Here is a 70,602-nt window from a genome sequence, read left to right as displayed (position 1 = left end):
CGATATCTCGCCACTATGTCATAATTCGCATTAATCGCAAGAAAGTATCAACTGCATAGTTGATACTACTTGTGAATAAGCAGCATGTAACTGTTCGAAACTCTGCGAGTGGTTAGCCAAAATGACATATTTATGAACTATTCACATGTATGTCCCGCATCTATTCAAACTGTTTTGTAGGAGGTGCGCGCGGAAACAGTTTTTTTTAATAATAATAAAATCATTGGCTTTTGCTTTAAGCAAGATTTATTGGTAGAACAAAATATATAAGGACATAGCATTTCATATTAATAATAATACTAATATTGCATATAATAATCATGAACGGAAAAACAAGGGTCATCGTGAATCATAAACGGAAATGAATGTTCATTGTAGCACGCAGAGTGAGATGCGCGCTTTCTTCACTTATTGAGACTCCTACTCTGAGATTATTAACCCTACGTGAGATTGTGTTAAGCGCAGGAACAGAACTGTTTTGATTAATATTGAATCGCTGGCGAAATTCACGGTGAACCGTTGTTACCGACTCGCCACTTCTAACAAAACAATCATACTCAAATACGGGGTGCTCTAGTGTCCAGAGCCCCATGATACCATAGATTAGCACGGCCGCGAATTCCCCTTGATCTAATGCCCGAGTAGTTGTCATCTGAGAAACACATGGTTCCAGCCCCGCACACTGCATACCGAAAAGTTATCGTGATATCAGCAACAAGCAAATACTACTAATATTCTTTGGGATACCCTTGAATATAGAGCATAAAAACGAGAGCAAAGTGTGATTTCCTGCGAAAAAATGTTCTCGAAGCACGACAAGAGAAACAAAGAAAAATAACAGAAAAAGAGACTGTCCAAGAGAGAGAGAGAAGTAACAACGAAGTAAATGAAAAATAATAGCTAACATCATTAGTATTACGAAAGCTTTAAGTTAACAACATTCTATTCATTATATCACAACATAGGTGGAGGTTGAATGAACATTGGAGGCGGAAGATGAGCAGGTGCTATGGCCATTTTTCTCTCTTTCAGGGCATTTTCTACCATCCAACACGGCCCAACAGGCTATAAAGGTGTTAGCTGATGAACGTATGTGAAAACAACAACAAACTCGGAAGAATATCTCCCTACCATTGGTGGTCGGATCACAGGAGGATTGTGCGCCGGAGCAGCACGCGCACCCCAACGAAGGAACAGAGGATCCTAAAAAGAACGTAATCTTAATGATAAGAAACATTTGGTACTGTCAAGATATATTTGAGAAAGAAATTTAAAAACAAAATCAAATAATAAGGAGACTAACGATAACGCACTAACTTCTCATTCACACCATATTTAAAGATATTGGCCAAGGTAAAAAATATAATTTTAAGAGAAGAATAATAGGCAATATAATATTAAGGGAAGAAGAGTTACATTAGAGTATATGTTGTTAGCGCCCACGCTTAAGGCGTTACTACCAGGTTTTTTTTTAGGAATTTCGGAAAAGCTTTTCGAATTAGAAGAGAAACAGCACTAGCATTTTTCTTGGGCCGCAGAACAGAAACGGGCTGGTAAAGGAAGGTCAAGGTAAAAAAGGACTGCACAGAGTCCTATGAGAAAGATATTCAGAGATTTCTCGACGATCTAGTTATGATTCACATAGGTTTACCACATCATAAACCTCTCGCGTGCGATATAAACCGAGCAACTGACTCAACTTACAATGGCAAAGTTTGCCATTCCTTTTGATCTCAGGCATAAGAACTGGATTTGTTAAAGGCAGCATATCGCGAATCTGGGGTGGTACGGATTTCAGGTGGAGTATCCGCATACTGGATCGTAGATTATGGAGACCGGGGTAGTCCCGTTCATCTCTCTCTGAATCATTGCGAGCAATCGCAATGATGTTTTGAAATGCTGTTTTGTACGATGCCTTCTATTGCAACGCGCCACCCTTGCACGCGTAGCGTCCCTTACTACCCATCAGAGCAGTCCGAATAGATTTTCGACGAGTCACAGGGCGGAGGCGGCGCAAGGGGTGGAGCGTTGCAATGGATGGCGTCGTACAAAACAGCATTCTGGAGGCGGCTGTCTGCAGTAATGCGGGGAGAGATGAGCGGAACTACCCTCGTCTCCATAATCTACGACCCCGTACACAGATACTCCACCTAAAGTCCGCACCACCTCAGATTTGTGGTATACTGCCTTTAAGTAAGACCACAAAGTTTAAGTAACACATATAGTCGGGTTCAATCGGGTAGACGATAAAGGACCGTTCTTTTTTTTAGCATACATTTCCTCTTTCCCCTGCCGATTGAAAACAGTAGACGCTGACAATATCTTTGAGTATGGAAGACAGTCAAGAATAACTGCAAGAATTGGGTGAACAGCAGGCGAGTACATATGTTGCATAACTCAGAGCATCTCAAGAATAATTAACCAAATCTAAAAGTAAAACAGTAATCCGTTTGTGTTACCAGGATCAGGACGAGAATTATCAAGATTGTAGTTTGATCTCCAGAATGTTGACAAACGGTGGGTTCTCAAGATTAGAGGATCTGCATAAACATTTCACTATTATTCCACTTGATAAAACAAGGGGAAACTTTAATTTCACAGCTTAAAAGAATAATAATGTACTTAATGTGGCCAGGCCTGGGAGAAACTCGCATGCGTCCCTAATATTTTTTGTATAGTAGAGTCAAAACGACATGAAGTATAGTGTAGTTGCCCAAGCGATTGTGCTGGAAGCGATGCGGTGGAGCGCAGCGGTTGGAATCGAGGTGTGATCACCGCGAACTGCAACAATAGATGGTGGTAGCAGGGGTCCTTACTCGATTCTAACCGCTGCAAGCGCAACCGCTTTCGCAACTGCATCGAACTTCAATCCTTTTGACCCGAGTGAACGAATTCTTAATTTAGAAATTCAGTACACTTTGAAGAAAGTATAAAATTTAATCTGACTTTACTTGAGCACCTAATGAAGTGTGTTAGCTCCTTGTCTTTGTAGAAATCCGTAAATGATTTACCAGCCCACTTTGTTCAGATTTATCATTGATAAAATGTAACTCCTCAAAGCCTATGAAAAAGAGTATCACACTTCGCAATAGAGTACTTCAAAAAACATTTTACCTATAACCAAAGTATAATTTTTAAACTTTTTGGAATTGATTACGACAAATATTTATGTTATAATTTGTACGGCATTAGAATAACGTTTACAAAAAAACCCTCACTGTAAGAGAAAGTCGTTTGACATGACCTCCTTAGGAACTATTCGGATGCCATTCAAGGTTAATACTAATTCAAGACCTACCATCCATAAACCAATGACGTCTGCACTATCAATTTTAGTCAACTTCAAGTTGAAAAGATGAGAGATACAAATAAAGAAAGATTTCAGATTATGCGTCACTATAGACACAATCATCAAGCACCATAAGCGACCTGGCTAACAGTCTCAAAACTACTTCTTACGTCGTCGTCGGTAATACCTGACATCAGCACAAAGGATTTTTGAACAGATGAAAATCCAAATCCGACGTCTACATTTGTTAAGATGTAGGTCGATGCCAACCTTGTTAATCATCGCTTACGCTGCAACATTAAGCTAAGATGAATAGGAAATCGATATTATACCTATGTAGACATGGAGACGTTCTGTAGGGAAGGGCAAACATACTTCGAGAAAGTCTGCAGAGAATTCTGTGGAGAGTAGGATTATGAGACAGACCACATCATCGCCTATAAGAAGTCTTGCCCGAACACCCCGTTGTGAAAGAAATCCCCCTCCCCATGTTATCGAACTATCACCACCTACGCGAAAGATTTTTTTTTTGCTAAAAATGGAGAAGAAAGCCGGAAATTTTATAAAGCGAAACCAAAACATCAAGTTGGTTCGACTCGACACGCGAACGAATTCTTCAAAATAGAAAAAAAGCACATAACCGACGACCACATAGTCAGATTTCTTCATAAAGCATTTTTCAAGAAAACGCGGTCTTCGTGTCGCTCAAACGAATAAGAATCACTGGAGGACTCTTGCAAGAGCGTATAGAGAGAGAAGTAGCACCCATTTGGAGTCAATTCAATCCAATCGAAGAGTAGCAGGAGAACAGGTGAGATGTGAGGGAGAATTGTTTCGAAGTGTAGAACATCTTACATAGCATATAAAATGAAAACCTGAAAGCAGACCTCGGTAATGATACCAAACTCAACTTTCAGAACATATTACAACGCTATAGGCTAAAGAATGCATATTCATAACCACTCCAAACCAATCTCAGACATAAAGATGGTTCAATCTATCTCAGACAGACACATCTGAAATTTCTCAAAAAGAAAAAGCTTTGATAAAATTCATTATGCTTGAAAGACATTCGTTAGAAACAAGAAAAAGCTGTACTGAAAAGCAAACTAATAAGAAAACATGGAATGAGCATGAGAATTTTCTGATAGTTTGGCTATTCTCACTTTCAGAAAAAATCATGCTTTTTATGTAAATTAGCTGGACTCAACTCTGTGACAAATATTTTAATAAAACCAATATTATGAAGAAAGTCATCACTCTACCTTGATAACTAATTCGCTACGTTATTTCCGATCAGATTCTGGAAGACGAAATGCTCACTTCGACAAAGTGATTGTATAAAAGCTGAGCAAGGTAGTGTTTAGAGCAAGGCCAAGAAAGAAAAACATGCATCGATTCGTGTTCATTGGAGTGCAATTTGATGGACAAAAATTGTACCGTATTTAACTGGTCTCCTATCCTCATATCATACATTAAAGGGCACTTATCTCTTATTCTTAATATTTCATATTACATGGCCCGACAACTGTTTTCGCAGAAAATAAAACCTTTTTGATTCGAATGTATCACCTGCTTCTTGATCCATTATTAGTTTCACTTTGTTTCTCCTTCCTCATTTCCCTTGAGAATCCACTAATTTAGTTGAGCATTCGCAGATCTTACGCTACTGGTGTTATAAACAGCTCAAGTGAATATTCGATTCTACAAAACGATAAAGAGGTGTTTTGGGTCATCAGACACGTGGACTAACCTATAATTTCAACGCGGAATCCAATCGAAATCGCACATGCGATAGTTGGACCCGGTGCTCCAACCCGCTTTACTTTTGGACGGCTGGGAAAAAGACTCCTTTCACTTCTAGGCGGTTGACAAAGGGACCCCTTCACTTTTGGATGGTTGGCGAAGGGTTTGCGCTGCACCTCATGAGCTAGACCCCCCTTCACCTGAGGAGTGTCCGACTCCTCCCTATCGCACCTATGATTGTGATGATCCAAAATGCGAGAATAGTTACAAAAATCACAGTCACAAGCAATCTTAATACATTAAAAAAACATGGGGAACAAATAGCAGTGCAAAATTCATCCACAATGAAGAATAGACCGCTGACGTAGGAAAATAACGAACTACGCAAGATGAGAAAACCAGTGTTTATTTTGGTGCACAACCTTTGAAATCTATTATACTACAAAAGCCAAAAGTTTTTCTGCTACAGAGTGGATCATCAGTAGTATCAGTAGATCATCAGTAGGTGAATAAATGAATAGTAATAAAAATTAAGAAATGAATAAAATGACAAAAATGTAACGTTGAGAGGAACAGCATCCAACACAAACTGGATTAGAGATCGTTACACTCGCAGCTCTTAAGAGCTTCTAGGTTGCCGGAACAAAATCTTCAAAAAATCTTCAATTACCTTCACATCATATGTCGTTTTGGCATTACCCCAAAGTTGTGGAGGTGGGCCAGCAGGGCCAGGAGCACCAGGCATGGCTGGAGGAGGCTGCTGCGTGACAGCTAAAATATCGCAGAAAAGTTATTGACAAAAAAAAAACCAGGAAAATGAAACTGTGATCGAAAGAAAACAAACTTACTTGTGCCTAGCGCTGCAGCTGCTCCACCCATTACTACGTTTACCATCTCCTTAAAGACGTTTTCAGCGTTAAGGTCACCTGTGATCCACTAATTATGACTACATAGTGAAGAAAATACTGTACAGATTGCACGCATGAAAATCATAAAACTAAAGAATACCTTGTCCATGTGGTACTTGCGCAGGCACTTGAGCAACAAGGGAAGGGGGTGGATGAGCGAATTGCTGTTGCTGTTGAGCAACGACTTGGACAAGCTGTGCTGCTTGCTGTTGAGCCTTGAAGCGAAAAGCAAGTTGTTAACAAAGAAACAATCAGAGTGAGTACAGTTGCTGCACTACTTGAATTCGTTGTTGTTCCTGTTCCAAAGCGGCTTGATGATGAGCCATATAGGCCTGCTGCGACTGCGCATATGCAGCTGCGGCTTCGGCTGAAGCAGAAAAAATGTAATGAGCGAATGATGCGACTGAAAAGAATGTTGTTTACGTCACTGGAGGAATCACCTTCTTTAGCTTCTTGAATAAGCTTTGCCTTCTCTTCCTCTTCCTTCTGTACCCTGAGTTCATTTGCTTCACGCTCAGCCTAAAATCAAGCGAAACTCGCACACATTCTTAAAATAAAATATTTGTAATACAGGACGAAATGTCTGGCATTAAAGGCATCACCCCACGAATCCGAGGTGGTACGGATTTCAGGCGGAGTATTCGTATACGGGATAGTAGATTATGGAGAGGGATGCGATTCTGTCCATTTCTTCCCGAAAAAAAAAATAATTGCCGCAAAAAACGGCCCGGAAGATGCGACGCTGCACAGGGCTGGCGCGCTCCATTCGAACTTCTTGTGAAAATAGTGCGCTGGAACGCTCGAAGCCGTATCTTTCGGGCCGTTTTCTTCGGCAATTAGGAAAAAAAAAGCGGAATCACCCTCCTCCCCATAATCTACGACCCCGTATACGAATAACAAGAAATCTGTACCACTACAGATTCGTGGAGTGATGCCTTTAATAAATCCGCTCAGGATGCGCCGGTGCATTCACTTCAACTCAGCATCGTTTGAGGCTTGCGAACGGGAACAGTACAGTGATATGCGAGCTAGCCGATGTATCAAGCCACTGTTCCTATCCTCCTGGACAAGTCTAGTATCGACCGCGGAGATATGAAAGGAGTTCCGAACCATCGATCCACCGAACAGTCACAGTGAAACCCGTGGATTAGATAGCCGGAGCCGGTGCTCTGATTCGCTTCACTTTTGGCCGGTAGGCGAAAGGATCCCTTCACTTGAGCAGCACCCCATGAGCTAAACCCCCTTCACCTGAGGAGGGTTCGGCTCCTTACTATCGCACCTATGGTGAGACTTCCTACCGACTTCGCTACACCCTTTTCTTTATCCTTCATTTTATGACACTACCGAAAAAGCTATGAGGGAATGGCAACATATTCTTGGTTAAAAAACAGATAGTGGGGCGTGACTAGCTTTGTCCCAAACACCCAGTGTTATACTGACTCACCACCACCTAACACAAAACAAAACTCCAAATAAACATTTGGCAGCTAGGAAGATCGAACAACCAACCTTTTCTCTCAAAGACTTCCTTCGTTTCTCGACATCCTTTTCCCATTCTTGGAATTGCTTAACATAGGCGTCGTATGCTTCTGTGCCAACCGAACTTCTGAACCGTGTGTATTAATAGAAGTGTTTGTACTACAGACTATACGCCTCTATAAATTCCTTTTCCTTCCAACAAATTTGCCTCTCCATTCAGTTTTCATCTCTTCAGTTTTCATTCTCGTTATGAGAATAGTACTAAACTAGAGTGCTTTATTAATACTGCAGTCCATTTGCTAAGATTTATGTTTACAGTGTAAAACCTCGTCAGTGGAATTTGTACGGACGTTTTTTTACCTAAAGGCAGCATGCCACGAATCTGAAGTGGTGAGGGAATCCGCGGGAAAAGCTAGAGATGGGGTTGTAGATTGTAGGATCAGGGGTGGTTCCGCTCACCTCTCCCTGATCCCTGATCATCATAAAAAAATGGCATGGGAACCGAACCCCCATAGTTATAACGAGGTACGTTAGAACGCTCCTCTATTCACAAGTTCTGGTCACTTAGTAGCCTATTGTTTGGTTTTACTTGAATAGGCTGGTGAGAGGACACCACTGATCTTCGACCGATCGCATTTTTATGCGGTGCGTGCACAAAGGTGGCGCGTTGCAACTGAAAGCGTCATTAAAGCACCATCCCATGAGTCTGAGATGGTGATTGTGTAGAGATTATGGGGAGGATTCTGTTCATTTCTTCCTAATTGCCGTAAAAACGGCTCGGAAGATGCGGCTTCGAGCGTTCCGGGGCGCTATTTTCTACAACGAGCTCAATTGGAGCGCGCCTGCATGTGCACGTGCTGCATCTTCCGGACCGTTTTTTACAGCAATTAAGGAGGAATGGACGGAATCACCGCCCTCATAATCTACGACCCGCATAGGCATAACCCACCTGAAACCCGCACCACCACCACCACGGAACCACCCGTGATTCTGCAATCTACAACCATAACACAAGATTTTCTCGCTTCCTCCTCGCGATTCCTTCCTCACGCAGGATTCTTGGTATAACTCCTTTACCATACACTTTGCAAAGCAAAGTAGACTAAGGATCTCTCCGTTTTATTCTACTGCTCTCTAAGAGAGTAACTAAGGAAACTCTTCACTTAACGAACTTAAAGAGGACATTCAAGATTTTCCAGCTCCCAGAGACAAATGCTTCACAAGTTGTACTTGGCGCAGATTCGAAATGAATGAATGCGGGGTGTCAATACCAGATTTTTAAAAAGAGAACTAAAAGAGACCAAAAGATTAAAGTGAATGAAATTTTGGGAAGTTGTCGCTGTACCACCCACACATCGAAAAAGAAAGAAGGTAGGGTAAAATTCCGCAACAGTCTCACTGCAGACTGATCCAATCTATTTGCGATCATATGTACAAGAACCATACCAATTCATGTATTCAAACTTTGGCGACTGCACCAAACTTCCGCTTTCCAAAATATTAGTTGCTCAAGAAGCACGCGATTTTAGTTGCCTTTTTTTGAAAGTTAACCGAATGCCATCTGAACAAACAGAACTAGTATAAAGCAGACCCATCGGGGAAAAATATAGTAGATAGGAGGGAAACATTCAGTGGCGCCCTTATTTCTCGACGTTCCAACTTATTTTTTGCTCTCTCAGTAACCTTAGCGTGTATGTCAGAGATCCTCCAAAACTAATGCTTATGCCTTAGGTCCTGGATTGATTTAATTATTAACTTCGAGAAATAAGAGCGACACCTGGCGTCTCATCCCCTTCCCACTCCTCCCCTAACTACATTTTATCCAACCCATATAACCTGGACGTAGTAATAGATGAAATCTGCAATTAATAAGCGACTCACTTGTTTTTCTCTTTCCACTGATCGAATTGAGCTTTGTAGTCACGATACTGCTTCTCCAGCTCTTCCTCCGCAGATGACTAAATGGATCGTTCGTTCATAACCGGGAAAATCACCAAACAAAAAGAAACACACTCGTTAATCAGTACCCGGTATATGAACTTTGTCAAGAAATGGACAAGAACAAGAATACCGGAGAATTTACTCCGAACAATGTCTAAATGTCACACAAAAACACCACATACAGTACCTTCTTTACCGAGGAAGTCGACATCCTCAAGGGAGTATATAGTCGCAGAGGATGAAAATTTTCGAACCAAATATGGATCAATGCTGACGACACTTCAGAGTACAGCTGCCAAATACCTGATTTATTTGTGCCCTCCTCAGAACCGCCCTCATGATCGTGCGGCATCAGAGAGGTCGTCATTTGCAAACGCGTAGCATTCAAGGAGAGCTAACGTCGAGGACCCTGTAGCTCTTCTCGCGCATTTGCCCCGACATAGCTGGGATTTCGTCCCAGAATAGATGTGTTTTCACGCAACATCTACTGTTATTGTGCCGTCAATTAGAATTTCCCATTTACAGGAATCGAGATGTACAAGGCGGGCCATTCTGCTGTTTCACGAACTGCGCTCCCATCAATACAACATAAGCAACGATCTTCATATAACTACCAGAGACCACAAGCGTTTCAGAGGGGCAGTGAAAAACGTTCGAGTAAGTTTTCGTCTTCAAGCTCTAGTATTTCATTCTTGGCTTAAATCCTCCTAACGTTACACCTTATTCAACTGCTATTGCTCTGAAAAGATTTTGTACGACGTTATTTTTCGTGCTGTCGAGTTACGTTCTGTTATTCGTACTCGCATTTGCAAGATTCCATCAGTTTCTTTAGGTAATTGAATTGTCACCTGTTATCAAGTATTGCTGCATTGTTGGCACGTTGCGTAGAATTGTTTGACCTTTTGTTTCTGTTTAGATGTTTCTTCCAAGAAAGAGTGTGACCAATTTCTTCACCAAGCGGAAATGTGAGTTTCTTTCTTGCCTTATTTACTTTTCCCTTTAGCAAGAGTGAGTATTTAGCAGTTGAAAAAGTATGTTCATAGTTCCAACAAAACTTTCCTTCATACAGAACTTTGAAGGAAAGTGGAGCGGATTAACTAAGTATCTACTACCTTACCAGTGTTCATTTCTGATCGCATATGAAATTATTATGTGAGCAACATGATAATGGAGGTATCAAGTAAGTAGCGTGACGGCTAAGAATGGAAGTTATTTTGTTGTATAACCTCCACTCCTTAATGCATTTGTTCTGTTAATAATCTAACTGTGCTAATTATCTCGGCTGTCGCTAGCGCAGGTAAAAACATAGCTTTATTTCCAGTAATATTTTGACATTCCTAGAACATTCATCCTATGCTATTATTTTCAGCCCTGTCCCAGTTTTCAACAAGCCTAAAGTGAAACGTAACGAAACACCGTTGACTCTTACACCTCCATCAACCCCGTCATCTCCTCTCGTTGAACAACAAATCGAATTCCTTCACAACTGTAGGTTTCGCGAAATTTTTATGTTTATTTAGCTCATGAAACCTGCATCTTTCCACTTTCCGTTTCACTCTTCCTCCATTGGTCCTCTACACTTCTACCTAGGCTTGTAGTAGGTGTTTTCCTCCTTCAGAAAAATTATTTTTTTGTGACCTTACTCCTGTTTTACACCGTTCGCATCATTTTTATTTTAAAAAACAACTACGTCTTCCAAGAAATGTAAATTTTGGTTGCATATCTCCATACTTTCATTGAATCTGCTTGTTATTATTATTTTACATCTTGTCTCCAATCTTCAATATCGTTCCACTCTTTATTCGCGGTTATTTGATGTACTCCACGAGAGCTCACGATTTCTGCGATGTTCAACGTGCATGTGATCAGCGAACATCTGTCATTGTTGTTACCCGCGGTTCATCTATCTGCATTTCGCAACCCAAGCTTTCGCAAAGTTCATTTGTCTCATGCGATACAAAACTGGTGTAGGTTTTCACCTTGCCGCAGCTGCAGATTGTTTGTACGACAATAACCTTTGCCGAGTTATAGTACAAAAAGGGACCTCATTTAAAGGCATCACCCCACAAATCTGGGGTGGTACGAATTCAGGTGGGCAGTGTCTATACGGGTTTGTAGATTATGGGGAGGAGGGTGGTTCCTTCCATTTCTTCCTAATTTCTTCCTAAAAACCGCTCTGAAGATGCGGCAAGTGCACATGCAGGAGTGCTCCAGTCGAACTCGTTGTAGAAAATGGCGCCCCGGAACGCTCGAAGCCGCATCTTTCGTGCCGTTTTTTTACAGCAATTAGGAAGAAATGAACGGAATGATCTCCCTCTCTATAATCTACGAACCCATATAGGCATTGCCCACCTGAAATTCGTACCATCCCAGATTCGTGGGGGATGCCTTTAAGAGGAGATTGGGGAAGATTTCAGCAGATGCAATTTAGGATATTCAATTTAGGCGGTAGGGTCGGTTTCCTATTTTTTCCTCTACTTTTTCTCCGAAAAAAGCAACTGGACTGTGCTTTGATTGTGGAACAGTGGGGAGGGTTTCGTCGGCATTCTGCTCCTTCTTTTGTGTCGAGAACTTCTCTTCAGCGGTCTCTGCGCAAGACATCTTTTTCAGCTTGTTTATTAGATCTTGAACCACAGGTGTTTTGATTGTTATTTTTCTTTTAACCCTGAAACTGCGGCGGGTGTAGTGTAGCGGTTAGAGGTTCCGCTTCCTGCACGATCGATCGGAGGTTCGAATCCGCCCTAGTGCTCACTAAGCCCTTCGTCCCTTCAGGGTCGATAAATTGGTACCAGACTTGTCTGGGATAGTAAAAGCACTAACTTAACACATTGGCTAGTCATCCCAAGTCATTGTATAGGCCAGTTACACGTTCGTAGGCCTCAAATGATTCTGAATTGAAGTGAACGAGGGGCGCATCCCAAGCGGATTGGTTAACACCAGAAACTTTATCCTTTAACTTTAACCCTGAAACTACCGGCTTTGGGCTGCACTTGCGCTCTTCCATCGGATACTCCACTGAATTTCTGTTGCAGTTATCGGGTTTGTTGTAAAAAAATGACCTTAAAGGCATCACCCCACGAATCTGGGGTGGTGCGGTTTTCAGGTGGGTTATGCCCATACGGAATCGTAGATTATGGAGATAAGGCTGATTCCGTTGATTTCTTCTCAGTTGCTGTAAAAAACATAAAATACGGCTTCGAGCGTTCCGGCGCGCTATTTTCTGCAATGAGTTCGATTGGAGCGCGCCAGCCCTGTGCACGCGCTATATCTTCCGGGCCGTTTTTTACGGCAATTAGGAAGAAATGGACGGAATAACCCCTTTCTCCATAATGCACTATCCCGTATACGAATACTCCACCTGAAATCGGTACCACCCCATATTCGTGGGGTTATGCCTTTAATATCGCATTGCGCGCATCATCTTCTGCGCCTTTTGATCGTATCGACAAGCACAACCGCTGTGAACAAGCCGAAGGTGTCACATGGACACTAGCAAACCTTACATTGTACTCATCGTTTGCTTCGAAGCTAAATCATTCATACATTTTGTTGGTTGTTTATTTTTTATGGTGTTCACAGTCTTTAACTGTTTACTGTTGTTAAAGATTATGACCGAATCTAAATTGTCAAGGATTATGGTCAAATCTATAAGTAATACAATACAAAGTTTATCGTTTTGTCAATGGCGATTTCAAACAAGCATGTACTTCATCTTCGACTAAATTAGCTGTTTTTTTAATTCCGTTCTCTTCTTCGCATTGGACAGCTATTCGAGGCCTGACTTGCATAACATAATACTCAGCATAAGGTTAAGCTCTTGCATTTGTGCAAAGACTTCTATAGTGGATTCGAACGGAAAGTCTTTGTTATTACATTCTCTATCGCCTGTTTGTCTGACCTATTGAAAACACAAAAACAAGAGTCTCTTCGTACCCACAACACAAAAAACAGTTAATATAAAATAAGAGAAGGCAAGGAACTGAAGAGATATAGTAAGGTCTAAACGATCTGAAGCACGGTGCAGTTACGTAAAGCTGTGGACACTGCGGGCAGCCTAAGCGGCTTCGCTCGAAGCGGCGCATGAGCTAGCGTTGCAATCGAGGTTGACCACCGCGAACTGTTGCAAGTAGTGGTGCTAACAAGAGTCCTCCTCAGATCCTAACAGCTATGCTCCACCGCGCCGCTTCGAGTCAAACCGACATGAAGCACGGTGCAATCGTTAACGCAGCTGCTTCATATCGTCTTCACCTTACTATGCCTCTTCAGTTCCTGTCCTTTTCTCATTTTATGTTAACTGTTTTTGTACGTAGACGCGAAGAGACTTTTGTTCTTGTCTTTCCGTGCCTCGTGGCGCACGTGACCCCTCCGATTGGTCGTTAATTAAACTCATTCATCTTTCGGTTATGCTCGCAATCAGTTCTGCGGATTTTTGCAATGAACCAAAACCTACGATTGGCTTTGTTTTTTCATAGACTGTTTGGTCTGATTTTTAAACATCTCATCGTATTTTCCATTAACGCCTTTATTTACACTGTGACTCCTTTGTTGATAACGGTGTTTTATTCCGATTTAGAAACTATAATGGGGACTATGATTGAAACAGTGTGGGAAAAAGAAGTCAGGGAGTCTTCGTTCACCAGTTGTGTACCACAGGTGCTGGCCCTACATCTTGTTTTGTCTTTTGCCTTCCAAAATCCAAAAGGCACCAGTAATTAGTAGTAGTAATTGTGGCGTTAAATCAGCGGTATGAACTTATTATTTTCGAAGATTGAGATTAAAAGATGAGTGCGATTGCATTATATAAGAAGGTATTTATTTATTTGTCTAAATGACATCAAAGAAATAAGTACATTGTTAACTTCTGTTTTTATTAGTAACGGCTTATCTTATGGTGCAAAGCATAAATCAATAATTACGTCTTGGGGTTGTTTACAACCAATATTAAATAAAAGCGGTTTTTCAATGATAAACAGCAGATACCGTAAATAACAACGGATTCGTTATTAATGTAGGAATCGACCTCAAGGCCATAATAGAAGCAGAAGTATAGTGTTATAGTGTCAGTGATTTTGAAGTCCATTCTTGATCGTTGAGAGTAAAGTTTATAGGGATTGTTTGTATCACATAAGACTAGACTGCAATGAATCTAATTATCTATCTATTATTCGGTTACCTACTTTCTGTAGTACCTATCCTCTGCAAGGATGTGCTTGAAATTTTGTCCCAGAATCCGAATGATTGGGTCACACAATCATTGAGTCTGCACTTCAACGGGTTGTTAGATGAACATCTGATGAGACTGTCGCATGACTTTTTCTATGTTCTCTGTGTGACTAAGCTCGATTTTTTTTGCATTAGAATTAAGAATTTGACTGACATTTTGTTTAAATCCTACATGTCCTACATGTACATTTCTCTCTGTCTCATGTCTAGTCCCATATACAGAGTTTCACAACCGGCTACTGGAAAGAAGATGGTAATACAAGTTACTTAGGTTCAACAGAGGGAGATCTACTTGCCCAATCCCTTTGCTTTGTCTTTACTTCTCGCCAATACTTGTTAGTTAACTGCGTCTAGCACATAACAGTATATAAAAGAGCTCTCCGTCGCAAGCGCTGCTTTTAACACTACCTATCGGAGACGTTTACGCAATGTTTTCTTTTTTGGATGTTCCACAAGTAGGCGTCACTCTAGAGCACAGTTAGCATTCTCTCATGGTAATATCCTCTTTTCGAGTTTTTTTTTTAAACTCATAGTGATGTTTTTCGATTCTGAATATTTTTCTTTCTCGACGAAAGTTTCTGCTTTGCCTGTACAGCCTCACTCGTGCACCTCACATCTTCGTTTCTCGTTCTTTGATTTCATTGATATTTCGATTGATATATTTTCCTTTATATTAATTAATTATGTTTGTTATTTCCAACTTCCAATCCTATCATAGTTTTTACAGCCTGGCGGTCTTTTCGTGAAACACCAACCGGAGAGATTGATCCAACTATTGTTACTTATCATAGAATAAAGGAGCTACCTCCGGATTTCAAACCGTTCAACATTGACCGTTTCCTTGCTGAAAAACTGCTCAAGGAGCTGGATATTGATCCAAAGTTTGCTATTTTCTAATGATATTCCGTTGCTGAAATTCCCAGCCGTAGCTGTAGTAGCGAATATTTTGAGTGGTCAGTGTTACATACTGTTCACATATACTATAGTGGCTATTAGTTCTAGCTAGTTCTGTTATTGATTAGGAATTAGGACTTAGGAATCATCGTTTTTGTTATACCTGTTGACAGTTACGAGTGGTGCATGCATAGATTAGTAGTTTAAAGTTAAAGATTTAGTTGTTTTTGTAGTTATGCGGATTCATTCCGGTTTATTGCATTTTTCCTCACCTGCTGCTTCCTGCATCAAATCTCGTGAGTTTTTGCATGTCAAGAGTAGATCACTTGGCATCATGCAGAGGTTATTGTTTCCACTCTCTCTCTTTCTCTGTATCTGAAAGATGCTTTCTACGGACGTCTAGTTAGATTCTACATTTTACAGATCAGTGTCCTTTTTCAGCTCTTCTGTTTTGATTTCCCACTCTTGAACAGTTCGCTGTGACTTCTGACTACAACTCGCCGAGTCTTTACTTTGCGTTTGAACTTATCTTCGTTTTATTGTGAATCCTTGGTTACTTTGACAAATTCTGTCGAGGAATCTTTTACGAGTTTATACTTATGTTTTTCGCTCCAAATCGCTGTGTTTGTGCAGATATTGCTCATTTCGACGATGGCTGAAAGCCATTAGAGGAACATTATCAAAATTATAGACTGCGGTATGTGCCTTCGAAATGTTTTCCTTTTCGCTTGTCATTACTTTCGTTTCGATATTTCTCTGTTTGTAAGAGCACTTTTCATTTTTCTCTTGAGATGGCTTAGTACATTTGTTGACATCGTGAATGCTACTTCTGCTTCGGCTGAATTGACCTAATGGAAGTTGTCGACATTTCTCGTAATTGTAACGAGTAAATTTATTTTCTGTGTAGAGTACTTGAATAAAACTCAACGCTGAGTTGCAATTGTTAGAACTATTCATTCGAGTGCAGTTAAGGTGCAACGAAATGTCCTAGTTCCTATGGTTTCTAGTTATAAAAGACGCAGAGTTTTCTCATGTCATGGTTTCTTTTGTTGTTTTCACGTATATATCTTATGTTGGTTTTATGGAAGTTCACTGCATGTGATGGGGGCACTCACAAAACGGATAAGCATTGTTCAATGAGGGACATTGTGGCATTCGCAATTTAAGATCCAAGTAACAAACACATCAAAACAAATGGAAATATTCCAGTGCTGCTTGTTAAAATGCGTGAAACTCGAAACCCTGCTTTGGTTACTCGCCTATCCGCTGCGGTTATTTGTATCAGCATTGCGATAATACTGAACGAAATGATATCAGCTGCCGATGCGTTTTTATGCGCACTTATCGCGAGTTTCTTAGTTTCTTTCGCAAAAAGTCTGCGTTCGAAAATGTTTAGTTTAGAAAATGTTTTCTGGGCATTTTCCAATCAATTCCTCTTCGAATACCACTTTTATCGAATATTCGTTAACCTGTGTAGCTAAAAAATTCAGTCATTTAAAACCTTATTCTACAATGTATAGCTGTTAAATGTGAAGTTGCTTCTGAGGAGGTGAAGTGGTGAAAGCAATAAAATATTCAGTACATAGCTTATATTTTTTCTGTTTTTAACCCATCTCATTCCACATTTTGATTTGGAGATGTTAGAAGGCAGAAGTAGAAGCATTGCTAAATTTTTCTCGTGATCGTAAAGAGATACAGGATTGAAGCTATCCCCGTCGTCCTTGACTAGTCGGTCGTCTCAAGTTGGCCAAACCTCACGCAAATAACTTGGCCCTAGTTATGATTATTCAATAGAAACGTCCATCATACAAAATAACGCAACTATCCGACTGTCTTAGGTGTACTTTTAGGATTAAGGGGTAGCTGTAAGCAATGGATTTTATACCAGGGATACTACGCACCCTCTACAAAATCGAAAAAAAGTTACAGCTCCGGAAGGGAGGCTGAAGTGAGTTTCACCTAGAACCTCTTCTAAGAAACTAACAAGTAAACCAGTGAGGAATAGACAATACTAACAATAATATATAATATATTAATACTATTTCATTGCCGTCGATGCTGTGACGATGATTCATGTGCGATGATTGGGATGCCTTCGCCACTTATATGTCTGGTTCTTAGGAGCGTTCGTTCATGTTGCTCCAGGTGGCTGCGGAATTCGTTAAACAAAGATTCATAGGAGTGAACGTCTCTCACGTGCAATGCTAGCCTATTTGAGCTGTTTGGGCCTAGAGAGAGAGAGAGAGAGAGAGAGAGAGAGAGAGAGAGAGAAACACTGTTTGTGGATTAGAAAAGGAAGGTGCGCTTGTTTATCCCCGTCTGTTTGTTCTATCAGATCATTTCCGCAAAGAGAATACTTTGATTCGCTTAAAATCAAAGCAAAATAGGAATGGATCAGCCGTTATTTCTTTTATTACTTTTTCTTTGAGCACTCGATCCATTAATGCCAAACTTTGGTTTTTTTTTGTTTTTTTTTTGGTTTTTTTTTTGTTTTGGTTTTTGGTGCAAGTACAACAGAGAATCTGCACTTTCAACAGGCATATGATGACGGTCTTGGTTGTATTCCCTTTATCAGTTCATTTCATGTGTTCATTTTACAGTTGAGTTTTCTTCAATTTTGCAATCCATCAACGGATACGTGTGCAATTTCTGACTTCAGGGCATCCCGTATTTTTTGCTCTTTGCTTCTTCCCATTCTTTTCCTTCTTACATTTCTGCGTAAGTGAGAATTCTCTCCATCGTCCGAGATGTAGCGCTGTTTCCTCATCTCATTGTCCTCTTATTTACTCCCCGTAATAAAGAATACTTAATAAAGAATAAATTTAGGCAGTTGGAGTGGTTTACAGTTGTCCATATAGTGCTGATAATAAAAAAAAAAACTATATGCATATAGGAAGAATGGGGAACAAAGAGGAATGGAAGCATGAATAAACCAACGAGTGATAGAACGGGGTCAAAATTTTATACATATTTTTTGAGCCCATGACTCTACAACAAAAAATGGACTTATACTGCAATTCGTCACAGCTAACTGCACAAAATAGTAGCGGTATCAGAAAGACTTAGGAGGACAACACTTTGTGTATGATTGAAATATACCGACTGCCTCACAGGTTGTTGGAAAGAACTATTATTTTGCTGTCCTATCCAACCTTTCGAGATTTACATGTTCATCAAAGTCCTGGATATTCCGATCTGGTCGGAGTCTGGGTCACCAAATATCTTATCTCTCCTTTCCACTCTGCTGACATTAACTCAATTTTATGGAAGAAAATTTTCCATGTGGAGCAGGGCCAACCAGTCTTCAATTCCATCGTATTGTAGCGGTGATTAAAACTTGAACTGAAACAGAACAACAACTGCTCAAGGTAAGTATCTGAATAGTTGTTAAATTCAGGAATCTTAGTAATTACGTTCCTTTTTTACATTTAGTTTTCTTGAAACGTTCTCATAGGCGGCATTCGCAGTAAGCGCTGTAATTCAGGGGCCATGACACAAAAGAAGGACATTTGTGTGATTGTTGTTCTAAAAGAAAGAAAATTCGAAGTTTCTTAGTCTACGACTTCGCCAAGTATGTATCCCCATTAACTACATAGCAGTAGGGATTGGCACTTTATATTGCTCTGTTTTACAGAAGTCACTGCTTGAAGTGGCAAATGTCTATGTTTGTGTTCAGTACATTGTGTTGGATCCTTTCGATGAAACAACTGTTGAATTTATGAAAAGAAAAGGGAAATCCCAATAGTCGGATCAGTAATCCATTGTACTTTGTTCGACAAAACACTTCTAGTTTTGTGCCAATGAAAATACAGGCAGTGCAGACTTCGGAAACTAGTATTGTATTTCTGCGAGCCTTTACATGGTCAGGAGTCGCTTCATAGTGCTACATCCTTAAATCCTATTTGCCCTAAAGAAACCATTCATATTCCTCTCATACTAATGACAATACTAATACTGGATCAGGAACTTTTAAAGAAGATTCAGTAACGCTATTGCCATTACCGTAACTCATCAACAGAGACCGGCAACAGTTTGGCTTAGAATCAAGCAATCTTTCTAAAGTTCCTTCATTCCTGTTAAATGCAAAGAACACTCCAATTGACCAGCCGGAAAAGGCAATCTAACCCTAATAACATCCTTTTGGTTGAGACTGACTTACTTGGGCGAATATTACGCCCTAACGCGGCTTATCCGCATCTTCACCGACAGGAGTCGCCCTTGAACGTATTTTCGATATCTTCGATTCACCTGCATACATAGATACCCGCATAAAGTTTGTCCATCCATCGCTGTTCAATGTTCTGCGGAGCCTCACGTCTTGCTTGAGTGCCTGCCGACGCCAAATTTATGCAGATCTTGGGCAAAGCGCTCTCATGGCCCCCTTATAATGTGGTCAATAAGGAAGGAGAAAGAAGACGAATACGGTTTTCTGCGACTGATTTGGAAATCGAGAAAAGATGTCGTGGAGTGTTCTCTCTGAACATGTCCGAACCTACACTGTTTTACCTTCAGCCAGAGCACGCATAGAGTATCTGTTGTGCCTATCAACTATCCTCAGACCCTACTGTCCTCAGATCCTTTTAACCACCTCCGTCCAAGGTTTTGCACTGTGACCAAAAGGCCTTTCCCAATGTGAGTCTGGCAGCATCCTTAAAACAGCTTTTCCAGAGCGATCAGATGGTCTCCACCTTAGGTGAACAAAGAAGTGAAGGCGGTTTTTTGTGACTAAATCAAAAGTGGTCTAAGTAGCTTCTTCTCCATGCAATCGAGCTTCTTTGCCACCGTAGATGACTATGCCTCCGATCGGCACACCATGATGGGGTGAATAGCAGATAGGTAGGCTCACAGCTTGACCTCCGTGCAATATGGTTGACTTGTCAAAATTGCCTTACCGCACCTTTCCTGAATATATCTCTCTCGCAGCTGCCGTCATTCTGCAACCTAAAGGGTAAAGGATAGAGTCTCTGGCGTTAATCAATCCGCTTGGGATGCGCCTCCACGTTCACTTCAATTCAGAATCGTTTGAGGTTCACGCACGTGTAATTGGCTTATACTGTAAGTTGCGTGTGCTAGCCAATGTGTGAAGTCAGTGTTTTTATCCTCACAGACAAGTCTGGTACCGATTCATCGATTCCGAGGGGAAGAAGGGCTTGGTGAGCACTAGGACTTCGAACCTCGATCGTGCAGGAAGGGAAACCTCTAGCCGCTACACTACACCCGCCCTTCTGCAACTTACAATCCAGAACAACAGAACTCGCTCATGAGATTGATTGATTGGGCATTTACCCTGATTCCCAGTGAGGATCTGGATCACAGCCATAAGACCACTTATATTTGGCGCAGCAGAGTCTGCTATACTATAGGCTGCAGATAGTCTCAGAAGAAAGCTAACGTTACCCTGCGGCGCCGCGCTACTAGAAGCGAATAATACTAAATCGTCTGCAACCTCGAGGACGATGAGGGAGTCTGAATGGTTCTGGAACCACATCATCGGGACCCTGTTCAACTGTTCTTCGCATGATATCACCCGATGTCAGAGATCAAAATCAAAGGTTCCGTGATGGCCTTTTGTACCGCAGCTGTTTCCACTCTGAACGGCGGAGTACATTCGGCTCTTGTTCAAACAGCAGTTGTTCTTCGACTTATGTTTTCAAAGATGCGAAAGAATTTTCTCGGATTTCTATCTGTTCTCGATAAGGAGTATCGAAAGGGCTACGGTGTTTACAAGAGTTAGATGCACAAGCTTCGACTACCGTTTTAGCGTTTTGTTTATCTCCTTGACAATGAAAGTTGGACAATCGTAAATCAATCAGGAGGAAATTCGTTTCTTTCCCACGAGTTTTTTCTTGGTTTATTTTAGAAGTCCAGAGTGATCCTTTCCAAGACTTTATACGTCACACGCAGCAAGGATGTTATGTGGTAATCGTTATGGATAACTTGGGGGTGAAGAGAAATTAGGATAACCTACAAGTCAGGTATCGTTTCGCCAACCCATGTTGAAAGGATGATCACGGTCAGCTCACCGCATGAGCAGAAGCAGAGATTACAACATTTCTTCATTAATTTCATCGTCTCCGCCCGACTTTCCATACTTTATTTTCTGGAACAGAGACCAGAACCTCCTCAGTCAGTGGCTCTTCTCTAACCGCATATGTCGATTTGTAAGCGTGCTCGATTTCAGGTGCACATGGCGCTTGTTGGTTCAGCTAGGCGCTGGCAGGATCCCTTCCAAGTTGGCAGGGTTGCCTCGCCGACAGCGACTACATGTAGTGTTGAGGGCAGCCCACCTCTTCATCTTGCATCTGTAGCGTCTCAGTTCATCGCAAGTGGTGCAGGTCCCACATAAAGAATTGTACATTGTCTTGTCTTCGCAGCTGCAACTCGAACTTCTTTTGCGACATCAAAAGCGAGAACATTTTCATGGTGCGTTTTGAATACACTTGGTAAAAGAGTCAACAACGTCGTGGTTCTTCCTAGACCGATATCCCAACGTTAATCTACGCCCATTGGTGGATCTTGGGTGTAGCGCAGTCGGTTAGAGGTCCTGTTGCCTGCAAAATCGATCGGAGTTCGATCGAATCCGCCCTAGTGCTCACCAAGCCCTTCATCCCTCCGGCGTCGATGAATTTGTACCAAAAGTGAGGATACAAAACACTGAGTTGACACATCGGCTAGCCCCCGCAGGTCATTGTATGGACCAGTTACAGGTTCGTAGACCTCAAACGATTATGAGTTGAAGTGAACGTGTTGGCGCATCCCAAGCGGATTGATTAAAGGCATCACCCCACGAATCTGAGGTGGTGCAGATTTCAGGTGGAGTATTCGTATACGGGATGGGGAGGGGAGGTGATTCCGTCCATTTCTTTCTAATTGCCAAAAAAACGGCCCGGAAGATGCGGCGCCACACAAGACTGGCACGCTCCAATCGAACCTCTTGTACAAAATGGTGCGCCAAAACGAATGGAGCCGTATCTTCCGGGCCGTTTTTTACGGCAATTAGGAAGAAATGGACGGAATCACCCTCCTCTCCGTAGTCTCCAATCCAATATACGAATACTCCACCTGAAATCTGCACCACCTCAGATTCGTGGGGTGATGCCTTTAACGCCGGAGATCTTATCGTTAATCCTTTCAAAGTTTTAGTTGCAAATTTGTTTATGATTAAAGATGTATTCACTTTCATCGATAGTCTTTAAAGAAATATTATATAATGTTGAAGAAAACTTAACTAGGACTAAGAAGTAAGATATTCAAGACGTGAATAAGAATTGAACGTTTCACACTAAGTCATATAATGACCTCTTAAATGAAGTCTTTACACAGTAATAGTAATCTAGTACAGTAGAAGTTGTGTGTCATGGCACGTAATGGGCAAGAAATGTGCGAGACTCTAATGGTTTCAACGCTTTTCCTTATCGTATGCATAAAAAGTTATAGAAACCCATGCCCCTGCGATAGATATACTTAGATGTTGGGAAATCAACTTGATAAGAACAAAATGTGTCGACGGAGCTATTAACCTTATTCAGCAAGAATCAAGAAGAACGCTGGCGATGACCCATGCCTTTCACTTGGGTGAGTTCTTTCTAGTGATGTTCATGTTAACTGCACTGTCTTTTTGAAACACTTAAAGATACCCGAACAGTCATCATTATTCTGCTTTCGTTTTGCTTTCTGACAAATGCTCAACAACACGGAAATTTTCGTCTTCGGCAGGCAGTCTCAAAACCTGGAACACAACACATCCCGACGGAGCAAGAATACAATGTACGCTTACCGCTTTGGCTTTGTCGAATGTAGAGGAGATGTGGAGAAAAAAAGGGCGTTAAGTGGTTGGCAACTGTGACCTAGAAGGTACATATTTTTGGAAGTAGAGCTTGTGTAAGGAATTTCCAAAGTGAGAAAGCATGCTGAAAAGGGCGGTTTAAGAAAACGCAATCGGTTTCCTGTTAGTTCTTCTGCTGATTTCTGTAGTTCCATGTTGACCAAGTTATAAAAACTCTAAAGTATAAAAGAGTAGAATCTTTGACCCCTGGATCTGCTTGGGATGCGACAACGCATTGGACTGCAATCAGGAATCGTTGAGGTTTATGAACCTGTGGCAGTCTCATAAGAACCTCTTACCCTTTGCGCTGCACCCATGTTGTATGTTGTAACTTCGGAAATGACGTCCTGCCATGATCTGATCCTACTTTCGCTAGCGTTTCGAAAAAACCTCTGAAGGCTCGGTTGTTGAGGAGCAAGAAGAAAATGCAGTGAATAGTTTTGATGTGAAATAATCTGAATGTGGATGTCTTTTCTTTCTAAAAGCTAACTCTGTTCGCTTCCAGGTCAACTATTTCATGTTTGTACATAGATGAGGCTTACAAATTAGTCGTTAATAGGTATTTCTATTGCTGCGTTGACAAAAAGACAGGGATATCTGCATTTCTGCGAAATCTCTGAATCGAAAGAAAGAACTATAGTTTTCAGACCAACTGCATACGATTTGCTTTGCATTTCCTCTTCCTCCCACTTTTTGAAATTTGCAGAGTTTTTGAATTTTCAAGCAACCACATCACGTTTACGACGTCAATTTCACTCATGGGATCTATGTTCACAATTTAATTCCAGAGCACCGTCAAATGCTTCTCTTGGCTCACATCATACTATAATTTTACTATGACTGACAACAAATTGCCGCCGATGGAGAGTCACTTCATCACTCGAGTAATGCTCGATAGTCAAAGTATTTGCAAGTACGTACAGTTAAATAAGTGAAGTGATCTGTATTTTTGATCGATTTTTTTCTGATTTCAAGAAACTTTCGAGAACTTGATATCTGTCTCGGAGGAAGATACAAAATTCTGGTCGATTTTGATTGCTTGACGAGACTGACATATTCAAACGCAGATGCTCTATTCTATCTGAGACAACTTTCGCTGCTAGAGTTCTATTGTAGCAGGAGCGTTCCGTGTAAGTAACAGTAACATGAGCCAGACCTATCTCATTCCTACTAAAAATATCTGGGAGTTTATGCTTATTCCAGTCATACAATATCATCAATGCATGGATCGAATTTCGGATGACAACAAGGATGCTATGTACGGAAATTGCACGGATGCTGAGTGGGACAACTGCATGTTAGATAGCTGACTCGTTTAAAAATTGACTGAACAGCTTGGACTCCAAATTTTTGACTTATTTACACTTTAAAGGCTTTAGGATTCGCCTTGAATGATAGCAGAGCTTGAAATTTTCGCTGCTAATTTAAGCCACACCTTTTTCTTTAAATAAAAATAGATCCAAGAAATCATCGGAATTCGCTCTTCTCTTCTTTTCCTTTGTACTGTAACCATTAAAAGCAACGCATCGTAAAATCTCCAAGAAAACGTAGGGTTAGAGACGTAAATTGGATACAAGCACGTTCAGTTCAGTTTAACCGTCGTGAAAAACCACCCGATCGCTGGTGGGTGTCTCGTAGGAAAAAACGTACAAAGAGGCGTATCCCAGTCTGTTTTTCAGGACGGTCAGGGGTAGTCACGCTCACGCTGGTAATCGACACCCCAAACTATTTCTTTTCCACCAACGTCAATTTCGTTGCCGCCTTTAAATTCAAACCTTCACGTTCAGTGTCCGCTTTTAGTTTCTCAATCAGAATTTCCTCATTAGGAAGTGGGATTTTTTGCCAGTTTTTAGGAAATTATGTATGACTTGTTTAAATTTGTCATTTTGAGATGATGTTATCAATCGCTGTGTCCGGTTTTGGGAGTAATTAGATGATTATTGATTTTTAGAACCGTTGCCGCTGCTCTACAATGTCAATCCTCTGTCATTGAAACGTCATGCGCAACATCTCCATCATTAGGGGCATTCTGTGAATATGAAAGAATACAACTTCGGATGACTGGATGGGACTCGTGCTCTGATGCTCATCTCGTGCGCTATTTTCTTTATGCGTGTTATTTATCATAATTTTTGGCAAATGCTTTTCAGAATAAAGTTGCAGTCAATTATGATGGCAAAAGTCTTGAAACATGAAAGAAAACGTTAATGCGCCAAAACGCTACAACCGTTTTGCTCGACTTTGTTGAATATTGCGTTTAGGGTCATACAATATCTAAATTTTTTCTGAGTCGTTAAAACTGACCAGTAAGACAGAAATATCTGGAATTTTTGCTAAAGTCATTCTTTGAGCACACCGGCAATTTGTGACCAATTTTAGCCTTTGGGAGCAACGTCTCGTCTCCTCGTCTATGGCCATTCAAAAGATTCAAATGTAGGAGCAATTTTTTTTTGTTTGCATTCAAGTTTTCGGAGACCTGTACAAAGCAGATGTAGTGAACGTTTGAACTGTCACACGGTCACATTCAAGCATACATTAGATCATAGATTTAGAAAGTAAGTACCTAACCAAGTTAGGCACTTCCTAAATCCATGATCTATGTTTGTGTGCTTGAATGAATGATTCCCTAACTAAGTTAGGAAGTGCATACTAAAGGCAATTGGTTTAGTTTCCATAGCTTCATTTTAAAAATTAAAAGAAATCAGATGCAAGGTACGAATAAGGAAGGGGTAAACCCTCATGAAGGACTGAGCTCTTTCTTGAAGATGCATTATCATTTATCTTTCATCCATCTTTTTCAACAAAGAAGTTAGAACCCAGGAGAATGTTTTAAAAAAGTAAAGCAATCGTATCAAATTAACTGCGATTAGTGGACTGAGGAAAAGGAAATCCAACCAGCAATTCAGATGATTTTTTCTCAAAAGTATCCTCAAATCCGCTTTTAAACTATCCCAATTTTTTGGTTTCATGGGGTTCAAGCTATGCAGGTTAATGAAATCGTCTACAGTGCCTTTTGGCGTTGCATTTGGTGTAAACTGCCCAAGAAACAATCAGAGACTCAATTTTACTTTCATCAGGGATATAGTGGAAGTATTCTGAGTCATACATATACCATGTGTAGCACAACGGGGGAGAGGCTCGGCTGTTACTGCTCGCTCGACAGTTGGAAACGCACAATCGCATTACAAACTTTGCCTACTCAGCGGACTTTCTGGCGGAGGACTTTGAACGATTCAACTCGAAAGTTCTTCTTGGATAAGTGATAAAAAATGTTTTTAAGACGCTGATCTGAGCTTTCGATTCTCAAGTAACAAAGATAAGATCGAGAAGATTCAGTTAATAAAGCTCTACTATTCTTCGAAGTGTACCTTTAACATTATTCAGAATATATTTATTTCTAATTATGCAAGGCTAACATGAAAATCAGTAATGAAAGCAGCACAAACACAGCCCAGCGACTACGTTGTAACAGACGGAAACTACATCATGTTTCCTTATTACTACGAATTTTGATGCGATCAGTCGGCAATATCATTGAAACTGCTCTCCTACTCAACGGCAGTAGGCACCAAAACTTCTTCGAACCCTTAATTTTAATCACTCTCTGGAGAAACGTCATTACTTTCATTTGAATTTGTAGCTGCTCTCTTCGCTCTCTTCAGTGGTGCTCGATCTCTCTCTTCTGTACTTTCCGGGGACTCATCGTCGTCTTTTTCATCCTGAAGAGATGTTTCTCGCTTAGCTTTCGCTTTTGCAAGTCCTTCTTCACTTTCGTCCGAACTAGCAGCTTCCCTCTTCTTTTTTCTTCCTGAACTTTCACCATAGTCTTGCGCGCTTTCGCTCGAATCCTTTTTATCATCGTCAATTTTATGCGCTACTCCGCTTCCAGCAACATCGTTCTGGCTACTTTCGGAAGAATCTGCAGTGGTTTGCTTGGTTTCGGCCGGTTCAGCATTTCTCTTTGCTGTAATAGACTAGTTAAAATGGTTCTTTGATTGACGCTTAATACTTTGGGCTGACATACCTCTGCTATTTTCGTCATCAGAAGATACTCCACCAGAAGACTTGTGATATTTGAGAACATTTCCGACGACCTGTATTAAAGACAGAATTACTTTCAGCAATAAACGAACCGAAACTGTGTTGTCATAGCGCTTAGTTTTGATATAGTCCAGGTTGCATTCGTATCCACTTTTTACAATTATAGTTCTAAACTTTTCCTGTTCTAAAATTTATGAAGCACAAATTGCTTTTTCTCGCGAAAGACAGCATGACTATGTTAGACGAGGTGATTTATACGAACGATAAGTAATTGCATTAAACCTCACACACTCCAATAATTAATGATTAGTTGCAGTTTTAATTTTAGCAATTAACCTACCCTTTCACTATATAAACAAAATAAAGAGCTAAAGGCAAAAAGAGCTCCCAACTATCATGGTTGTGTTTCGAATTGCTCCACAGCTTCAGATTTGATTCCGTCTAGTATTAACAAATCATTCACATAAATGCAATTTCGGATTAGTGCAGCTGGTAGAAATTAACCATAAAGGGCTACCTGAAGGTAAAGACAAACAATTCAACTACAGCTGGTTGTGATACCTTTATATATTCAGCAAATACCAACCCTATGTAGAAGTGGGAGAAATTTTCAAAACGTACGAGAGAAAACGCGACGATCACAAGGATTGCTGCCAAGCGCATTGTTTGCAATAACCTTTTTTTCCGAAAATACCTCCCTTTTATACCAGCGCTGCCGCTGTCCCAAATCCGGTTCCTAGGGGAGGTTCGCTGAGAGTCTAACGGTATTTTGATGCAGGACTGTTGAACTAACCATAACTGCTGTAAATACCGTGCATCTTTTTTGTCTCACCCTGGTTATGGATCCTACATTCGAATTCCAGGCGTATATGTAGGATATCTAGTTGCAATTATTATATGCAATTATTATATTATATTATATTATAATATGCAAGTCTTCGATTATAAATCGCATGACGTCCAGAACTATTAGCATGCAAATCCAGTGACTTGCATATTTTGAGGTGAAATTTCATACTCATATTCCTATTTTGGGCGCAATTGGTACATACTTCTGCATTACTTCTTTTATATTACATATATCCGGATAATTGCTAATATTGTTTGATCAAATCCATTATTTTCACAGCTAAGTGTGGTCGGGTCAAAACGACATGAATCACGAGTGTAGTTGTGTACGCGCTCGAAACGGCACGGTGGAGGCAGCAGTTTGAACCTTGTTGGAACCGTCGCAAAGCGCAGCGATGGGAGCTGCCAGCTAGGGCTTCACCACGCTCCTAGCCGCTATCGAAGCGCCTCGAGAGGAGCCGCGTGCGCAATTGCTTTGTACGTGCTTCATGTCGTTTTGACCCTACTATAATTATGCAGCTTCAGGAAGCTCATCTGCGCTTCTATGATTCCAACCTTTCTCAGAATTCGGAGGTGTACGTGTAGATAGACTTTTCACTTTCTAGTTATAGTAAGCTTTTCTAATAGTTTTTGATGAGCTTGAAATTATTCAAATTGTTTGTTGTTTCCATTTGGTTGCCCTTTTTGGATCTGTTTGATTGTTGGTTAGCTTCTATCAATTAGGATTTAAGGATCAAATTGTCAGACAGTGTCAGTTTGTTGCTAGCAACATTCCGTATGCAGAAACTGCAATTTATGAAAATGGGGAAGAGCCGGCAAAATAAATAAAATATACCCGAAGGGAGGACTATAAGGTGTCGATACATTGCGTCCTCTTTGGTGCTGCGATCTCGCTAAAAAAAAACTGTTGAAGATCGATACTACGTAGGAACATCCAATGTGTATAAAATATGTCTTAACTGCTACTTTAACAATATTTCACCTATACAAATGGGAATAAAGAAGTTAAGAGTAGAGTAGTTAAAAATTGGACAGAAGCATTTTTGCTGCTACCCAATTTTTTCACATTTGCGAGGTCTTGACTCACTTAGTCACTTTCATTCAAAGTCCTTCAATTAACTGTTTATCCTCCTTGTCATACTTTTACGTAGAGTCAGTACTATTGTTTACATAGCATACAGTAGCTACGGTTTGTACACAAGTTTGACCGTTATCCAATGTTTGCTTTGCGGTACCAAGAAGACCGCTTGTGTATTACAAACGTAGTACGAATAGCAACGATAAGACCATCAAGGGAACATCGAATCTAAGATAACAGGTGAAAAAAGAAGATAAGGTGGAAATACCGAAGGATCACTGGGAAACAACAACGGCGATCATAACGGAATACCAGATTGTTCGGAAGTGTTTTTGCATTTCGAGACCGGATACGATACTGCCACTTTCACGAAAGGAGGTCATCGATAACTTCGTCAATTTCATCGTCCATTGTTTGGTTTCGCCTGCGGTTAGCAAGTCTGATTTTGTGCAGACTTTTCTCGAATTCTTCGCGGAGCTCGTTTCGTTCCTCTTCTACCTTAAACAATATATTCGAAATAGGGAAAACTAGAAAGTTCTACGAGCAATTTTAGCCAAACGGAATTAAAGGCATCACCCCACGAATCCGAGGTGGTATGGATTTCCTACGAACAAACTCTATACGAGACCGTAAAGTGTGCAAATAGAGGTGGCTCCGCTCATTTCTCCCTAATCGTAGTAGAAAACGGCGTGAAAGACTTCGTCTTTCATGACGATTTCAGCTGCAACGCGCCAGCCTTGTACACAGGCCGCATCCAGCTTCGCAGCGGTCGAAAGCCAGTGAGTCCTCCTCGACTGCCTATTCAAGATTCAAGAAACCGATGAATAGGTGGCTGAAGGGACCAGAATGTATGCAATAAGGAACGTCCTAACGTTCCTCATAGGAACGAAAGCGGCCGTTTGTTAGAACGACTAGGGAGAAGTGAGCGGGACCAGCCCTGATACTGCAGTTTACAACTAGCTTTCCCCTCAGACTACTTCACCACGTCAGATTCGTGGTATGCTGCCTTTAAGATCGTGCTAGTTAGCTGGTTCATCTCATGAATGTAAATTTTGAACAACCTCTGCTTATCATATGGTGGGTCAGTGTTGTTTTGCACTAATCTTGTATGAGAACTCTGGAATTAAAAATGTCGTCTTTCCAATCAATTGAGTGTGCAGAGTCATTGCTTCAAAAGCGCTCTTGCTCGTAGAATCCCTTATGAAAAGAAACTCCGTTTCTTCTTGCGCTCCTTTGAAGGAAATGAAGGAAAGCAAGAATATGCGGTAGATGGGCGATACTCAAGCGAGCTTAAATGTAACCACTGCTACATTTTATCACACATGTATACAAAAAGTACAAAAATGAAAAGGGAACTATCATAACATAACAACTGTATACATATAATAGGATCAAAACGACATGAAGCACGTACGCAATTTCATACGCGGCTCCTGTCGAGGCGCTTCGACAGCGGCTAGGAGCATGCCGAAGCCTATCGCTGCACTTTGCGACGGTCCCAACTCAGTTGCAACTGCTGCCTCCACCGCGCCGTTTGGAGCGCATACGCAAATGCACCGCAGCTACATTCGTGCTTCATGTCGTGTTGACCCGACTCTACCTATCACATGAACCTTTAACTAGTGACTATTTTTTCTTAACGTGGAAGCACTGTCGTTTTTAACGTCACAATTTTTTGCAGACACGTTATTGGTGAGATATTGGAGAAGAAAATTCATGCTTATCAAAGTTTAATTATCAAAATAAGCCGTTTCGATTAGATTTTCTATCTTATTTTTAACGAGTGATGTAAGTGAGTACGTAAAGTGGATAAAGTGATGTTTTGACAAATTCGATTGTATAAATGCGCTTCCGAAAAAGCAAAAAGTGCATTCCTATAGCAGATTGTTCCTTCGGAATTTCATTACATTGACGAAATAGAAGTAAGTGAGCGGAGCCACGTAATTTCGTTCCAGATGCCACGGACGGTTCAATTTCAGCAACGCTACTGCAGTTCAGGGTACTCATAATAGAGATGATTTGGATGAGTCACAGACAACGTTCACTGCAGCAGTGAATCACCGCTCTGTAACAGGTGGACACGTTCGCACCACGTCGTTTCTCAGTTGGTGGGATTCGGATTAGAATGAAAGATAAGTAGTCAGCGTTGAAGCGCCTGTTTGAGTCGGAATTATTCACCACGAAGTCATGAGTGCAATGTTTAAGAGGTGCAAATATATCTTATTACTAGAGAAAATAAACATTAAAAATCGAAGTTTCCAATTGAATCTTGGAGATATCAAGACTGGATTAACAACACGAAGTAGATCTCAAAGTCACAGGTAACATGATGGTTGAGAGAGTAAATGAATTTGAAAAGAAAACTAGTGAACAAATGGTTAGTTGAAGATTGCAACCTCTGACTTCTTTGAGAACGTAATTCTCAAAATATCATAGTCCTTTCGAAAAACTCTAAAACAAATTTTCAGGACTAGAGTAGTACGTTCCAACAAAAACAAACATTCCTGCACGACGTCGGCAAAATAGAATCTCACTGCGAGAGGTTACAAACAAACCCCACAGCACATATCTAATGTGATGCTTTTTCTACTTTTTAAATAATAGTGATGAGATGAAGAGGAAACGAAGCTATGTAAATTCATAGAATTGAATTAAATGAATTTGATTGAAATTCATTGGAACACCTTATGTTGAAAACATAATATGTTTCAGTGAATTTAGCTTCTGTTTCATTTTAACCGGCATCCAGTAGATAGTAGCATACATAGAATTACGGGTAGAGGAATCATAATAAAATACCTTAAACCCAACCTTAGCAAGTTCTTCGAGTGTGATTTTATTAGTCGATCGTAAAGCCTCTAGCTCTTTGTGAAGCTTCTCAACATTCTGCAATTCACGCTGAAATAATAACTCAGTCAGTTTAAATCTGGAACCGCATCAGCTTTTTAAACCTATGTCCCCACTCTATGCTTCGCCCTGAACGCTCTGAGTTCCTGGACCTCTTTACGAAGAATGGAGATTTCAGTTCGAATACTGCCCATGTCTTGGGATTTCTCCAACAATTTCATGTTAGCGTCCTCGAGTTGTTGCTCGAGAAGTTCGTTTTGTACTCTGCTGGCATTCAATTCGTCCTTAAAAAAAGGAAAAAAACGAAATTCTGGACAACAGAAAGTAAACGAAAGCAAATTGCTAGAGTTTCCAGAAGGTTCAACATTTGGGAATCTATGGTGTCAGTATAGACATCAGTGTGATATTGAAGCAAGAGATACACGGATATCACCTGCAAAAACTCAACGCAGCCCTGGAGCTCGAGCACCTCTTCCTGATGACTATATTCACTCTGTCGCAAGAATTGCTCGAAACGACGAGTGAGGTCTTCCAGTTTTCGGTCATTGTATTCCCGTGACATTTCCATCTGCAAGTAGGTGCCAAATTAACAAAATGTATCTGTCACCAGGCAAAAAACCATTCCTAAGTACACACGTATGCTGTAAATATGAAATAGAACACGCACATGTTGATGAACGTCCTCTTTCAGTTTTTCTTCCACCTCTGATAGAATTCCAAGCAGCACATTTTGCAGATTGATATCAGGTCGGGGATTTTCCAGCGTATGAGAAAAAATGTCTCTCGTCTACAAAAATGACGAGCTTACTTTGTAATTTGAATGATCAAGAGCTTACGATGAACTATAAACTTCTTCGTAATTGTGGAACTGCGATTTTTATAGCGAATACCTCATCAACGGCTTGAACTCCTTGCAGGGAATTGATTCGTCGGTTAGTTCTGTGATACGCAGCATGTTGGAGGAAATTACGAACTCTTTCACGTAATGCCTGTAACTAGTTGACCTTCTTCATAACAATATGCATATAATTGTTTGATGAAAGGCATTTTTTGATCCAAGGATTGCTGGAAATATTAATTTTTAATAGGATAAAAATTATTTGTCATGGAATAACTGTGCGATTCTAAATATATGCAACTGTGAAGAATAGTAATCGTAGGAGTGGTGGTAGGTACAAGTACCAATACAAATTTTTTCTATTCAGAAAAGAAGATTTACTACCTGGTTTCAGAAAAGAAGATTTACTACCTGGTTTTTCCTAATTATTTTCTCTGAGATCTCAATATTTTTTTACACATCAGAGTTCAAAACATTGCGTTCTGGAGCATATTATCTACTGAATTCAATCTCATAACTATCAAAATATCAAGACATAAAAAAGACATCCAAAAGAACAAAAAATAACGATGAAATTAAGAACCATTCGACACACCCCGTATACAAATCAATAAATAAAAAAAAAGTGTGTGAAAAAGGAAGAATATAAGAGACTTCATTACTTTTTCCTACTTATTCTGAAAAATCCAACAGAAGCATCAATTAATGTTGGGATAACACATAGTGGAGAGAACTTGAACCTCGATGTTTTCGGTCCTTTGAGTGCACCTCGCCTCAGTTTCAGCAATGTGCGATTTTCTCACCTTAAAAGAAGAACATATGCATATGGATGACTTACTACGATGTGCCAACTAAATCTCGGCCAATTTCAATTTGAACAGCTCTTTCTTTAACCTTCCGACGAAATTCAGCGCGATAATATGCAAAAGGACGTGTAAAGTCGATTTGAAAGAAGAATGGTCTGACCAATAAATGCAACTTTTCAGTTCAGCCGTTTTCGTGGTTTGGAACTAGCCAAGAATTATTTTTCCACTATGCTTGCTAAAAAGGTTCCATTTTGCACTCCATTCTTGTGGGATATGATACATAAACATACGTATGCACAAAGGTATTGCTCTCCGCTGATTTTTCCGTCTTTATTTGCACTGTTCCTTAGTATTCTGGAATATTTTTAAAACGTTGTGAAATTTTGAACCCACCGATGCTCTTTGAATTTCATCATTTTTCAAAGAAAAGCGTCCAACTGAACCCATTGAGTGCAAAGTACCCGGAGTTGAGGTGGCACGTACGAGATTCCTTCTCGGCATCTGAGAAAAAATTTCTTCATAGTATTCTCCTATAGTCTGTATTTATAAACTAATCAGTAGTGCTTATGTACCTAACAGAGTGAAAATTGTTCGGAAGGTCCTATATTCTTAAATACTGTTCTTCGAATCAATCGGAATATTCGAAAGGACTCTTTTCAAATGTGTTCGATCTGCCGAGTTTTCAGAGCGCACAAACATTCAGGTACTCTAAATCTCCCTAATCGAATTCAGGACAGAAGTGTTTGTAAGAAATGATTCGATTTCGACCTTAATACTTAGAAGCTATCATATCTTACAGACGTTAGTATATTTGAGATTAACGCCCCAAAATATGTATTAAAGTCAGCTCATCAGGATGTTGACGTAGCACAGAAACCTCAGCGAAATCGTAGAGTTCCGGTTGTCGATCACGGAAGCGAGCTCTTCCCTAACTGTCGTAGAATGCGGCGTGGAAGACGGCGTCCTTTCCTACAAAATCGGTAGCGACGCGCCATATTTATGCACGTGCGGAGTCCAAGAGCGAGCGATCCAAGATCAGCGAGGTTCCTCATCAGTTTTTTTCAAGTAAAACCAATAAATAGGCAGTTTTTCATCAGTTTTTTCAAATAAAACCAATAAATAGGCAGCTTTTCATCACTTTTTTCAAATAAAACCAATAAATAGGCAGTTTTTCATCACTTTTTTCAAGTAAAACCAATAAAATAAGGAAAGGTGTTCTAACGTACCCTATGGGAATAAACACCGCTCCCACGCCGTCTTTGACGACGATTAGGGGAAGTTAGCGGAGCCACGCTGATTTCCGTAAGCTACAACCCGAACTCTATGGTTTCCTTGGGGTTTAAGTACTACTTCACTCAATTTCGTAATACGCTGCCTTCAAAAATGTGATCGTGTTCATTCGTGTAATCCTCGTGCTATTTTGACGAGGGGCGGTGAGACAGAAGAGAGATTGTGTATCTAGCAGAGCGTGGGAGCTTGACATTGACTTCTAATGTTTCGTGCAGTTTTTGGGAGATTTTCGGTTTAAAATAACCGCAACAATTTACTTTGCTGGTGACCCAAGACATCCCGGAAAACGCTGCTTTGATTTATATTTCACTACAAAGTCTGTTCCTTTGCGTCGTTACTTTTTACAATCGCTCAAAATTACTCGTCGCACGCTGATGTCGAACTCTTTCTTGTAATCCTTGGAATGGATTCTACCTCGTTATTCAAATTGTTCGCTTATTCAAAATCTATTTTCAACGTCACCTTCTGAGCAACTTGATAGAATATTGAATATTCGAAAAGAATCCACGAAGCTCTGTGCCGGTATTCCAAGCGCCTATATTTGTTGCAAAGACTGTGTACACAGTCTTCGCAACGTTGACAATAAACGGATCCTAGAGGCTCGTATACAGGTATTTAGACCTATCTGCGACTGTTCTATACAGCTTCGCACTGTGATGCTCATAGCATCTTCTGCTGATTGCTCATCTAAGTTCCACTACAAATAATCTTCCACAAAAAGGGAATCTGTTAATTTTTTTGTGAATTTTATAAACGTTGAGGTTCTTCTTGATCCTTGGTATAAGGCTGTTGGATAACTCCAATATCAAGTCGTTATTATGCTAATTTTGTGGTAATCTATCTATCTCATTGGGAAATGCTGACTAGAAACAGCTATTCTACCAGAAATTCAACGGTACCTTAAAATTTATCTGATGGCTTCATCTTACTAGACGATGAAATCCCTTTTCACGTAATAAATGTCCGAAGTACTGAATACCTCAGGGTAAAGGAGTCTAAGAATCTGATAAACCCACCGGTTTCACCCTTCCCACGGAGGGTTTCTTAGCTGCAGATTCAACTGCTTGGATCTCCATTAACAAGAATTAGCCAGGTGTTCTGATGAATAATCTACCGAGATGAAGACAAATAAGTACGTGTTTGAAGTTGGCATGGAAACAGACACGCGACGCGGTGCTTGGCCGTTGCATTCCTGAGTCGTAAAGAATTCCAGTTACTGGAAGGTCGTAAGAAGGGAATAAGTACAATAATAATAATAATAATAATAATAATAATAATAATAATAATAATAATAATAATAATAATAGAGCAAGAGTGGGGATCGTAAATGTCTGAAGTAGTGCCTTATACTCAACACGAAAAAAAAAAAAAAAAAAAAAAAAAAAAAAAAAAAATAATAATAATAATAATAATAATAATAATAATAATAATAATAATAATAATAATAATAATAATAAAATAATAATAATAATAATAATAATAATAATAATAATAATAATAATAATAATAATAATAATAATAATAATAAAATAATAAAAAAATTATAATAATAATAAAAGGGGTAATATTCGGTATTTTGTTTTTTTTTTTTGGAATAAAATCATGTGATATTGGAACTAATGATTGAGGAAGACTCAAAACCGGTCAAAAATAGGTTAGATAAGATGAGAGCGCACCAGCGACAAAATAATAGAAAGATCTTATTCTTTGTGCTTCTGGTAGTGAAACTAATGTGCTCCTTGAACCAATCATGGAGCAGTTGACATTTTTTGCTACACTACAATATGCTTAATGACGTGACGTCTAAAGACGTCAAAACCTGTATTTAGAGTTAACTAAATCTGGCAAATCTCCCAACTTTTTCTCAACTAATTTTCAAAAAACCAGAGGGTCTCTTGAAAAGATAATCTGGTTGCTTTATCTCTACAAAATCTCCTCTACCCCCTCCTGCAGAATGCAGCCTTATTTCTCTTTATAAGTTTTTTTCGCACATACATACTTAACCTAGCAACATCCGACCAGTGATTTTAAATCAGTGTAAGTGTTATTCGCTAAAATCACCTCCAAATTGCGCGTAAATGCTGCGAATTTATCTTTATTTACAAACATTTGTTTTACTTACAGTTCATCATACAAGACTCCTCTATTTAGCAATTCTTCAGTTTTTCAAAATTGTATTACCTAATTTTTAAATGCTGCATGAGGGGAAGGAGTTGGGCTGTTTTCGGGAGTCTTTCCACTACGCGCTTGACCCTACAATTAAACAGCTGAAGAAAAAAAAAATAAAGATCGATCTTTTTTAAAAATACTTCGGACAATCAAGCAGCATTCTTTTTAAACGCAGGAGTTAAGCATAGCAATACTCCTTTGGAACTTATGACCTTCATAGTTCTATTATCGTCATGAGAGATGTACACGCGAATTGGATAGTTAAAAGATTAAAGCTTTCACAGTGTTTGTAGAAACTTTCTGTTCACATTCTCCTATTTCAATGCTGAAAGAAGGTTGTAAAACCACTACTTGATGTAATTCACGACAAAGACCGCATACAATGTCAGGATTGAGCTACAGAAAAGTGGAGCTATGAATTAGGTGACCAAAATGCTAATCCAATGTTATCATTGTGTAGCTTTTATGTCTGTATTAACAAATGATGTCCTAGTGATAATAAAACAATCTGACCTTTGGTGCAGTTGCGTAAGCGTTGGCGCGTTCGGAACCCGATTCAGTAGCCTAAGTGGTGAAAGCTAGCGAAAAGCGACCATGTAAAAATTCGTGTTGTCTTGATCCGCGTGTATGTGAGTGCAGGTCGCAGCAGCTTTTCTCGGAGTAGGCTACACCAAATAAAAGGGTACCTATCGTGCAAGAAATGGAGTATTAGACGCTCAGATGCAATCAGTCAACCGGCTCAGCTTCGCCGTCCACCCTTTTACTTCTTAGCAAAAGCCTGACATGTGAGCTCGCTTGAAAAACTTCACGTAGTCCTCGTATGTCTTGTGAGAAACGTCAGCAATTAGCAGTATAGGATCAGATTGCGAAGGTTACAGAAGTGAGAGCGACAAGCTTTATTCCTGAAAACATTGGGGAAAAGTGGGAGGAGTGCTCTCAAAACGTGTTCGCAATGGCTTCCATATTAAATACAGATTTTGGCGATTGATCAATGATTATGCTGGTGATTATGCTAATCAACGTCCTTCTTAAAGGCATCACCCCACGAATCTGAGGTGGTGCAGATTTCAGGTGGAGTATTCGTATACAGGATGGGAGACCGCGGAGAAGGGGTGATTCCATCCATTTCCTCCTATTTGCCGTAAAAAACGGCCCGGAAGATAAGGCTTTATTCGTTTTGGCGCACCATTTTGTAGAAGAGGTTCGATTGGAGCGCGCCAGTCTTGTGCGGCGCCGCATTTTCCGGGCCGTTTTTTACGGCAATTAGGAAGAAATGGACGGAATCACCTCCCTCTCCGTAGTCTCCCATCCCGTATACGAATACTCCACCTGAAATCTGCACCACCTCAGATTCGTGGGGTGATGTCTTTAAGACAACCAACCCGGTATGTCTCAAACCTCAAGAAACCTGTTCAAGTAGCTATTACGACCACTACTTTGGATGGCTCTAACGACATAGCTCCACGCTTCTATTGCTTTCTTTTCATTACTATGAGACACTATGTCATTTCTTTGCTCTTCACTTCGCGTAGTTACTTCAGAGTCTCGTCTAATAGTTATCCATCAATGCAATGCAGAACGTAGAAGTACAGCAAAAGTAACTTCCTGCAATACTGATCTGGGGATAGATTTGCTAACAACTTCAATTTCTGAGCAAATTCGAATTCTTTGGTATCAGTAACTTATTTGAAACATTCACATGGATCAACATGGATGCTCTTGAAAATGAGGAGCAGAGCAGGAGCATATGGCTAGAGCTCGAAATTGCTTTAGTTCACGAACCAGTAAGTCTCAACAACTTTTGAAGTGTATGTTCCTTTACATGAAAACAATTCTATTTCCATTTCTGTCTAAAATTCTCTGTTTACTCCGTTATATGCTTGAAATTTAGTCCAAAGAAGACGAGCTATAGAACATCTCATATGTTTTTATCAATGTAAAGGAACTCATTTCGAAGATTCGACGGCCACATATCGAATAAAGGGAAATGTCTGGTACCACTTGTTTCTATCTTGTATAAACTCAGGGAATTCTCAGACCTTTATGAAGAGTAAGAGATCATCAGACACAGACAATGAATCTGTAGTTGCCCGAATCTTCTGAATAATAGAATAATTCTGAATATTGAAGATGACCAGACACTGGAACATGAGCAAAAAAGAACTACAATCACGAAAGATCCAGCAATGCATGTTTAACCGCCGTTCGCTAACTCTACTTCAATCCCATATCCACTTATAGGAATGTCAATAAAAAAGAAACTTCAAAAATTCCTTAGAAAGGCAACGAAAACAGAAGTCCCTACTCTCTGCTGAGATATTTCCCCATTAACGGTAGAAACTGTACTGGAGCAACACTTACAAACATTCCCACACAAAAGGCTCTGAACAAGCTTCCTTCGTTTTGTAATCAGTCAAAAAAGCAAGCAAGTTGCATTAAAACCGGCACATTATGACATATCTGACCAGAAAAGGATGAAAAGATGATATGCACAATTTTCCCAGGTTCTCCAAAATATACGCCTTAACATGCCGTTCTATCTTTGACAGGACGGCGCGCTCTAACGATGCACACCGATGCGGCCGCCTAAACAAAATCTGCGCCCCAACTTTGTTTTAGTCGCTTGTTTCTCCCCAACAACCTCTCACCTCCGTGCATTCCCCAATGGAATGATTTGTTGAGAAAATGCGGCGTTAGCTGCACTTACATTCTAAATCTACACTGTAACCACCACCAAGAATGCCTACCTACAACTAATATATTTCGAGATTAGTGAAGTAACTACTGTGCACCATCTGTAATTGAACAAACATTGGATAAAATGTATTTGGGGAGGGGTTAATCAGTGGCTTCCTTATTTCTCGAAGTAAATAATTAGATCAATCGGGGACCCAAGATCTAACCATTAGTCTTACAGAATCTCTGACATGTAAGCCAAACTTACCAGGAGAAAAATGCAAGTTAAGAGCATCGAGAAATAAGAGCGCCACTGAGTGCTCCCTTGGTTTCCATCACCTATTCTGTACTACACCTGTACGCCCGACGATGTTTTTCTGGTATCCTCACAATCTTCCTGAAAGCAGTAGCATTCCTTGGCCTTACTAATTCAAAGGCCACAAATACAACTGCCTTCACTAATCCCTTCAGTCGAGGGGATGCTCCATGTCAGTCCGTTCTCCCCTTTACATACAACTACCTCAAAGCGAGCTTTAGTCAGTGTATCGTCCCAAACAGTGCAACTGGACTCACCCCACAACTTGAACAACTTTAGAACCTCATCGATTCCCGTATATACGTATAAATTTTCGTATATACGTATAAATGGCTACAACCCCACACCAAAGTCAATTAAAAGTATAGCAACATCACCGATATAGATTTTATTTAATAACAGAACAAAAGAATGATCACGACCATCCATGACCACTACATTCTGAAGAGAATGATGCGGCGCCGTGAGGGAGATCACATGAAATAACCAGTTGCATGCATTAGATCTAATCAACCTCCTCCATACGAGATGCGTCTTCTTCGGCGCCAGCAACCTTAGGAACCTCAGCAGCGCAGGAAGCAGCAGGCATTTCTTCGTCCTCATCATCTCCGATATCAAGACCAAGCTTGATCATTCTGTAGATTCGCGAGGCGTGAGACTGTGGCTCTTCGAGAGAGAAGCCGGAGGAGAGTAGGGCGGTTTCGAAGAGAAGAATGACGAGATCCTTTACAGTCTTATCATTCTTATCGATCTCGACCCGTTCGCGCAAAGTCCTATAATGCACGTAGTTTAGTGGCGATTCCAACCCATCACAAAGGATGTCATAAATAAAAAAAAACCCACTTCATAATGGCGTGATCAGGGTTGATTTCAAGGTGTTTCTTCGCAGCCATATAACCCATTGTGGATGAATCTCGCAGAGCTTGAGCTTTCATGATACGTTCCATGTTCGCGGACCACCCATACTCAGAAGTGACGATGCAGCAAGGCGAGTGGACGAGCCGGTTGGAAACCACTACCTTCTCAACCTTCTTCTCCAGGATATCCTTGATTACCTTGCAGAGGTTTTCGAATTTCACCTAGAAAAATCAAAAACTAAATGCTTACTAATGGAAGAAATCTTGCAGCACACCTTATCTTCTTCGAACTTCTTCTTCTCATCTTCGCTCTCTGGCAACTCGAGACCTTCCTTTGTGACAGACACCAACTTTTTGCCGTCATACTCCTTAAGTTGCTGCACACAGTACTCATCGATTGGGTCGACCATGTACAGAACTTCGAATCCTCGGTTGCGGACACGTTCAACAAATGCTGAGTTAGCCACTGCGTCTTTCGATTCACCAGTTATATAGTAAATCTGAGTTTGATTTTCCTTCATGCGCGAGACGTAGTCCTTGAGTGAAGTCATCTCGTCGGTGGACGATGATGAGTAGTAGCGGAGGAAGTCGGCCATCTTCTTGCGATTGGTAGAGTCCTCGTGGATTCCAAGTTTAATATTCTTCCCGAACTGCTCGTAGAACTTCTTGAAGTTGTCCTTATCTTCAGCAATCTCCTCGAAGAGTTCCAGACACTTCTTAACGAGATTCTTGCGGATGACCTTCAGAATCTTACTTTGCTGCAGCATTTCACGGGAGATGTTGAGTGGGAGGTCTTCAGAATCAACCACACCCTTGATGAAGTTCAGATACTCCGGCATTAGCTCCTCACAGTTCTCCATAATGAAGACACGACGAACGTACCTAAACTAAGACACTTTAGATGCAGTAAGGTGACCAACCCAGCCGATCTGAAAAATATAAAACCTACAATTTGATAGAGTTCTTATTCTTCTTGTTCTCGAATAGATCGAATGGCGCACGCTGAGGTACAAACAAAAGTGCACGGAATTCGAGTTGCCCTTCGACAGAGAAGTGTTTGACAGCCAGATGATCTTCCCAGTCATTGGACAGGCTCTTAAATAACACATTAGAAGGCGAAAGTATGATTCACCTCTGCCCTGACTACATAACTAAACCACTTCACCTGCTAAGGTGAATTAAAATGTGACCCCCATCAAGCAGTCACCTTGTAGAATTCTGCGTACTCTTCGTTAGAGATGTCGTCGGGGTTTCGAGTCCAGATCGGCTTGGTTTTGTTGAGCTCCTCATCCTCATGGTACTTTTCCTTGATCTTCTTAGTCTTCTTTTTCTTCTTATCAGCATCCTCGTCCTCACCGACGTTTTCAACTTCGCCTTCTTTGGCCTACAATTAAGCATGCTTTTGACCCCTGAAGCATCACGCGAATACCGCCGTACTAGCTCTGTCGTCCATATCACCGATTTTTATGCTTCCATCTCCTTTTATTTTTTCTTTACTTTGTGACAGCTCAAGAAAAAAAATACAGATATTTCTCTACGACGCAGCTCAAGCAGTACGTTCAAGGTCTCATGCTGAACATTCCGTTCACGTTATTCCCACCTCATCAAAGGCAAAATTGGCAACGCTCTACGTCCCAGTAGGACAGGGAAATATACAAGTTAATGTCAATCAGAGCTACTGGAAAATAATCCTACAGACCGAGAATTCCAACTCACCTCCTCCTTTCCTTCCTCTGCTTCATCATCCTCTACTTCCTTCTCACGTTCCTTTTCGACCACAAGTTTGATAGGGTACCCGATGAACTGGGAGTGCTTCTTGACAATCTCCTTGATTCGACGCTCCTCCAGAACCTCAGTCTGGTCCTCCTTGATGTGCATCGTGATCTTAGTCCCACGAGTGAGCTCGGGGTCGTTAACAGGTCTGAACAAGACACATGCTAAACTCCAATAACGCTTTACATTTACGACCTAACAGACCTAACTATGAATGAACCGCCGGCACTGGATTCCCACTGGTAGCAATCGTCATCATTGTTCTTCGATGTAACGACTACCCGATCTGCTACGAGGAAAGCAGAATAGAAACCGACACCAAACTGCCCAATCATCGAGATGTCAGCACCGGCCTACAAGATGACACTAGACAGTAGCATCACGAATCCCTAACCCAAATACAATGAAATCACCTGCAGAGCTTCCATGAACGCCTTCGTTCCTGATTTGGCAATGGTACCCAGGTTATTTACAAGATCGGCCTTGGTCATTCCGATACCAGTGTCCATAATAGTAAGAGTTTTATCCTCCTTATTCGGAATAATCTTGATGTAGAGCTCCTTTCCTGTGTCGAGCTCTCCTGGCTCCGTAAGAGCCTGAAAAAAAAATCTCCTGGAAACTGCAACATGCGGAGGTCCATAGCAAGGGAAAAAAAACCGCACCTGATAGCGGATCTTATCCAAAGCATCAGATGAGTTAGAGATCAGCTCGCGCAGGAAGATCTCTTTGTTGCTATAGAAAGTGTTAATGATCAAGCTCATGAGCTGAGCAATCTCAGCTTGGAAAGCGAAGGTCTCGCCCTTATCTTCGGACATTTCTGGAACGGTAAATTCGACATCAGTCCATGATGACCACACCTCATAGCAAGGAGTTTGCAAAAGACATAACGACGTCTATGACATAACGAGATCATGACAAGAAGAGAGAAGAGCATCTACATCAGAAGTGAAAAATGCTCAGAAACTACCCGCAACAGACAAATCCAAGACGCAGCACCAATGAGGAGAAACAAGCGCTCCGACCGCCCGCGAGCCCTAAATACTGGGCATGAAAATTCTAGAGAACTGGGCGGAGCGCAAAGCTCCAATTGGTTCATTTCAGCGGGAAGGCGGAGCAAAGAACATTCGCGAAGAATCCGCATGCAATTGCCCGTCGATTTAACTGCGCTGTCTGTTTTGGTGCAGGAGAAATTTTGAATTACAGTCTCGAGAAGTTTCGAATTTCTTTTTTTTTGTCCAGTGATGCTAATTTGTTTGGATTGCGATTTCTGGAAGAGTGTATTCCTTTTCTTTTATAGACTGTGTGTCAACGGTAGAATACATGGGGGGATTTCTTCAGGAGCAAGGAAACATTCTGGTATCAAATCTACTTGAGGATTTTTTGAGGCAGAATAGAAATAACAATAGGCATGAGGGAACCAACTCTTCGGAGTTCTAGACAAGGCAACAACTGCAGAGTGGAGCCACACGTCAGCTTAGCGGAGGTTTTACAATCACAATGTCACGAAAGTTCCACTCCTTTTTGGCTGTGGCGAATGCAAAATAAGCCGTTAAGTTCCAGACACAAATCTGAATGAAATACCGGCAAGCTGAAAACTCAGGTGTTGAGTATTTGTATCTATAAGTGTCAAATTCGTGGTTGAATGTTCTTTTGATCTTTTTTCTGGATGGAAAATGGAAATGTGTTACAATTAGCTGCACAGTTTCTCACAGTTAAGAAGCGACCTTTTTTCAGCTGTGTCGAATACTTGTCGCATTTTCTCGCATTTGATTTCAGCGGTAGAAGTCGTCTCACTAGGTTTTGTTTTATGTCTGTTTACGGAAAACTAGCAACGGTTTTTGTTGTTTGGAGTTTGGAGCTTATCGCGGTTTCTGATGTGACATATAAGAGAGTTGGGAGGCAAAAACAACCACTGGACATTTCTCTCAGCTTTCTGTGGTTCTGTCCATAATGTTTGATATGCGAGTTTGCGAAACTCCATTCCTCGTTTTTAAAACTCCGTCCTGCAACAGTTACTCAGGATTCTTCGAAAAACCAGAAACTTTTCCCAGGTTGCCAAGATGTCACGGGCTGATGCTGGGCGTCTCATTCACCTATCAAAGAAGCGCGAACGCGCGAAAGAGGATATGGAGCAACAGTTGAAAAAAATGGAAGAAGAGTCTAGTAAAAGTTAGTCTCTCTCATGGTAAAGTTTCTAAACGAGCAAACGAGCAGTTCTGGAGTTTAGGATCTGCTGGGATTTCTTCGAAATTCACTGCAAATTATGACGCTATTGAGGAGAATCTTAAGTCAAAAACCGTCGGACTTGTAACATTGGATGAAATGCGTGAGAAACAGAAGGATGTCGTCAACGACAGGCGAGCTGAAAGTCAGGTTGATTTATTAGAATTGTGAATTCAATTTCAGAGAGGTCACTGTTGCTCGTGGAGAAGACTCGAAGTTGCAGAAATCTGATGCGAAACGACTAGGCTCCAGCGCACAAGAAAAAGTTGCGCAGGTGCGTCATTTTGTTGCAGAACTTGAGCTTATGAACAATGGTTACAAACATGGGGAATTAGCTAATACCACTCTTTTTTTGCTTGGAGTTGTTCAGTGCTATTTCATATCCCTATCCTTTAACTTTGCGTTCTATGGCGATGCCAGATCTACGTTACCTCGCTGCCATCTTCTTGAAAACAGGGTTGCTTGTACAGCAAATAACGGCGCAGTCCGTCACTCCGCTTGCCATACTTCTTATATTAGTTCAATTTTTGAAGCGGTAGCAGTGTCTCTTAGTCCGGATCAGTCTTTTGAAGTAGTGCAGGTTAATATTCTCATTATTTGAGTGATGTGGGTGATTGTTTGGTATAGTCACACAAAGCATTATTTCCCACCATAAAATGTAATAGTCTTGGGCGAAGGCGTGTATTGACGATATATTTGTCCGGTAGATCATGGAGGTTTTTTGAACACGGATATCGACTGGTGGTCAGGCCTTACACCTTACATTGGTTTTGGTTCCCTCCTTGTTCTTGTACTCTGTCAAAGTGATCTACAAACAACTAAATCTGACACACTGCCCTTTTTATCGATTTTCTTGAGCTGTAGCAGAGATTGGTATTGATATTGCTTTATTAATAGCTAACGTTTCGGCATTATCGCCATCGTCAGAGCCTATAAAATTAAAGCCATCAATGACTTATCCTCTCACCCTCCCCATCACTTTGAAGAAAGCATTCAGGCGTTTGCCAAACTCAAAGAATCAGACATTTGCTAGTGCTTAACTCATCTCATTTGGTAAGAGACCAACATATGCCAAAACTGTAGGTCATGACTTCTTAAGAGAATTAAAGGCCTGCAGATCAGAACCACAGAGGTTTTGATGCGGAATTAGTTCGTTTATGATCACAATTCACTCATCCTTTCTCTTCATTTCCGGACTTTTGGTGGTTATCCAAAATGGCTCTAGTGTTCTGTGTGCTGTGATCTCGGACTCGAAAAACAATATTGTAACTTTTACCTCTATTTGAGAGTTTTAATTATGTTTTTTTTTTCTTACGATTTGCTCCGAGTGGTGTAAAAAGTTTCGATATTCAAGCCCATCTAGATGCTCCTTAATATGGAGCAAAAACAAATATATGGAGGGCTCTCCGTTTCACGTTTCCTTTCCCTCTCCTGCCGCTCACCATCTCTGCCACATGGACAATACGTGCAGCTAAGAATTGTACAATGCTGGTCATACGCACGATCATGCACCACCTGAAACTTGAGGTGGTTTAGTTGGGTCAAAACGACATGGATGTCGGTGCACTTGCTTAAAGGCATCACCCCACGAATCTGAGGTGGTACGAATTTCAGGTGGAGTATTCGTATATGGGATGGGAAACTACGGAGAGGGGGGGGGGGGGGGGGGGTGATTCCGTCCATTTCTTCCTAATTGCCGTAAAAAACGGCCCGGAAAATATGGCTTCAGGCGTTTTGGAGCACTATTTTGCACAAGGAGTTCGACTGGAGCGCGCCACCCTTGTGCGGCGCAGCATCTTCCGGGCCGTTTTTTTACGGCAGTTAGGAAGAAATGGACAGAATCACCCCCCTCTCTATAGTCTCCCATCCCGTATACGAATACTCCACCTGAAATCTGCACCACCTCAGATTCGTGGGGTGATGCCTTTAAGCGGGTGCGCTGGAAACAGCCAAGTGGAGCCAGTGGTTGGAGTTGCGATGGGACCATCGCGAAGTGCTACCAAGAGTGATTGTAGCAAGTGTCCTCCCTTGGTTTTAATTCCCCCGCACAGGCGCTACAACATGTTTCCGCCTCATTCTATATACCCGCCGGCGTAGAAGCTCCATTCTGCTCGATAGACGGCTTGATTTCCAGGCTTCACGAAAAGAACAACCAAAACGTTAGTGTTAATAGAAAACCAATACCATACCACAGCCAAGCAAATCAGTAAAAGACGTATTCGACACCAAGGGCAGTCGAAAGCACTGCTTAGATATGATACAGTTGCTGATTTTGTTTAGTTGTTTGTAGGATATATCCATGTTAGTGTTAGATAGTTTGTGCCAATGTCATGACAGCCAAATAGTCAGTGCTATGTTTTGTTGAACCATCAATTGCATTATGCCAATCGGTTTCTAAAGTTATCAGAAGCAGCATGGTCGAACCAAGCTTAAGATTTGATCATTTGCTCTTTCAAACAAAGTTGAGGTGATTTGCGGTTGAGGTTCGAAAGAAATAGAACACTAGATATCAAAGTTTTTTCAGAAGCGTGTGCTTTCCTTCGCATTTGAAGATGAAGAAGAAGAAGAGGAGGCTCCAGTTGTTACCAAAAAGGTATCCGGTTGATGTTCTTTTTCTCTCCGCCAATTTGTGTATTCTACTATGATATTTTTTCTGTTTGTTATTGTCAACATTTATACGTTTCATTGTAAACGTTTTTATTAAGAGAGTTGGTATGGACCCAACGATCGACACAAGCTTCCTTCCTGACAAAGAACGTGAGGCTGAAATCGCTAAGTCAGTTTTTGTTTATGCACATGAACAACCTCGAAAAATTTATTTTAGGAGAAAAGAAGAGCTAGCTGCTGAGTGGAGGGCGCAACAGGAACGTGAGAAAAATGAAGAGATCACTGTGGCTTTTGCTTACTGGGATGGTTCCAGTCATCGGAAAAATCTCAAAGTTAAGAAAGGAAACACCATTTCCCAGTTTCTGGGTTGGGCGATAGAAGTAGAATGAGTTGTTGCTTGTTACTGCCATTATTCTTTCACTCATCCCACCCTTCCAGGTGCTGAAAAAGGAGTTTACTGAACTCAAGACATGCGTTCCTGAGAGTTTGATGTTTGTTAAAGAAGACCTTATCATTCCTCATTTCTACACGTAAGCTATTCATTTCACAAGTTCAGAATAAATGTAGTTTCTGTATGCGCAACAAAAATTCACAGCTGTTTCTTTCCTAGATGCGGCTGATAAGTGAACACATGAGCAACTGAGATGACAGATTGCAAGCCAACTGTCTCCGCTTAGTGGTTGTGTCAACTGACTTATCAAAGTTTTAGTATTCGTTTTAGAAACACTAATGTGACTGTTTATTACGAATGCTAAAATATTGTTCGCTGTTTTCTTTTTTCTAGAACTCAAATATACGGTTCATTTACTTTTCCTTTGGTGTGCTAAGTCATCTATTCCCCTCTTTTCAGGTTTCAGGACTTCATTGTGACGAAGGCGATGGGTAAAACGGGCCCTTTGTATGAGTTTGATGCTGCTGGTGACGTGCGAATACGACAGGACGCAGCTCTTGATTGCGGAGAAGCACATCCTGCAAAGGTTAAATCCTTCTCATAAGATTTCTTTACTTTTGTAGGCTTTTCAGCTTTTCTAGTCGTTATTTGAAAAATCCTAGAGTGCAGTTTATTTTCGGTTGTTTTTAAGTGTAAAATCTTTTTTGTTAAGGTGGTTCTTCGAAACTGGTATGAGAAGAACAAGCACATATATCCGGCTTCACGGTGGGAGCCATTTGTACCTAACAAGAAGTATGGCCGCACCATTGATGATTTATCAACCATTTAATGAAGACAATATGTACACATTCAGAGCTAGCGATTCTATTAATGTTGCCTTTGTTTTTTTTTTTTTTTGCATGAAATGATCTCAAACATGTTTTTCATCACCATTTCAGGCAATAGCTTAAATTGTGCTCCCAGTTTTTTTAATAACCCACTTAGCACAAGTGCATTGAAGAAAACTACTTAACATCTACAGAATGGATGTCGAGCGAGGCTCCTTCGTTCCTTTTTCTTTTAAATTCATCGAAACTTTTCTCATGAGGGATTCTTTCCTGATCGCTCTTTTGTACGTTAGCACTTCGCTGTACATTTTTTTCCTGCTTATCAGAAAAAAAGCACCTCTAATACATTGTGTGATGCGAACTTCACCCTGTAAATTCAGTGTGCATGATCCCCTTTAATTTGATCTTTTATTCTTTTTATTTTGTATTGTAGGAGCAGCTGTTTTCTGACTATTGGTTACACGTTTTTAGCGCTCATTTTTAAAACAAGTAACCTTCGTGCCAGTAAATTAGGGAATTAGCAGTATATGGGAAGTTTGTGTAGATTTTGAAATGTGAGTCATACAGTGAAGCACATACTAAGCATAACTGCATTTATCAAATGTTTCGCATCAGTACTACTATTATCATGTTCACTTTTTCCGAATCATTTTTCTACCCACCGTTTTTTTAAAGAAGGAATTATTGGAAAGTTTATTAAATCTGGATGGGGTTGAGTAGATGGCGTTCTCTGTTGTGAAGGGGACCCTATTTTTTTTTAGATGCACGTCTTTCTGTTGGCAAAATTGATTGCACGAAAGTTATACTTAATAGTTTAGTACCCCTTTCTCTGACACTTCAAATTTGAAGACATCGAACACTCTCGCCAGTTCCACAACTTTTGACCGCTCATGTTGATCCCTCTGAAAAATGGAAGGATAGGACCCTCACAAACTGTAAAGAAGCATAGTTCTACCTCTATTGAGAAGATTAGTCCCATAATTCGAGTAAGTCTTGCCGCATAGTTTGGCATCCTGAGATCGTATGTGTAGTGGTCGTGTAGTTCGTCTGATATCCTGTCAAGTACTTCTTCTGCAATACTCCTCGTTGATGGCCGCACATCTCTTCCTTAAAGAACCTTTTTACCTTGATTGTCTCTACCTTTATTGGCCGATTTGGTTGCTGATGGTAAAAAAAATGTCAGGGGCAGCTCTAGGGCTCGTAGCTTATGCTGGAGTCAGCTGGCTTAAAGGCATCACCTCGCGAATCTAAGGTGCTACGGATTTAAGGTGGAGTACTCGTATATGGCATAGTATATTATGGGGAGGGGGGTGATTCCGTCCATTTCTTCCTAATTGCCGTAAAAACGGCCCAGGAGATGCGGCTCATACGCAAGGCTGACGCACTCCAATCGAACTTCTTGTAGAAAATATGGTGCTGGAACGCTCGAAATCAACGTATCTTCGGCCGTTTTTTACGGCAATTAGGAAGAAATGCACGGTATCATCCCTCTCTCCATAATCTACGATCCCGTATACGAATACTCCACCTGAAATCCGTGGCACCTCAGATTCGTGGTATGCTGCCTTTAAAGACAGCACGCCACGAATCTGTCATAGTGAGGGGAATCGGTGGACAAGGTAGAGATGGGGTTGCAGACTGCGGCATCAAAGGTGGTTCCGCTCATATGTCCTAAATCGTTGTGAAATGACGGCGTCAAAGACTCCGTTTTCAAGACGATTTCAGTTGCAACGCGCCGCATTCAGCTGCGCAGCGGTCGAAAGAGTTCTCTTTGACTGCCTATTCAAGTGAAACCAGTGAATAGGTTGTTGAGAGAACGAATCCAGAATGTAAACATAGAGGACAACGTTCTAACGTTCCTCGTAGGGGCTAAAGCGGTCCACTCTGTTTTTTTTTAGGACGATTAGGGAGGGGTGAACCACTTCTGATCCCGCAGTCTACAACCCTGTCTCTAGCTTTCCCCACGGATTACCTCACCACGTCAGATTCGTGGTATGCTGCCTTCAAGATCGTCTGTGTTTGTTGGTTCATCTCATGAAAGTAAATTTCGAACAACCTCTGCCTATCACATAGTGGGTCAGTGTTGTTTTGCACTAATTTTGTGTGAAAACTCTGAAATTAAGAATGTCGTCTTCCCAATCAAATAAGTGTACAGAGTCGCCTCACCACGTCAGATTCGTGGTACGCTGATTTTAATTAAAACAAAATTAATCAAAGTGTTTGAGATGGGGGAGTCGAGGATGCGCCTCTGGTCGTGTTCCATGCCACAGTGGAGAATGAAACCATAACCCTAAAAGGAAGTTGAGAGTGAAATGGAGATTGTGATCATTGACGGGAGCGCATAAACCCTCGACCGATAGATAATTCCGCGAACATTTTGTATTCACTAACAAGGTGATTGAGGGACGTATAAAAATAATGCCACCGTTGTTTTGTCCAAACTTTTCACGAAGCTAACATAACTCTAACGCTCGGCCACAGAGTTCTGGGCCACGAAACCGCGCGCCAGCGCGGCTCTGAACTCTACGGGCAGCCTAACGTGCACATGAAGGTAAAATCGTTTATCTCCAGTTGTAACCTTTCTCGAGTACGATAAAGCTTTCATCAGCATGGAAATGAAAGCGGTTCTGTTAGCTTCTCTCGACCAAAAGGTGTACATGTAATTAGGGGAGTGTTACTATCGATGGGCTACTAGGACATAGTTCATGGAACACCCACTCAAAATAGAAATCGAAAAAAAGTGGTACGGGAAGTTGAGTAATATCGTTGAAACAGTTCACGGTACCAGTAACTGTGGGGTACAAAGTCGGTGCAATGTGAAGAAAAGATCATAAGTGCAGGCGGAAAATTCTTATAATCCTGTTGTGTTTATCTTGTTCTGCAGACGCAGCTCTTTTTGAGAAATACACGGAGCAGACAAGATGTTAAAGGAACTAAGGCAACGCGTGTATAGTAACCCCTCCGTGATACGCTGCATCTGATACTTAGAAACAAGGAACGAAATAAGACGGCGACAAACGAAAAGAAGAAGTTTACGACGAAGTTCTATTCTGGGTCGGAAGAAATGCAATTTGGAAGCTCCGAAATAAGCTACCTGTTTAAGAGTGGAGACTATCTTCCAACTCTCTCTTCCCCTATATTAGTCTACTATATATTACCAGTCTGAACGTCCGGCTAAAGCCGGACTTCAGACTTTCTGTGGAGTTTGCTTCGCTCGCTTTCACTGATTAACGAAAATTAATATTAGTGCCGTTTTCTACGAAATTGGACTTGTGCATCTCCAACAATCTTTCTTCCTTCTTTATATTATAACTAAGGGCGAAACATTTCATAGACATCTTCCTAAACGCGTCAGTTCTACATTTTGAGAACATTCGAACTTCAGCTTCAAACACTCCTTATCAATATATTATAGACAAAATTTAAAAGTATCACGCGAAATATGGGTTTTCCTCCTGTGTTCTATAAACAGTTATCAAAGAATGACGTTTCGGCATAAAATGACGTGAAAGACATCATCCTACTGATAAAGATAACGTTCCACGTCAGATCACTTAAACATCTTGCCACTATTTAAGCACCCGTTTGCATGCGGGTTTCCACTTTCTGAGAGCGGCATGCTACCAACTTGAGGCGAACGAAGAAGGAGATGGACACGCGGAGGAGTCATATAGGGTGTAAAGCAAAGCGAGCAGTGGCCACGGCTATGAAATGGCTGCAACCATCTATCTTTTGCATCATGCACACGAAGTTGTTGCGCACTATTTCGACGCCAGGTGGACCTGTCGCACCCCCTTCTATAGGGATCTGGTGCCGGCGCACCAATCCGACGCCAGTGAACCCTTCGCACCCCGTATTATGGCCATTTGGCGCTGGTGGACTTGTCGCACCCCTTCTGCAGGTATCTGGTGCCAGTGGGCCCGTCGCACCTGCTTCTATAGGTATCTGCCGTCGGTGGACCCGTCGCAACCCCTTCTATAGGTATCTGGCGCCGGCGCACCAATCTGACGCCGATAGACACCCCATTTATAGCTTTCTAGCGTCGAGGCACCAGCTCGACGCCGATGGACCCGTCGCAACCCCTTTTTAAATTTCGTGACTCACACACACACTCACACACACACGTGACAGAATAAGCCCGTTATTATATACCAGTCTGAACGTCCGGCTAAAACCGGACTTCAGACTTTCGGTGTTCGCTTCGCTCCCCTTCACTAATCAATCTTTCTTCCTTTTTAATATTATAACTAAAAGCGAAAGATTTCATAGTCTTCTTTCACAACGCGTCAGTTCTACATTTGAAGAACATTCGAACTTCAGCTTCAAACACTCCACACCAATATATTCTAGACAAAGTTTAAATGTATTACGCGAAATATTTGTTTTCCTCCTGATTTCTCAAAACTTATCACAGAATGATGTTTTAACATAAAATTACGTGAAAGACATCATTCTCCTGATAAAGATAACGTTCCACGTCAGATCACATAAACATCTTGCTACTATTTAAGGAGCCGTTCGCATGCGTGTTTCCACTTTCTCAGAACGGCATGTTACCAACTTGAGGCGAACTAAGAAGGAAATAGACATGCGGAGGAGTCGTAAAGGTGAAAAGCAAAGCGCTCATTCGGTTGTAACCATCTATCTTTTGCGTCTTGCACACTAAGTTATTGCGCACCAATAATCGGATTCACCGACGCCGTTGGATCCATCGCACCCCATTTAAACCCCCCCCCCCCCCCATAAATTTTGGGCCCGGGGGCCCCCTCCCCCCCTTCCATAGGTATCTGGCGCCGGTGGACCCGTCGCACCCCTTCCATAGGTATCTGGCGCCGGTGGACCCGTCGCACCCCTTCCATAGGTATCTGGCGCCGGTGGACCCGTCGCACCCCTTCCATAGGTATCTGGCGCCGGTGGACCCGTCGCACCCCTTCCATAGGTATCTGGCGCCGGTGGACCCGTCGCACCCCTTCCATAGGTATCTGGCGCCGGTGGACCCGTCGCACCCCTTCCATAGGTATCTGGCGCCGGTGGACCCGTCGCACCCCTTCCATAGGTATCTGGCGCCGGTGGACCCGTCGCACCCCTTCCATAGGTATCTGGCGCCGGTGGACCCGTCGCACCCCTTCCATAGGTATCTGGCGCCGGTGGACCCGTCGCACCCCTTCCATAGGTATCTGGCGCCGGTGGACCCGTCGCACCCCTTCCATAGGTATCTGGCGTCGGTGGACCCGTCGCACCCCTTCCATAGGTATCTGGCGCCGGTGGACCCGTCGCACCCCTTCCATAGGTATCTGGCGCCGTTGAACCCGTCGCACCCCCTTCTATTGGTATCTGGCGCCAGTGGACCCGTAGCTCCCCCCTCTATAGATGTCTGGCGCCAGTGGACCCGTCACACCCCATTTTATAGCTTTCGAGGCACCAACTCGACGCCGGTGGACCCGTCGCACCCCCTTTTTGAATTTCGTGACTGAAACACACACACGTGACAGAATAAGCCCGTTATTATATATCATGATCATGATCATGATCATGATATATAATAACGGGCATGATCATGATCATGATCATGATGATTATTTATCACACTGATAATTTATCTAGGAGCGCGCAGACGTTAAGCTCTCCGTTTTCTCGTGTGAATCACGTACTCCAAACTTCTCAGATCTCAAAGATGAACAACGGCTCGCGGACGCCGGGCGTGTGCAAAGATGACCCAGTATGAGGTATCGCAGATTTCCGGTGCTGTTTTTCAATTGGGGGAATTGAGTATGGACGCTCTTCTACTCTTAATCTACACCTTCAGCCCTTATTGTCTATGAGGGATCCCAAAATAGTCAAATTCGCGATGTGCTGCATTCAGTTGAAACATGCAGAAACGAGGAACGTTTGAGTTTTTAAAAACAAAAGGATAACGTTCCACGAATTCAGAGGAAGACAAAAAACAAGACAGCTGGAAGCATTGGTGCTAGTTGGGTGGGGTCACGTGCCGCTAGGATCGACCTGTGGTCGCGTAGACGCGCTGTATTTCTACGGTCCGCAAAACGACCGTACAGCAGAAAGTAGTTTTTAAGTGATAAATAGCTTTCCCGTTTGAAAAGGATTGGAGAAGGCGATAGCTCATCAATCGACAAGCCATTACTGGAAATCCACATGGACATGTAGTTTAAAGCTACTAATAAAAAGGGAAAACAGAGCAGGAACTACAACTGCTTTATCTATCCCAAACCTTCTAAACTAGCTTACCAGAAGTGGATAGCTGAGTCATATCATGTACTACTTCTAAAGGAAAAAGGACCGAAAATTGATTCCAAAGCAATCCACGATCACCACGCCTGCGTGCAGCAACTTTTATCCACATATTTTCGATTTGTATTCGCAAGCTGGTGGCCCTAGAGAGAGCTGCTGAGCTGACTCTCATGAAGGCACTTAACCTTCGTCTGATTATCTACTTTACGGGAATTTCCACGTTTGGGGGAAGGTCGCTCCTTTCACAGCAATCCACGACCAGCAGTTCCCGCAAAATCCTTCCTTGGACTTCGATGCAATGTTTGGCAACGTAGTACTCAGAGTTAAGCCGCCAAGAGTCAGCAAATTAGCAGACCAACCCATCATGCGAACGAAACGCTTTAACGCCAAGAGCAGTTTCTGTACTGTACAGGCATTTTGCGCGCCGCAGAAGTACAGCGCGTCTATGCGAACACAGGCCGATCCTAGCGCGGCAGAGTGCACATGTTTTGTTGGCAATGTAGCTGAAACACTATAAACTAATGTTTGCTGTTTAATTTAAAATTCCTTGTTTCATCTGGTCGCTCACAATTGAAATATAATAATGGAATAAACTGAATACGTTAGTATTTATTCAAGCCGGTCCGAAATGCATCTTTTAGGATCCACACTAGAATTCTATCAACCCTTTCAATGCCTAACAGTTGTTTTCAAAGGATACCTTCAATAGGAACGAACTAGTATGTTCCCCGTACGAAATGAAGGGCAGCTTTACATGACTCAGAAATCCTGTAGACGTCGTATCCTGCCAAAATTACCGTGTTTTGCAAAGATTGCAAAGGAAGGGAAGGAGTAGGAACGATTGCTGAAGCGTGCACAATCAATAAAGATTGGCCAACGGAAGTCTCACCAACCTTATTGAGTTCTTCGTTCAAGATTGCATGTGATGTTGATTTACTTTCATACTATCTCTTTTTCTATTGCGAGGTGTAACGGACATAATATTTGAAAATGCTACTTTCAAGCTTACTACCTTCGACATGCCAGACAAGAGCATTCAGGATGTATGACACTTCGTAGTGGTCCAGGTTGAGCTCCAGAAGAGGTCGAGCAACATCCTCTATAAGACGTTTTACGCAATCCTCAAACATGCTGAAAAAAATGGTGGTTTTTTAAGTTATCCAGTGATAATGATTTTGTTTCCTGTAAGGACTGAAAGAGACAGACTTTCCTGAAACCATCTACAAATTTTTCTAATCTAATTTTTTTTTACATGAAAGCGTTCTTTCACTAGCGCTTTCTCAAGATACCCTATCTCAATCAAGGTATCCAACCAGCCCCTCAACCTCTTCTCTCCTTTACTCTACCTTCTCGCCCACTTCTATCTAAGTAACCACACTTTCTGCTCACTCACTCACTTGAATTCTGCTTTGTGTACAAAATGTTGCAAATTCTTTTCGGAAATCCACCTTTTGTCGAGAAATACAACCAAGTTGGCCTTTTGCTAAATCTCCGGTTACAACTGCGCTGTTCGTGAACTGTACTAGGAGATGGTAGGAAACATCTGTACAAATTGAACCGGAGAAGGAAATGCATAGAAATAAGCAAACGTTTAAAATCGATGTTGTCCCTCATGATGGAAAAAAGGTCAGCGTGGAACATGTTGTGTCACGGCAACGCAACGCACGCTTGTTGAAAGCGTCCACGAAGTCCTCTGCAGTATGCGAAAAGTTTTCTAAACTTGTTCCTGTTTTTTTTTTGTGACTTTTCATTTCTTTCTGACAATAGTGCGTGGGTGAGATTACGCCATTCTAGCAAAACCCTTTCCTTTAATCAGACTAGTATCTTCCTGAGATTCTAGTTTGTAGGTGTTTAATTTCCTAATGTCCTATTTTCTTGTGCGGTTGTGCATGGCTAGCATTCCTCATGATCATAGTACTTATTTCACTCATTCAATAGTTTCCTCTGATTCCGGGCAACTCTCCAGAATCTTCATTTTGCAAAGAAATTGAATTTCTACTCCATTCTTCGAACTGTGCACAGACTGTATTCATAATCAGCGGTGACAAATCCACAGTACGCAAAAATCCGCTGGCTTTGCCTTACTTCGCAAGAATTCGTTTATGAAGAAAGTGTGTGGAGATGTACACATCGACAATAGCGATAAAAGATGAAGGACAAAGCATCCGGTTAATTTCAGTTATAGCGTTCACTTCAATTCAGACATAATCTCAATGAACCAGAAAGAAAAGCAATAGATAATCAATGAGGTCAGTTTAAAGGCATCACCTCACGAATCTGAGGTGGTACGGATTTCAGGTGGAGTATACGTATACGGGATCGTAGGTTAAGGAGAAGGGGGTGATTCCGTCCATTTCTTCCTAATTGCGGTAAAAAACGGAAAACTTGTTTTGGCGACCATTTTGTACAGAGGTGCGAGGAGCGCGCCAGTCGGGGTCGGGGCCGTTAGGGGTGGCGCCCCCCCCCCCACCCCCAAACGTCCCAACTCGAAGTCGGGTCATCAAAGGAAAAAAAAAGGAAACAGTAGTTCCGCTCATCTATCCTGATGTCCTTAAAAAAAGGCGTGGGAACCACTACTACGACTTTTTTCTACCCCCCCTCTTTCCCCCCGTTACCGTCCCTTCAGAGCCTATTAGAGGTTAAGGGGGTGAGACGGACTCTTCCTTTTGGGGGGGGGGGGGGGGGGGGGGGGGGGGGGGCCCAACTAAAATGGTTAAAAAAAAAAATTTTTTTCCGTCCTTTCACACTACGATCAGAGAGAGGTGAGCGGAACTATCCTGATCCAGCAATCTACAACCCTAACTCTAGATCTAGATTTTCCCGTGGATTCCTTTACCACGTCGGATTTGTGGCATGCTGCCTTTAATGGTAAGCAGATCAGTTTGTAAGGTGGCTCACGGTATACTTTCTGTACTAAGTTTGTGTGGGCAAAATTTGGTCGAAATGGGTTTTGGTGGGACTGAGTATGATGTTGTTAAGTAATAGCAAAAATCTGACACACAGACGCTAGCCTTTTTGTTATCGATTTTTATCACAGCTAAGGCCAGATTTAAATTGATTTTTACGTTATTATGTTTTATGTTATTGGGTACTTTACTTACATTTATATTACAGCATTTGTGTTATGCAAGCCTTTGAAACTCAAGAAACATCCTGGTACAATGGAATTGATATATTTTATCTATTTGAGTATTTGATCTAACCTTTTGATTTGCTGTGGGTCACAATCCGTTAGCGGCCCAAACTCCATCCGTACGGTGTCCATATTCGCTGCTGTGTTTTCTCCCAACAGGATCATCTGACCACCGTAAACTTTGCAAAGATCATAAATATTAGGTACTATGTTCCATCATCCGGAAGCATAGCTGGGTGAAAACGACGTGAGTTGCAGTTGCACGGCGGCTGCACTCAAGACGGGATCTATGTTTGTGTCTGCAGTTCGATGACAGCATGCGAGGGTTCCACCTCCGTCCCAACGGCTTACTTCACCGCTATGAGCGCATCCGCGACTGCACCACGCTTGAGGTTGTTTTGACTATAGCAGTGCTTACCCGTTCGTGGATGGCATGCTCTCCGAACAGATGCACAGACATATGCATCCGCTCAAACCTCTTCCATAGTCCCCAAGATCCTTTGAAAACAACGACCTAAGGTTTGGTTCAAATCATTAAACTCTCATGAATATCGAGAAGATCCTAACCTTTTCTTCTAACGGAAGTGCCGCAAAGTATTCGCAATTCATCATCCATTTTGCAACCTTAAGAAACTGGATTTCCCACGTGGAAAGTTTTTGAAGGAAATTTATCGAATCCACGAGCTGAAAATATGATGTTTCAAGTGAAACGTTACTAGACACACGATGTGTAGTTGGGTCAAAATGAACAGAAACGTGCTGCGTTTCGTGAGCGTCCTCGAAATGACGCGCTACAAGTGGCGATTACATGGAGTTGGACCTAGCTTGCTGCGATTGCTTATCTCCACCGCACCGCGCCCCTCGATTAACTTGCTTAGGCTGCCCCAGGCTTCACTTCGTTTTGTCTCTACCACAAAAATTTGATTCCAGTATCTCATTTCGACTTTTAGGTAGCCAATATTATTTTAGAGTAGCCTCCGGTAAACATTCTGGCGTTGTATTCGAAAATAAGGATTCTGAATGCGCATTGCAATTAGCACATCGAGAGTGATAGAGTAACATCCTAAGGTGCTTTCTTTTAATCGATTATACGAGCGTGAAACGTGGATTTGTCGGATGAAATAATAAGAAAAGAATTGTCCTAGCTCATCTTTTTTTTTGGTTTTGCAGTTTTGCAGTTCCACTTTTATACTTGTATACTACTTCTGAAGCATTATCTGCTAGTGCGCACGACCCTACATTAGGAATTCCTTCGAAGACCGCCTTCGAGTTTAATTACCAGGTTCTGTCAGTAATTTGTGAAAAGACCTTTAATGACGATCCGTCTCGTTTAAAGGCACACCCCACGAATCTGAGATGGTACGGATTTCAGGTGGAGTAATCGTATACGAGATCGTAGATTATGGAGTAACGGCCCGGAAGATACGGCTTCGGGCGTTCCGGCGCGCTATTTTCTACAAGGAGTTCGATTGGAGCGCGCCAGCCTTGCGCAGGCGCCGCATCTTCCAGGCCCTTTTTTGCGTCAATTAGGAAGAAATGGACGGAATCGCCCCCTTCTCCATAATCTACTATCTCGTATATGAATACTTCATCTGAAATCCGTACCAAATCACATTCGTGGGGTGATGCCTTTAACTGTTTCATCGCAGCATCTAGAAAAGTGGAGGTGTGCAATTTCTTACCTCCTATCGTAGTATATAGAAACGCCGAAGAGTTAAATGTGCCTAAAAATCGATCGATCAATCTCGGACTACAGCTCTAGCAACTGAATCCAAGTTTAGTAACTTACTACATGCAACCTAAGGATGCTAGTGGAGGTTATACCATATTTCTTCTAAACGCTGCCCTACAGGAAGGAGATGTCAATCAACCTATGTAATACCATCTTCGACATTTTTGCAGCACTAACGACCGCAAAGGTGGAAACAATCCAATCAATCAATAATTTATGTTTAGCCTTGTATGTGAAGAAGGGACATACCTCGACTGTTGGATTTTTATTGCACCGATGTCGTTCCAAACCGCGGTACATGTGAAGTAATAGACAACGTTCATCACTTTTCTGTTGATCCTTAAACTTCAGTTTTTTTTTCTAAATTATTGAGTTTTCGGCCTCATTTTCTTTGTGTTTGTTTGAGAATTTTAGCATTAAAAGCAACCTGAGAAAAAATCTCTCTTAATTTGTCCATGGCGTGTGAAACGTCAAACGTTATTCGAATATCAGCGTCGCTATGCGTCATATCAGATGATGTGACCTAGAATGAACAGATTCCAAAGCTCACTCCCGTGGGAGGTGGTATCACTTACCATGGTGTTTGTTCTCGCTTCATTGTTGACAGAAGCGGATTGTACTTCAGATTCACTTCCCTCTGTGGTTGTTGTTCCACTCTTGAAAGAAATATGGTCGAGATTAATGACGTAAAGGTCAAAAATCCTCTCCTCTCTGTTACGAAAAAACGCAAAAACTGCAGATATTATATCTTCCATGTTTGATCTGTAATTCGACTACGCGTTTCAAAAAATCGCAAAATATCTTCTCACAAAGGAAAAATGACAGTTTATAACTCTACAAATAATTAGCTCCAGTGTGGTCACTTTCATTTCTCCCCAGTAATTAAGAACATAGAGCGTATGAAACTTTCTTGTGTGGTCTTGCTTCTTTAAACTTTACTTTACTTGATTTACTTGAATTAATTGGCGAGCTGGGATGACCACGTATTCCTTGACGCGACTGCCAGGATCGTTGCCGAGGTGCGTCGTCCTTGGACACAGCTCTGTCCAACCTTCTCGATCTTCAGCAAGAGCTCGCACGAGAATCATTAGAATTGTGTTTTTCTAACAACGTTTTCTTCTCTTTCTTAAAGGCATCACCCAACGAATCTGAGGTGGTGCAGATTTCAGGTGGAGTATTCGTATACACGATGGGAGACTACGGAGAGGGAGGTGATTCCGTTCATTTCTTGCTAATTGCCGTAAAAAACGGCCCGGAAGATGCGGCGCCGCACAAGACTGGCGCGATCCAGTCGAACCTCTAGTACAAAATGGTGCGCCAAAACGAATAAAGCCGTATCTTCCGGGCCGTTTTTTACGGCAATTAGCAAGAAATGGACGGAATCACCTCCCTCTCCGTAGTCTCCCATCCTGTATACGAATACTCCAACTGAAATCTGCAACACCCCAGATTCGTTGGGTGATGCCTTTAAAGGAAATTTAGGCTGAAGATTTCATAGTTTTTAGTGTAAACGCGTCAGTTCTACATTTGGAGAACATTCAAACTTCACTTTTAAGCACTCCTTCGATACCAATGTTATATAGACACGACTTTGAATCATTACTCAGAGTATTCAGGTTTCAATCTTGTTTCCCCCAACAGTTATCACAGAATGATGTTTCACATAAAATGAAGTGAACGACACCATCGTACTGATAAAGATAGCATTCCACATCAGATCATGTAAACAGTTGGGTACTATATAAACAGCAGTTGGCATTCATGTTCCCACTTTCCGAAGAACGGCGGAGTCGTGGAGGTGAAAAGGAACGCGGAAAGAGGATACGACTATGAAACGATTGCAACGTCCCATTTACCTTTTGCGGCATGCATTTGAATTTACTGCGGGTACTAGCTTTTATTAGCTGGCACCGGCGACCCAATCCGACGCCGGTGGACCCGTCGTACGTATGTAGGATATCAAACAAAACCTACACTTTCCGGGCGGCCTCGGTCTATAGTGGTGGAAAGAACATCTCTGTTCCATTGCACATCTGCAAATAAGTCACCATCGTGCACAGTGTAAGATGCGGATTTCTTTGTAACTAGGACTATATCTTGTTCTTCTGGCATCGTAAGAAACAGCGCTATCAATATTCAAAGGCGCTTCGCGATCGCCTGGATGAACACATTCGGTGCCCAGAGCAGTCAAACGGTGTACACTAGAACTAATATTTTTCTTCCCAATCTGTTTCCGTATTAGTCAGCAACGATTTCAACTTCACCGTTTAAAGGCATCACCCCATAAATCTTTCCTCCTTACAGAGTGGTAAGGATTTCCAATGGAGTAATCCTTACAGAGTGGTAAGGATTTCCAGTGGAGTATCCGTACACGGGGTCGTAGATTATGGGGAGGAGGGTGATTCCATTCATTTCTTCCTAATTGCCTTAGAAAACGGCCCGGAAGATACGGCTTTGAGCGTTCCGGCGCACTATTTTCTACAAGGAGTTCGATTGGAGCGCGCCAGCCTTGTGCATGCGCTGCATCTTCCGGGCCGTTCTTACGGCATTTAGGAAGAAATGGACGGAATCGGAATCATCCTTTTTTCCACAATCTACGATCCCGCATACGAATACTCCACCTGAAATCCGTACCACCTCAGATTCGTGGGGTGATGCCTTCAAGAAGGATCTAGAGGTTCTCATGGGAAATGAGGAAGCATTTTTTTCCGTAACTTTGCTTCCACAAGACCTTGACAACTTTGCTTCCATTCCATGAAACTTGTTAACGTACGTAAACAAGATAATGTTATCAATGGTAACCAGCTTATTTAATGACGTGAGATCTTTGTTGAACTTGCAAACATTGAAAACTTACTTTCGGGAGTCATTCCTATCAAAACACATTTCTGATATCGGCAGTATCTGCAGACAAATTTCCCTTTGCCAACAACTTCACAGTTTCTACTTCCTTTTCTGCACGTGTACTTTCTTCCTTGTACTACGGACCTCCTGAATGTGAATACATTTTATTTTCGTTTAAACACAAATATTCGGTAGTAGTGCTACCTGAAGAATGCTGCGCACGCTCTACAAGTCTTCACTCCGAAATGGTTACCATGTCCAAGCTGGTCGCACACCTGGCATATCTCATTCATGCTAAAACGGCTGGAATATTTTAGATCTACGAGTTTTGTGCGATTGTAGCGCAGTTGGCAAAATGTTCGTTGGGAGTTGGGAGTGTACAGAAGCTCCTAAGAGCAACCCGTTTTTTTTCATCCTTCCAGTGTTAGTGTGTTGGAGTCAGACTTGTCTGGGAGGGTGAAAAACTGACGTGATACATTGGTTAGCCCCCGAAAATCGCTTCATAAGCTCCAGTTTTCTGCGGTTCACATGTTCATGAACCTGTAGCGATTGAAGTGATCGCGTTAGGGCTTCCCAAGCTGACTGAATAACGTCATGCCCCTTATCCCTTTAGGAAATTTATTTCCATAAAATTAAAAAAGATATCTAAGAATTAGTTACATAGACATAGATGAAATGAAAGAGCAGCAGAAAATGAGTGGAAGAATTTGAATTCCAGCATTTGACCCCAAGCATTATGTGAGGTTCCCTCAAAGGCAGCATCTACGGAAAGATGAGCGGAACCATATGGTTTTCCGCAATCTACGACCCTGCATAGGAGCTTTCCATGGGAAATCCATACCACGTGGTATTCAGATTCGTGGTATGTTGCCTTCAAGAAGAAAAGTTCTTTTTGTTTAATACACGTTAGTATCAACGATTTCTGCGTAGACAGGGCAGACGACTTTGAACAAATAATGATAATGGGGAGACGTCGAAGTGAAGCAAAAAGTTCTATGATAAGAGGAGTAAATGTCAAGAGGAAGCGTTGTGTTTGGCGATGAATTTGCTTTAATAGCATCACTTTTCGAACATTTTAGAAACAATCCTTTGTGTCCATTGCAGAACCGTTGATCTGTTGAGTGCTAATAACAAGTAGTCTCAGCATACTGAACGGGGAATTATGCAGGTCGAGAATACTATGCAAGTGACTGCTGTTCGCACATAGTGGCTCTGCTTGTGGTGAACTCAATCTAACACTCGATACATTGTGGATATTGTGCAAAAGAGTGCTCTGGGTATAGCGCTGTGCGTGAACCCATAATCTTAATGTTCTGTCATAATTATAATTAGTTTAGCTGCTAGAGAGAGCATACATAGAATTTTTGGTAAAAAAAAATATTCTCTTCGTCACACTGAACTGTCAACGCTCTTGGATAGACAGGAAAGGTCTCGTGTCGGTAGCCTATGTAAGGCAAGATCCAAGATTGTTCCCATTATTTCAAGCTTCTTTATAAGGCTAGGGTTTTATTATTTCTTCAGTCTCAAAAGGTCTTCCTGCCAGAAAAAGGTATTCTGGACTGAAGCAACGAAGAAGGGGTTGATTCTGAAAGACACAGCTCAGCAAAATAGGGACAATTGGCTAAGTTGTCAAGATGCGTCGGGAGGCAACATCAGCCTGGAGATGATGCCAACTGAGTCAGCATCGGACTATTTGCTGCTTCAGGGAATTTCCCTAGTTTGTACGTGAGCGCAAGTGACTCATGCACGATTAAAAGAGAGGGAAAATTGTTTTAAAAAAATAAGGAGGGTTCGTTGGTTTTTGTTTTTACACTTCGAGGAGGTATTGTTCTATTGATCAGCGGAGGCGGTACTAATGCTCGTCTCTCCGGAAGATATATCTGCCCGACACAATGCTTTCGTGGATATTTGAATGCACTTTCGAGGTCTTAATTAACTGAATCCTCCACGATGGTCTATTAATTCTTTGCTTCGCTGAGGTGGCTTTGGGCATCGAACTGCAATGCACAGCAGAGGTACGTCCTCTGGTGAGGTTTCCTAACCTGGGAGAGTTCGATACCTTCTACATCTTCGACTTCTTGGGATGGAAAGGCTAGCTAAGAGTAATTTAAGATTTTCCGCCGTCTTAGCAGAAAATCTTGCAAGGTGGTACCCTGATCCGTGTAGGTTGTCGAAGGTAAACTCGCCATGACAGAACTACTTAGACTTGGGACTACTCGGAGAAAAATCTACCTACCGCCCCAGCATGCACACTGCTTCAGCGCTCTTCACACTGGACCTCACCGTCTCAGACGTCTCACGGTATAGCGATAGATGGAATGGTAGCGAGAAGTACCATCAACTGGTACTCACCAACATCAGCAGTTGATGGATCTGAATCAGACTCATTTAATGAGGAACTTGAAGAAGTGATCCAGAACGAGATGCCCCTTCACAAATTCGTTTCAGTAGTCTTATCGGGCTTATGTCTCCCGCTTGCTTTTGTAGTAGTTCTGATTTCCTTCGGGTAAAAATAGGGCCCAACCACTAAGTGGAAAAGAACATCCGTTATCGGCAACGATGTCGTACACGAAGATTGCATACTCCAGTACTTCTTTTCTCAACGCGATAAGCAGATCGAGGAGGATCCAAATGTAGGCTAAGACCTACTTCTCAGAGTTTAGCGAGCCTGTGCTGAACGCGACTCAAAACCGCGCACGACAAACTTGGAACGAATTCGGAATGCCACCCAAGAAATTTTTTGGAGAAAGTAGGACTTTGGGATTTGATCTGAATGCATTGCGCAAGCGGTTGATGACAAGCACCAGCAGTTCTCTCATGGCCCGCTAATTTTTCCAGGTTTTGTGCCGAATTTCCCCTGAAATTGGTAGCAAACGCGTCCTGTATGTGTAAGTATGTATACCTACCTGTTCCTTACAATGAAATATTTACCGATAATGTAGCCTTTATAGATTGCAATTTGTAGATTTTCCGATTTTATTTTTTCCAAAATTTTCGAAACAAAGAAAAAAGATAATATAGAATCCTTTGATATATGGAGAAGAAGGTAACATGATAACAATATTCTTTTTGTTTTATTCTATTGACAGTAGCGATAAATGTCACCTGCGTATCCATAACAATAACTGCAAATGAACTGTTCCAGGGGAGAAATGCGGTAGAGAGGCGGCAGCAATAACGAACTGACAATCAGGCAGAAGTCATAGATGTTTGTTCTAAACACATTTGTGACCTAAAACTGAACTAACTAAGTCACGAATTGCCTTTTTAGCTCTTTTCATATGCTGCAGCGTCTAGGGGAGGATCAGAGCGCATGAATTATTGTGGTATATGGAATCGGGGTCGGTTTGTGAGTCAAGAAAATAATAAATGTGATAAGGACAAAATGAATTTGTTTTATTCAACAATGCGAGCTCGATTTCAGCTTGCTGTCCTTGTCCAGAAACCAGAAAAGATAATGATGAAAGTGGGATGAGATAAGTCCAAAGACCCTTAGAGATAGTAAAGTAGTAAAATGAGGGAGACGGGTACCACGGCATGCAACTGGTGCGGCAGCAAGGTATGGTGGCAAGCGGAATTATTGGTGCACCAGTGAAGCGCAATGTTTCCAAACAATTTGTCGAGAAGTTCCTTCGGGTAAAAACAGTACCCAAATTGGATATTATGAAACCTTTCGTAGCTATGTCTACTGTTTGCATAGTGGTAAACTCACAGGTTTGTATGTTTACCTCATATGTTTGCTTCCCTGTACCTAATCTGCATCATGTTTGCCAGAGTTTTCTTCAGAAACTAAACAAACACATGCCGAGAACAGCTGAAATAGTAGGTAACAAATTAAGTACGTTCACGTTGCGCCTTTATTTTTATGACGACGTTCGCGCCATTTCACCTTAGCACTTAATTCTATTGACAGTTCCTGTGAAGACAAATGAAAACTGATGGAGAGAAATGAGAATGACAGCTTCTAATAATGCTGTAGAAGCTGTATAGAAGAAAGAGCAAAACAAAGTTGTTTAGAATATTCTCCAAATTATATGGTATATATTCTCTAGTATGTCTGCACGTTTAACAAAAAAAACCATTTGTCATCTTTCGTTTATATTTCTGAGTGACGTTATTAGCAACAAAAGCAATTTCAATTCTATTGGCCAAATTCACACAAAGTGAAAATTTTTAAAAAATTTGATTGAATGCTGAAGGAGAGGGAGGGAAACATATGTAGTATGAAAGAAGAATGAACGTCCGCAGTGTCATACTTCTTTCATGCTGTGCTCCTTGTGATGCCCACTCTTCTCAGATAAAATTCTCATTCGATCAATCCTTTCAGACTGCTCTAACACGTTCGACTTTAATTTGCAATCGTTGAGGTTTGGAAACTTGACTTATGCAGCGCATTCAGAGGGCCAACCGATATATCAAGTTTGTGTCCTCATTCTCTCAGAAATCCAGTACTTTGTAGGATTCGTAGCGATTAAAAGATTGGTTGGCACCCAGTCCAATGCTGTAATGAATACGACGTAGAGCGCCGGAAAATTGCGGTGACCTGTCACCGCCGTGCTACCTTCACAACAACTCATCCCTCCGATACAATCATCTGCAGAACTGGATAAGGATTATAAGGATAATCAAGGGCGTTACGTGAAAGAACGTCTCAAGGCAACAGAAGCTGCATGAGTGGAAACACCCAATAGCACATTTCAAACGTTCAAAAGATGTATTTGGAAAGAGGGGCGTCCCAGGCGTCTGCCGCACAGCTGCACGTTACACTTCCACCGTTTTCATGCAACATTACATTAGAATTGGAATAGAGAGGAATGACGCATAAACAGAATAGTTAAAGCTTATTTACGAATATTTAGCTATAACTTCATTTTCCCCGGAATTTCTTTGTATCAAATGTCATGGTATATCCTCATTTGTAAACGAGTACATTCACATCTGAAGAACTTTAGCAAAAGCACTCATGTTTAAATTACCAGCGACTATAAATTAGTTGACGAGGCTGAGTGATAACTGCGTCTTGGGGATATGCTGTGATGTTTGGTGCAAACAAATCCGAGAAAAGTGAGGTTACAGTTAAGTAATCGTAAAGTAAAAGTTACTACTCTGAGGAAGTGTCGTTACTGTGGCATGAAAACAGTAGAAGGACCGCCTAGCTGTGGCCTGAAATACCTAGCGGACGCTTCGAGGTCGTGATAAATGTCTGTGTTATGGGTGGCAGGAGTACGGAGCAGAAACTTCGAGCTTCTCAAATTCATCTGAGTTCGATAAAGTGCAATAGGTTATTTCTCAGCAGGCAAAACTGTCCACGTTAGCTATGGAAATGTGCTGTAAGAGCAGAGACAATCGTTTTTTTTTTTTTGTGAAACAGAGAGATTTCTTTTCCAGTTCGGCCTCCTGGAATCTACCATCAACTTCCATTGTCTGTAAACGCTGACATCGCATCTTGGAAGGACAAGAGAGCTTTAGGAAAGTACCAAGCAGCAGGAGTGGACGTTTACCATACATAGTCCCCTGACATCTGCTCTGATATCGTAGTAAATAGTGAAAAAGGACAAAGTTGTGTTTTTAATCTCGAGAAAGCCATTTGTTTTTAAGTGGTAACCTTAGAAATTGGAATGTTGTAGAAAATATGTGGTTCTCTGGTGAGATCCCGTACTAAATCTTTCCTAGCTGAGAAAGCAAGCTTCTATCAACTTGAAATCTGCCGCTTCCGTCACGTTCTGAAGATCTTAAGACATTTAAATACTCGAATATAGATGTGAATGGAGCACCAAAATGTCTGCGATTACGTTTACTTTATGAATATTCATCCAAGTTCACTTTTCTCGCATTTTATCCGCATGAGATGTCATGTCTATTCAAGGCGTAGTTACGTACATCTGAGCCTGGTCCACTAATTTATAGCTGCAGGAGATTTCGAAAATAAGTGATTTGTAAAAGTTCTCTAGAATTAGATATAAACGAGATAGGTAGATCTTGTCATCTTGATATCATGAGCTGATTGATTTCCATATCCAAAGACATAGAGCAAAACGAGTCAGCTTACGGAGAAAAAAATAATACGCTAAAAATAATGCCCTTCGGGCGTCGAATTACGCAGCTCACAATTTTCCGCACTTGCCAAGAAACCATCTTACTTCCTGAGGTAATTTATAGACTTCTAAGACAAACTATTGAAAGACTATTTCCGAGTAGATGTTTAAGTTTTTGTTTGGAAAACTTGTTTTCTCAGATTGGTATCTGTGTTTGAAAAACAGTGCTGGCAGTGGGCGAGGCCGGCGAAGCCGCGCACCGGTTCAACGTAATCGAAAACCCGAGGTGTGTTAGCATGAGACCGGTTTTAACAATAATGCATAAAAATGAGAACTAGTACACATTACACAAAATTTAACAGAAATGAAACATTAAAAATAGTACGTGATGCTAAGCATTTGTTAAATAACGACAATGGCTGCAGTAGGAAATGGATAACAAATTTCTGATTTATTATGAAGTTCCACCAGAAAGGGGCGTCGTCACAACGGAGCGATAACCGTCGTCGATGGCATAACTCGTCACAAATCATAAAATGCAAGTTTATCTAGCGACGACTCGTTTCAGGTATTCTCCTTTCCGTTTGAGAATTCCGACAATGAAAAGATAGCTGCAATAAATTGGAAGGTTGGTGTGGTTCTAACGTATGACATTTCGCATTTTTCCATATTCAAAGGTCTGTTTTTTTTGGGAATATTTGATATACTCTTTTCTACGGAACAAGGTGAAAAACCAAACAAACAACCCATTTAAGAAAAAAAGCCAATACCGGAAACCAAACCAAACTAAAAATCGTAAGCAACCAAACAAATAGGCACAAACAACACGCACAAAGCCGAATATCCAAAGGAAGCAAACACCGAGTGTTCAAACCGTGCCACTCGTAGTAAGCAACCACAAACCCCGAAAAAAACCTAAAAGAAAAAGGAGATAAAAAAACAAAAAAAAAATAACAAATAACCATCGGACCACCATTCACATTCAGAATGCCATGAACTGTTTTACCACATCCACACCGCACACGGGCAGCGGTAATGTTTACCAATCCCTCATAAGGAACCCATGTTGGCAAGAGGAACGGTCATACACGCGTGATCAGCCTCTCATCGACACGCCACCAAACTTCACGACCAGGTTGTAGCCAGGTCTGGGGAGGTTTAGGCCGTCATATTTTCTTCCCGACACTGGAGTTTAAGAAAATCCCAAAAACCAACACCTCATTAACTATAAAACAAACTGACTAGCAGCGGTGTCGAAAAGGTACGCAAAGGAAGAAGGTTTTGCCTTCGTGATTTTTTGCTTAACTTTAGCTTAAATGCTTAGCGGGTACAACATGAAAACGAACGGAAATTAGAAATGAATTATACCGTAGTGTTTAAAGGAGTAAATGTTTTGAACTAGGCTTGAATTATTCTACAGATATTAATTTTAATTTTTTAAAAATTCATTACTTAATATCTTGTTCTTGCTTTAACTTAATTTTTAAGTGTTATTTTTGTGATTCCGGTTTAATTTTATTTGTTCTAGTCAAGATTATTTTGTCACTGTTATGAAGATTGTAGCTGATTTTTGGGACAGGACATTGGTCTTCAAAGCGCCAGTCATATATGTATGGCGGGTTTTTTTATGTCAAATAAGCTAGACGAATCAAAATACCTTTCTGAGGATCTAGCAAATCTTGCTGCACTCAGTGTGAGGAATTTCCCCTTGGGAAA

At 41.4% G+C, this 70,602-nt stretch overlaps 8 protein-coding genes across 13 annotated transcripts; 4 read left to right on the top strand and 4 right to left on the bottom strand.

Moving 5' to 3' along the window:
* Positions 1-954: 954 nt before the first annotated feature.
* RB195_014384 (uncharacterized protein) lies at positions 955-9,730 on the bottom strand (the record flags this gene model as incomplete). The annotated part of the gene is made up of 10 exons (XM_064204632.1): positions 955-1,065; positions 1,132-1,203; positions 5,706-5,806; positions 5,884-5,961; positions 6,044-6,158; positions 6,222-6,310; positions 6,384-6,462; positions 7,453-7,549; positions 9,304-9,380; positions 9,551-9,730. The coding sequence occupies 10 exons, from the start codon at positions 9,728-9,730 to the stop codon at positions 955-957; spliced, it is 999 nt and encodes a 332-aa protein (XP_064060513.1).
* Positions 9,731-9,896: 166 nt separating this feature from the next.
* On the top strand, positions 9,897-15,483 carry RB195_014383 (uncharacterized protein; the record flags this gene model as incomplete). The annotated part of the gene is made up of 4 exons (XM_013450298.2): positions 9,897-10,020; positions 10,280-10,328; positions 10,733-10,851; positions 15,314-15,483. The coding sequence occupies 4 exons, from the start codon at positions 9,897-9,899 to the stop codon at positions 15,481-15,483; spliced, it is 462 nt and encodes a 153-aa protein (XP_013305752.1).
* Positions 15,484-21,040: 5,557 nt separating this feature from the next.
* On the top strand, positions 21,041-24,615 carry RB195_014382 (uncharacterized protein; the record flags this gene model as incomplete). Of its 2 annotated transcripts, XM_064204631.1 has the most annotated exons (6): positions 21,041-21,209; positions 22,918-23,055; positions 23,114-23,247; positions 24,094-24,218; positions 24,281-24,435; positions 24,509-24,615. In XM_064204631.1, the coding sequence occupies 6 exons, from the start codon at positions 21,041-21,043 to the stop codon at positions 24,613-24,615; spliced, it is 828 nt and encodes a 275-aa protein (XP_064060512.1). The 2 variants fall into 2 exon arrangements, with proteins under 2 accessions (XP_064060512.1, XP_013295490.2); XM_013440036.2 differs by lacking the exon at positions 21,041-21,209 and having other exon boundaries at positions 23,034-23,055.
* A 2,283-nt stretch (positions 24,616-26,898) lies between these two features.
* Positions 26,899-28,009, bottom strand: RB195_014381 (uncharacterized protein; the record flags this gene model as incomplete). Its single annotated transcript, XM_064204630.1, has 3 exons — positions 26,899-27,269; positions 27,330-27,399; positions 27,968-28,009. 3 exons carry the CDS (start codon positions 28,007-28,009, stop codon positions 26,899-26,901), a joined length of 483 nt encoding a protein of 160 aa, XP_064060511.1.
* Positions 28,010-29,639: 1,630 nt separating this feature from the next.
* Positions 29,640-44,826, bottom strand: RB195_014380 (uncharacterized protein; the record flags this gene model as incomplete). Of its 4 annotated transcripts, XM_064204629.1 has the most annotated exons (22): positions 29,640-29,771; positions 32,085-32,171; positions 32,237-32,404; positions 32,554-32,688; positions 32,788-32,907; positions 33,011-33,109; positions 33,699-33,761; positions 34,158-34,265; positions 34,642-34,692; positions 36,071-36,102; positions 36,169-36,385; positions 40,730-40,988; positions 41,059-41,294; positions 41,348-41,954; positions 42,022-42,167; positions 42,280-42,456; positions 42,789-42,993; positions 43,050-43,198; positions 43,259-43,441; positions 43,508-43,662; positions 43,813-43,879; positions 44,764-44,826. In XM_064204629.1, the coding sequence occupies 22 exons, from the start codon at positions 44,824-44,826 to the stop codon at positions 29,640-29,642; spliced, it is 3,459 nt and encodes a 1,152-aa protein (XP_064060508.1). The 4 variants fall into 4 exon arrangements, with proteins under 4 accessions (XP_064060508.1, XP_064060509.1, XP_064060510.1 ...); XM_064204628.1 differs by lacking the exon at positions 34,642-34,692; XM_064204627.1 differs by lacking the exons at positions 34,642-34,692; positions 36,169-36,385; positions 40,730-40,988; ... (8 more) ...; positions 43,813-43,879; positions 44,764-44,826 and having other exon boundaries at positions 36,071-36,130.
* Positions 44,827-44,905: 79 nt separating this feature from the next.
* Positions 44,906-48,895, top strand: RB195_014379 (uncharacterized protein; the record flags this gene model as incomplete). The annotated part of the gene is made up of 9 exons (XM_064204626.1): positions 44,906-45,014; positions 45,073-45,202; positions 45,252-45,342; positions 47,593-47,661; positions 47,774-47,844; positions 47,893-48,055; positions 48,114-48,205; positions 48,526-48,652; positions 48,779-48,895. The coding sequence occupies 9 exons, from the start codon at positions 44,906-44,908 to the stop codon at positions 48,893-48,895; spliced, it is 969 nt and encodes a 322-aa protein (XP_064060507.1).
* An 804-nt stretch (positions 48,896-49,699) lies between these two features.
* RB195_014378 (uncharacterized protein) lies at positions 49,700-66,132 on the bottom strand (the record flags this gene model as incomplete). Of its 2 annotated transcripts, XM_064204625.1 has the most annotated exons (14): positions 49,700-49,795; positions 49,849-50,000; positions 56,155-56,273; positions 58,346-58,440; positions 58,694-58,789; positions 58,843-58,959; positions 60,257-60,346; positions 60,435-60,530; positions 60,583-60,663; positions 61,982-62,040; positions 62,865-62,998; positions 63,056-63,145; positions 65,957-66,033; positions 66,100-66,132. In XM_064204625.1, 14 exons carry the CDS (start codon positions 66,130-66,132, stop codon positions 49,700-49,702), a joined length of 1,335 nt encoding a protein of 444 aa, XP_064060505.1. The 2 variants fall into 2 exon arrangements, with proteins under 2 accessions (XP_064060505.1, XP_064060506.1); XM_064204624.1 differs by lacking the exons at positions 65,957-66,033; positions 66,100-66,132 and having other exon boundaries at positions 63,056-63,144.
* Positions 66,133-66,412: 280 nt separating this feature from the next.
* On the top strand, positions 66,413-68,361 carry RB195_014377 (uncharacterized protein; the record flags this gene model as incomplete). The annotated part of the gene is made up of 3 exons (XM_064204623.1): positions 66,413-66,565; positions 66,638-66,689; positions 68,240-68,361. 3 exons carry the CDS (start codon positions 66,413-66,415, stop codon positions 68,359-68,361), a joined length of 327 nt encoding a protein of 108 aa, XP_064060504.1.
* Positions 68,362-70,602: the final 2,241 nt, after the last annotated feature.

The sequence above is a fragment of the Necator americanus genome, chromosome V (assembly GCF_031761385.1).
Source record: "Necator americanus strain Aroian chromosome V, whole genome shotgun sequence".
Taxonomy (NCBI): Eukaryota; Metazoa; Nematoda; class Chromadorea; order Rhabditida; family Ancylostomatidae; genus Necator; species Necator americanus.
Note: the sequence above shows the minus strand (reverse complement) of the source record. Positions and strands in the feature narration are given on the sequence as shown.